The 70,080-nt window shown below is 34.6% G+C and overlaps 8 protein-coding genes, 3 non-coding genes and 1 pseudogene across 24 annotated transcripts; 5 read left to right on the top strand and 7 right to left on the bottom strand.

Moving 5' to 3' along the window:
• Positions 1–13,253: 13,253 nt before the first annotated feature.
• LOC125593536 lies at positions 13,254–13,360 on the top strand. The gene has a single exon (XR_007329440.1). It is a non-coding gene; the product is annotated as a small nucleolar RNA R71 (small nucleolar RNA).
• Positions 13,361–18,503: 5,143 nt separating this feature from the next.
• Positions 18,504–36,975, bottom strand: LOC106345213. Of its 7 annotated transcripts, XM_048768770.1 has the most exons (9): positions 36,449–36,975; positions 36,255–36,328; positions 35,813–35,909; positions 29,665–29,744; positions 29,481–29,534; positions 29,306–29,359; positions 21,275–29,206; positions 21,080–21,187; positions 18,504–20,858 (listed from the first exon to the last, which is right to left on the bottom strand). In XM_048768770.1, the coding sequence occupies exon 9, from the start codon at positions 20,114–20,116 to the stop codon at positions 18,923–18,925; it is 1,194 nt and encodes a 397-aa protein (XP_048624727.1). In that variant the 5' UTR covers positions 20,117–20,858; positions 21,080–21,187; positions 21,275–29,206; positions 29,306–29,359; positions 29,481–29,534; positions 29,665–29,744; positions 35,813–35,909; positions 36,255–36,328; positions 36,449–36,975; the 3' UTR covers positions 18,504–18,922. The 7 variants fall into 7 exon arrangements, with proteins under 7 accessions (XP_048624727.1, XP_048624725.1, XP_048624722.1 ...); XM_048768768.1 differs by having other exon boundaries at positions 29,481–29,744; XM_048768765.1 differs by having other exon boundaries at positions 29,306–29,534.
• A 6,198-nt stretch (positions 36,976–43,173) lies between these two features.
• Positions 43,174–44,655, top strand: LOC106345214 (FBD-associated F-box protein At4g10400-like). Its single transcript, XM_013784444.3, has 3 exons — positions 43,174–44,010; positions 44,083–44,223; positions 44,311–44,655. Exons 1-3 carry the CDS (start codon positions 43,174–43,176, stop codon positions 44,575–44,577), a joined length of 1,245 nt encoding a protein of 414 aa, XP_013639898.2. The 3' UTR covers positions 44,578–44,655.
• Positions 44,656–45,266: 611 nt separating this feature from the next.
• LOC106453907 (probable FBD-associated F-box protein At1g32375) lies at positions 45,267–46,741 on the top strand. Its single transcript, XM_048768048.1, is given in 5 exon segments — positions 45,267–45,824; positions 45,826–46,051; positions 46,054–46,079; positions 46,182–46,319; positions 46,649–46,741. Coding segments are annotated over 5 exon segments (1,041 nt in total).
• Positions 46,742–47,284: 543 nt separating this feature from the next.
• On the bottom strand, positions 47,285–47,367 carry LOC125593794. Its single transcript, XR_007329685.1, has one exon. It is a non-coding gene; the product is annotated as a small nucleolar RNA SNORD24 (small nucleolar RNA).
• On the bottom strand, positions 47,305–50,153 carry LOC106345215 (zinc finger BED domain-containing protein DAYSLEEPER-like). 3 transcript variants are annotated; one of them, XR_007328846.1, is made up of 5 exons: positions 50,016–50,153; positions 49,345–49,666; positions 49,164–49,267; positions 49,014–49,075; positions 47,305–48,453 (listed from the first exon to the last, which is right to left on the bottom strand). XR_007328846.1 is itself a non-coding variant. In XM_048768762.1 (4 exons), the coding sequence occupies exons 1-4, from the start codon at positions 50,004–50,006 to the stop codon at positions 49,070–49,072; spliced, it is 690 nt and encodes a 229-aa protein (XP_048624719.1). In that variant the 5' UTR covers positions 50,007–50,008; the 3' UTR covers positions 48,408–49,069. The 3 variants fall into 3 exon arrangements, 1 of the variants encoding a protein (XP_048624719.1); XR_007328845.1 differs by lacking the exon at positions 50,016–50,153 and adding an exon at positions 49,749–50,008; XM_048768762.1 differs by lacking the exon at positions 50,016–50,153 and adding an exon at positions 49,749–50,008 and having other exon boundaries at positions 48,408–49,075.
• Positions 47,459–47,535, bottom strand: LOC125593727 (annotated as a pseudogene).
• Positions 50,154–51,192: 1,039 nt separating the features above from the next.
• Positions 51,193–51,269, bottom strand: TRNAI-AAU. The gene has a single exon. It is a non-coding gene; the product is annotated as a tRNA-Ile (tRNA).
• Positions 51,270–52,939: 1,670 nt separating this feature from the next.
• LOC106451886 (glucosidase 2 subunit beta) lies at positions 52,940–57,198 on the top strand. Of its 6 annotated transcripts, none has more exons than XM_013893870.3 (16): positions 52,941–53,195; positions 53,287–53,403; positions 53,535–53,630; positions 53,747–53,986; positions 54,312–54,568; positions 54,768–54,836; positions 54,908–55,009; positions 55,170–55,503; positions 55,585–55,686; positions 55,776–55,877; positions 55,962–56,019; positions 56,124–56,192; positions 56,347–56,434; positions 56,586–56,647; positions 56,754–56,805; positions 56,910–57,198. In XM_013893870.3, exons 1-16 carry the CDS (start codon positions 53,084–53,086, stop codon positions 56,973–56,975), a joined length of 1,926 nt encoding a protein of 641 aa, XP_013749324.1. In that variant the 5' UTR covers positions 52,941–53,083; the 3' UTR covers positions 56,976–57,198. The 6 variants fall into 6 exon arrangements, with proteins under 6 accessions (XP_048624717.1, XP_048624715.1, XP_013749324.1 ...); XM_013893869.3 differs by having other exon boundaries at positions 54,908–55,018; XM_013893868.3 differs by having other exon boundaries at positions 54,908–55,021.
• A 626-nt stretch (positions 57,199–57,824) lies between these two features.
• On the top strand, positions 57,825–60,938 carry LOC106451887 (probable pyruvate kinase, cytosolic isozyme). Its single transcript, XM_013893872.3, has 3 exons — positions 57,825–58,173; positions 59,330–59,791; positions 59,872–60,938. The coding sequence occupies exons 1-3, from the start codon at positions 57,952–57,954 to the stop codon at positions 60,682–60,684; spliced, it is 1,497 nt and encodes a 498-aa protein (XP_013749326.1). The 5' UTR covers positions 57,825–57,951; the 3' UTR covers positions 60,685–60,938.
• Positions 60,939–61,220: 282 nt separating this feature from the next.
• LOC106451888 (E3 ubiquitin-protein ligase SIRP1-like) lies at positions 61,221–63,105 on the bottom strand. Its single transcript, XM_013893873.3, has 2 exons — positions 62,899–63,105; positions 61,221–62,497 (listed from the first exon to the last, which is right to left on the bottom strand). Exon 2 carries the CDS (start codon positions 62,468–62,470, stop codon positions 61,430–61,432), a length of 1,041 nt encoding a protein of 346 aa, XP_013749327.1. The 5' UTR covers positions 62,471–62,497; positions 62,899–63,105; the 3' UTR covers positions 61,221–61,429.
• Positions 63,106–64,503: 1,398 nt separating this feature from the next.
• Positions 64,504–65,430, bottom strand: LOC106453910 (probable FBD-associated F-box protein At1g32375). The gene is made up of 2 exons (XM_022712524.1): positions 64,690–65,430; positions 64,504–64,521 (listed from the first exon to the last, which is right to left on the bottom strand). The coding sequence occupies exons 1-2, from the start codon at positions 65,428–65,430 to the stop codon at positions 64,504–64,506; spliced, it is 759 nt and encodes a 252-aa protein (XP_022568245.1).
• Between the last annotated feature and the right edge of the window lie 4,650 nt (positions 65,431–70,080).

Below are 70,080 nucleotides of genomic sequence, written 5' to 3'. Positions count from 1 at the left end.
AATTAGTTAAATTATCTAAACTAGCTAAAAGGTATTCAAAATAACAAAAAAAAATTAAAAAAATCTTTAAAATGCTAAAAAATATCTAAATTACCTTAACAAACATAAAAAATATTAACATATTTAACTATTTTCGGATATCTTCGGATCCTAGTCGTATTTTGGTTCGGGTCGGGTTATACCTAACCCAAAAGTACTAAGCTCATAAGTTTCGTTCGGATATTTTGTATAGCGGTTCAGAGGATTTTTCGGTTCGGGTTTAGGTAAGTACTTTGGCTTGAGGTAAAAATGCACATGCCTTAAATAAGCTGGAATCTGAGAAAAATTATACAAATGACTAATCTAATAAGCTTAGATTTCACATAGAATTCATAAATTATATATACAATAAGAGGGAATTTGGAAAAAAAATGAAGTCATTTCAAATCATTGATCTAATAAGACCCCCTTAATTTTATATTTGTTATAGACATAGATCCAAATTTCTCTACTTTGTAACTGTAATATTTATTTTATCTATTAGTATAACCAAAATTTCTATAAAGTTTTACAGTACGACTGTTTATAATATTAGGGTATAGACATGAGAAATGACTTTTCATATTTCCTTTATAAAACTTATTGACATATCTCTAAATTTTAATTTTTCAATTATAGACTATGTATAAATTTTAGGATGTTGATGTGGCAAAAAGAGAAAAAATCTAATTTTATATATTGAATTTTAAATAAGCCCAAGGCCCCCAATCCAAATAGAGGGATTTTTATTGCATTTTCTGTTTGTGTTTTTGAGAAAAAGTTTGTATGAAAAAAAACAGCTTTCAAAAAAAAAAAAAACAAGTAACTAAATTCTCAATTTATAAATAAAGAAAAGATCATCTCAGGTTTCTGGATTAGGGTTTCCAACTTTCACCGTGTTCAAACACAAAAATTCATAGATTAGAGCAACAAAATCTTACATTTTTATGAGTTATGGGTCGTAATCAAGTATAAGTATTTTTCACTGATCCTTGCGGCAACACGGTGAAAGTTGGAAATCCTAATCCAGAGACCAGAGATGATCTTTTCTTTATTTATAAATTGAGACTTTGGTTACTTGTTTTATTGTTCTTAATGTTTTGCTTAAGATCTCAATAAGTTTTTTTTTTTAATTAACATAAATTTATTCGATGATTGTTATGAACCAGATTGTGGATGGCTCATAACCAAGAGATTATGATTTGTAATCTTTCCATTTATCTATGACGGTGTAATCTTTCCCTAAACCCCGATCGCGTCTCTTGTTCCCGCATCTGTTCCAGCTCGCGTCCCCGATCAGCTTCAGCCCAAGGCGTTCCTGATCCTAGCTCAGACGTTCGCGACCCGAGAGCAGCTCCAGCACGCGACCTCTTCCTCGTTCGCGACAGCATCAGACAGCTCGCGTCCGACGATCAAGGCGTTCCCGATCAAGCAACAAAGGACGTTCGCGACCCGATAGAAGCGACTCGATCCATTCCAGCTCGCGTCCCGTTCGTGTCCAGCTCGCGGCTCAACTCCTTTGGTGGTCCGATTCAACAATCATCTAAGGTTAAAAGGAAATTCAAAACCTAAGAACCCATAATCGAACATGGATTGATTGATAAAGAATGAAACCCTAAAACCCTAATTTTTATGAATTAAAACCATATGGTAATAGATCAAAAATCCTAATTGAGTAACTCGAAGCTCTAAAAGTTCGATACCCAAAACCCTAAATCATGTTCCTACATGACTAAAACCCCAAATCGGTTTTTACAAGTTAAAATCCGATAAACCCTAACCATATATCTATAAACCCTAAATAATATAAGTATCAGAATTAATTATACTATAATTATCAAATCACATATTAAAACCCTAATCGAATATTTTGAAATCAAAACTGTTTTCGGTTTTGATCATTGAGGTTTTAAATCTGATTGAATGTGATGCTATGTTGCTAGAATTGTTTGACCGTTAAATTGATAGATTTATTTTCTCATCCTGCTTGATTAATTGTTTATCTGATTTAAAATTATTTAAACCGACCAGCCTGTTAAAACATTGATTGAATCCGATAGGCTGCTAACTTGCTTTGCTTATATAATCTGATAGGTTGATAGATTGATTGAGGTTTACTTGTTTAAAATCCGAATGATCTGATTGCATGATTCTTGAGGTTTAATATCATCTGCTAGGATTGATAGTTTTGTAATCTGATCTGTTTTAAATAAAAACCCTAAATAATCCGTATGATAGGTTATATTGATTTGATTTGGATATCTTTGAGAATTGAGAATCCGTATGCTAGGTTGATAGATTCATGATAAAATATAATGTCTTGAGGTTTAAGATTGTATGCTAAGTTCGATTAAATTGATTGATCTGATTATATGTTTTTGAGGTTTGATAAATTCAGATACTAGATAAATTATTTACACATGGTTTATGCTAAATATCAATCAGCCTTGAAACTGATTCATTGAAATTCATGCTTGAAATCTATATTCTAGTATTGCTAAAATCAGCCTTGAAACTGATTGAGAGATTAATAAATCTTTTTACTAGTCTTGCTAAAATCCATTGATTGTTAAATCCTAATTGCATGATTAATTGAATCAGTTTTTGGTAGTCTTGATAAACTATAATATTATGAGCACATAGAAATAGTATTGCTGAGACTTGCTAGAAATTGACTGATTGATTAAATGCCTTTAAGATTGATAGTCTCATTGTTCGCACAAGATTGAAATCCGAATTGATTGTTTTTAAGAGTAAGGCCGCATGAAAATTATACCTAAATATTGAGTGATATATGATTTGAGATGTCGAAAATCAACCTGGATTTTGCTGCCCTAAATCTCTCTGGAGATAATTATTTACGGTGAGCATTGGATACAAAGATTATCCTAAAGTCAAAAAGACTTGGTGAATGTATCATAGAAGGCAATAATGCCAATGAGAAAGATTGATAGAAGACAATATTAATTATTAGCCATCATCTTATTAAGAGTCTCAAAGATCAGTATCTGACTATAGAGAATCCTCTAGACCTTTGGACAGAGTTAAAAATCGAGATATGATCACCAAAGAACGGTGTTATTACCAAAGGCCCTATTTGATTGGAGGAATCCCAAAATCCAGGACTATAAGTCCGTGGATGAGTCTATTGCTAGTTGGGCAAAATAATGGATTACTGATGAGAAACAGTGAATTGAGACCTCCTGGATTAACCCATTACCTGATACCAATAAGGCCGCAGAAAAAAAAAAGGTAACCACGTCCAGAATGATAAACCACACGGTCATGGCCATGGAGGGTGGAAAGGACGTGGCCATGGCCACTATAACACATTTTGCCGTGGGAATCACTATGGCAGAGGCCGTGGGTATCAACCCAATTTGAGCCATGGTCAAGGCAGTGGTCGTGGTATATCCTTTAAACCACAAAGCTCGACCAAATCAGTGTGCTATAGATGTGGAATGCGGAACCATTGGGCTAAGATATGAAGGACTCCCAAACATTTTTGTGTCCTCTATCAAAGAGAGTCTGGAAGGGAAGAATCCTGAAACCCACTTGGTATATAAAGATGGTGAAAATAATTTCGAACATGATCAAGATGATCTTATGGAATATGAGACTTATGATTGCCTAGAAGAATCAAGTTGATAATCTGATTTCGACATCAAACTTGTGTGATTGCTTTGCTTGTATGCTTTCTCTGATTTTTATCTCCTTGAATTTATTTCTATTACATTGTCTGCTTAGATTAAATGAATGAATGATTTTTTTATATGAGTACACTGAAAAACGCCAATATAAGTACTAAAGCAGGTATCGCTAGTCTGAAAGAAGACTATGGCTAGGCTAATATATTATTGCCTAAGGGTATGCATCTAGAAATCAGTGATGCCTTATATTCACCCAGCTCTAAGAGCAAGAGCAGCCTATTGAGTTTTAAAGATATAAGAATGAATGGTTTCCATATTGAAACAATGGACGAAAGAAACAAAGAGTTCCTTCAGATATATGTATAAAATCATCCAAAGAATATAATAAGTCCTAAAGACTATACCTGCATTCTCTACTGACCTAGACTATGCATAGATCAGTATGATAGAGGCTAAAAGCCTGCGAAAATATACACTTTATGGCACGACCGGATTGGCCATCCTGGTCCAAACATGATGCGAAAATTGATTTTCAAAATGCACACATTAAAAGATAAGAAGAGTTGTCCCAAAGAATCTCACGTGTGTAGCATGTACACAAGGGAAACTCATTAGGCCATTACCAGTAAAACGGCTACGAGCCCTTTTTCATAAATAAAGACTATATGTCTAGATAATACTGGTGAATACATGTTCCAAGTGTTTTAATGATTATGGTATGTCCATGGGGGTAAGTGTGGACAATTCTGTGATACATGTCCATACCAAGAACGGCTTGGCCGAAATCTTTTAAAACGCAAATAGCTGATTGATAGACCATAACTTATGAGGTCAAAACTCTCATTCACAGCTTGGGCCACACGAAATTTAAATGCACCTAGGTTAATACGCATCAGGACATTTAGTGAGCATAGATATCTCCTATCACAATTATTAACGGGTCTAGAGCCAGACATACCCCATCATAAGACATTTGGATGTGTTGTCTATGTACTAATTGATCCACCACAGAGAACTAAGATGGGACCTCAAAAGGAGGAAGGGGATATATGTTGGATATGATTCTCCCACAATAATAAAGTACTTTGAGCCAACTATGAGTGATTATATTTGAGGCTAGGTACACAGATTATTTAAAGACCAAGAGCAGAAAAAAATAATAAAGTTGGTAAAAGAATGGTAAAAGAAATAGAATGGAATCAACCATCAATGTCTTGGCAAGATCCTCGGACTAAATAATGTAAAATAGACGTCCAAAGATTATACATTTACAAAGCTAGCTAATCAAATGCCAGACACATTTTTTGACCCGAAAAAGAATGACAAAGTCATATATAAACCAGCTTGTAAAGCACCAACGAATTTGATGTCCAAGAAGAGACACAGTCAAGTTGCTACAGAGTCTAGACAACTTATGAAACGTGGTAGACCAAATAGGTTCCAAGAGATAAGAATCCTCGGAAACAAAAGAAAGGTGCAGAGAATGATAATCAAAATCCAAATCCGAAGTTACTAAGGAAACCATCCCATACATGGAGATAAGGCCGGCCGGATCTAAGGTACATGTACCAAACAATGTAGCTTGGGACGCCAAGGTGCAAAGTATTAAAGGTCCTGCTAATAATGAATTTCAATCGATTATATCATGTCTGGAACATAATGGAACCAATAAGGAATGTCGACATAAGATGATTTATTTGCATACAAGGTAGCACTTGAATTTATGAATATAAGCGAGGATCATGAACCCACGTCAATATAAGAGTGCACACTCGTAGAACAGATTGGATTGAATGGAAACGTGGGGTTAAATAGTTTAAAGAAGAAAGGCGTATTTGGCCATATGATTAAGACGCCATATGATGTTAAAACCAGTGGATATAAATGGGTCTTGTGAGGAATAAAAATTGTGAGATATAAAGCTGAAGTTGCACAAGGATTCTCACAAAGACCAGTAATAGATTATGAGGAGACATACTCCCATGTGGTGGATGCAAATACTTTTAGATTTCTCATAAGTCTGGCTATATAAGAGAGAAAATTAGACTTGCAGCAAATTGATATAGTGACTGCATATTTATATGGTCCACTGGATAATGAAAGTACTAGAGGGTATTGAGCTAAAAGTACAGCAAGTTCTCGAGAACAATATTGATAATCATCAAAGTATATGATCTGAATATCCTAAGAACCTCTGGATACAATTTCACAAACAGTTGAATATCTCAAGAAAGAGTTTGAGATGAAAGATCTTGGAAAACAAAGTTTTGTTTGGGATTACAGCTTGAGTACATTAACAATGAAATCCTTGTGCATCAAATAGTATATACAGAAAAGGGTAATCAAGAGATTTAATATGGACCAATCTCACCCATTATCTAGTACATGGGTGTGAGATCACTTGTTTTGGACACTGATCCATTCAGTCCAAAGGTGGACGATAAAGAAATACATTTAGTCCTGAGATGGACGATGCAGAAGTTTTATTTTAGACACTGATCTGATTGGTCCATAAGAAGGACGATGAAGAAGCCTTTGATTTTGGTTTATTTTATACTAACCAGTCCAAAGAGGGGTTATTTGGTTTTGTTGATTTATTTTCAGACAGTTTATGTTTTACACATGGTGGTACACGCATATCACAGCAACATCATCCAAGATTTTGTGTGTGTGTATTTGAGGTCGATGACTCAATATGTTCGATCAGATTATGGCATGGCCGATGGTAAAGAAAAACCAATTATCATGTTCGAGGACGAAGCATGTTCTGCCCAAGATCTTCATCACCCACGGATTGCAGAAAATTGGAGAGGTCCAAGGGACCTTTTGTATTTCTTTCTATTTACAGATTCTGCCACTGCATTTAAAATTAATTTAAATTAATTAATTACAATGGTTGCACTACAAGAAAGAGCATCGCATACCAACGGGCATATATGTCGGGAAATTATCGCAACAAGCTCTTACCGACGAGTTTCCAAGAAGACGCATTTAGTCGGAGTTTGGGTCTCGGAAATGGACCGTTGTCGGAACTGCGTCGGAAGTTACCAACGATATATATCCTCGGAAAACTTGTCGGAATGGTTTCTCGGAAAGTACCGAGGCAGTTTCGACGAAATCTGAAGTCACAAATTCATGGGAGTAAACTCGGAACTTATTTGTCGGAAGTTGATCAGTATTTACAGAGGCCTTTCCGATAAAACGTTATGTTGATTATACTGATAAAAAATAGGTGCTACAGTCTTTCCGGTGAAACCACTTAACATTTCTGAGAATTTGTTCGAAGACCACCAAAAATTAAATATGCTTTCTGGGAACTTTAATAGATAACAGAGGAACGTGGTTTTGTTCAAAAAAAAAAACAGAGGGACGTGGTTTTAAAAAAAAAAAACAGAGGAACAAATATATACCATTTCATTATAAAGATTATAAATGATACATAAAGTTTTCAATTTTTTTTTTGTCATCAGTTTACAAGATAAATACTTAGATAAATATACCATTAAATAACACACCGAATTAAAAAAAAAAATACTAAAAAGGATAAATGTATAAAAACACTAAAAGAAGAAATAATCTAATAAATATCTTCCCAATGTCTTCTGCAAATCATCGTCTGTATCGTCATCTTCTCAGTGCTCAAATGGCTTCTTAGTGTCTTTAGCTAATCTCATTTGTAAAATCGATCTGCTGCAAGCACTCATATATCTGTTCCAATTTTCTCTTGTTCAGATCTACAGATGAACCCACGCACGAAAGCTTATATAAAGAAATTTTGACAGACCATGGTCGGTTTTGGTTCAGAAGCGTCACATGTACACTACAAACTATTATGACAAATTTTCGTCAAATCTTCCGACAACAATTTACCGTCGGTAATTCCCAATAGGAGCTCCGACAATTTACCGTCCACTTTTCTGAAGCCAGACCGAGAAGATAATTGATCGTCGGAAAACAGATTGTCCCGTTAAATTGCCGACACTAATTTCTGAGAAATTTCCCACAAAACCCGTTCCTCAGAATTTTTTTTCCTTTCCGACAAAGTGCCGACTACACATCTCGATAAGATACCGAGAAAATGGATTAATCGGAAAGTTCCGACATGATTTAGACAAAATTTATATGTCATCGGAATGTTATCGCCAAGATGTCGTGACATTTCCCACAAAACAAGTTCTCGGTAAATTTCATCGGAGTGGACATTGTTTTCTTGCAGTGTTGTTGTTTCTCTGCGGTGAAAATAAAAATAAAACTGAAATATATAGTACATATTATATAATTTTTTTTAAATAAAGTATTATCCTATTTAGTTTAGTCAAATATAAAAATTTTGATTTCAATTTTTTAAGAAACAAATATCATAAAATTAGTAATAATTGATAGAAAACTAATGAAAAAATTAAATTTTTAGTATGTTGTTTCATTTTAGAATAAATTAACAAAAAAATCAAGAGGTTAATATATGAATAGTACAATTAAAAATAAAAAAATTATTATCAAACATCTATATTATAATATAATATATTCTACTCTATTTGTAAATTACAAAACATAAAAAAACATAATAGGGTTTTTTTTTATAAAACTAGCGGTTTATGAATATACGTTGAACACAAGTTAAATCAAACATCCGTGCGGGGACGCGGATTAAGTTCTAGTATTCGTTTTTATAATTATAGTAAATTTGAAAATTATATACAATCTATTGCTTAAAATTAATTTTTACTTATAACCGCTCTGTAAAATCTCATCATGAATTATTAATAAAATTTATATATTATATTTGTTTGAAAGTGTAATATTTTAAATAATATTAGTGGTATATGAATTATTTTTATTAATGTGTATAATTTTACTTTAATAACTACGTGATATCTGTCCTTTATAGCTTAATTTAAGATAGTTTATTGATTTTAGGAAAAGGATTCTATAAAGTACTTTAGTTCAAATGAGATTTTATTTTAAATATATACAATCTCACATTTAGAAAAACGCAAATAGATGAACCCGCTCAATTAATTTACTTTATATTAAATAAAAATATTTTGAGATGTTTAATCTGTAAAACCTATTTACACTACAAGAAAACACGGAATATTCTGACGGACATTCCGACGGACAATATTTTCGTCGGTTTTCTTTGACGACATTCCGACGAGACACCGACGAAACATATAATTTCATGTTCGTGGGTATTTCGTCGGAAATATCCGACAAAATTACGACAGAATATTATAATTTTGGGGTTTCGATAGAGATTTGAAGTTCGTCGGAATTCCATCGAAATATTCCGACGGAAATCCAACAGGTTTTTGACTTTCGTCGGAATGTCGTCGGAATTTTCCAACGGATTTCCGACGAAACAGATTTTAGATTTGCAAAGTTATTATAAATGTATAATTTGATACTTAAAATATCCAAATAACACATATATAAATTTATAATATGAAATTAGTTCACACCGTTAAACTTTTTCGTATAAAAAAATTATTTAGGTATACATATCAATGTATTCGTAATATCCTCCAATAACACTTATATACTTATACAAACATATTACGGTAATATAAGACTAGATTTTGATTTTGTATAATATCGAGTGAAACAAGTAATTATTTTAGTTAAACCTCTTATAAATCATTTACATACTATCAAAGATTTCTATGTGATCATTAGACTGTTGTTTTGAAACCCCAAATTCTTATTTCTCTAAATTCCGTCGGAAATCCGTGAGAAATTCCAACCAAATTCTGACCGAAAATACCGACGAAATTCCGACGGACTCTAACCCCGACCAATCAAAAGACATGCAGAAACTCATAGTATCTCGAGGCTTCCTTTGGCGATATTCTCAAAACATTCCGACGGAATTCTGACGAAATATATGTGACGAACAGGTTTCATCGGAATTTCGTCAGCATTTTTCACTTTACCCGGAAAGAAAATTCGCGATTTTTTTTGATTAACCGCTTAAAATAGAACCGACCGAATTCCGACGGAAACTGTCTGTCGGTTTATTTTTAATACATAAGCCGACCCTTCTTCTTCTTCTTCCTCATTTTTTCTCTTCTCTGCAATCTTTGCGGTCTTTCTCCTCTCTCTCTCTCTCACAAATCTGCGACTCCGACCCCAAATCCTCCAAATCCTCCAAATCTCTTTCCCAATCATGTAAGTCATCTAAACCCCTCTTTAGATTACATTTTTTAGGTTGGAATGTTAGATTTGTGGATTTTAGGTTTTGAATCTGAAGATTTAGGATAGAATTGATAGTTTTAGGGGTTATATGTTGTTAGATTTTGTTTTAGGTTGTTGTTTTCTATGTAGATTGAAACTTTTAGATGTTAAGATTTTAGAAATCATATGTTAAATATTTTTATAAGAACATTTTTTGTGTATTTATAATTATTGAAAAGTTTTATTTAATATATATATATATATATATATATAATGTTTTCAAGTTTTTATTATCTTTTATTGTTTCAAAACGTTTTTATAATTTTATATAACGTTTTAAGCTTTTGATAAAACATTTTAAGTTTCTATAAAAATTTTTTTAAGTTTATTATAATTTATAAAACGTTTTCTGGTTTCTAAAATTTATCAAAACCTTTTTCACCTTCTTAAAAACCTTTTCAATCTATAAAATGTTTTTGTGTTTTTTTTAGATTTTATTAAAACATTTTTCAGTTATTAGAAAAAGGTTTCAATTACAAAAAGTTTTTAAAAAATTTTAAAAATGTTTTCTCTTTGTTTTAAAATATTTTCAATTTATAAACCGTTTTATGTTTTTAAAATTTTATAAAAACATTTAATATAAAGGATTTTAAAAACAATTATACTACAAAAACGTTTTTCTCTGTGGACCATTCCGAACCCGGTCCCATCCCATAACCATGCATCTTCGTCCGAAGTTTCCGTAACTCAGTCTTCGGATCCGTGGATACGACACCAATGTTCCGTCTAAAAAACATCGTCGAAAGTATTCGGGAAGTTGGGAAGGTTATGTCTCTCGAACGGTTTCCTATTCTTCGTAGTAGAGCAGGTTACGGTTACCTTAACACCAACTGCCTCGGCTATGCGAAGAAACAGGGTTCCGTTGGAAGAACCATGCCTATACCAACGGCTACTTCGCGAGTAAAATCGTAAAAACGCTTAAGTCTCGATACGGCCCAAAGAGGGTCAGAATTGCGGACAACGGCCCATCTAAGGTCCCAAAAGACTTGAGCCCAAAGACTGGTATGACGGTTTATCTCATCCGCGGGAAGAGATAAATGTCAAATTTCCGAAGATAATCACAAAGAAGAAGGAAATATGGAAAAGCCCGCTTCGCGACAAATCCGGCCCAAGAAGAGGAAAACCAACCTAAGGAGGAGTATATAAGGAAGACCTAGGACGAAGACATAAAAAAAAAACTGAGCACTTAGAGCAATTTAGGCATCTTTTTCCGTTTTTACTAATCGAGCTGCGACTCAACTAGTTTAGATTTAGGTCGCTAGAATAGCGAACGTACCGACAGCTCTTGTAGCCTAGGTCTTTACTTGTTGTTCACGCTCAAACGCGAATTCAGAAATAAGATCCTCTTATTCTTTTATTCTGTTTATTTTAATTTTATTCTTTCATATTGATCGTGTCGTGTGTGGCCCAGCAGATAACCGGGACCTTCAGGGAAGGCTAGGTTAACTTGGCTTTCCTCCAATTAACAAAACTCGACGGTGTGAATTTCGGTTCCCACACTCTCCAGGTTCTCAATCACTTCAGCTTCTCTCTCTATCGTCAAAGCATGTTGTAGATGGTCTTCTAGTGACAACTCTTCAAGGAGCTCATCAGCAAGGGCGTCCATCTCTTCAATGTAGAAAACTTGCCCCTGAACTGTTGGTTTCTTCATTACCTCCTTGATGTCAAAGTGAAGAACATGCCCTTTACCCAAGTGGAGATCAATCTTGCCCTCTTTCACATAACAATTGCTCCTGCTGTAGCTAAGAAAGACCTTCCAAGGATTAAAGGATCTGCAGCTTCCTCACCCATCTCAAGCACCACAAAGTCTGTAGGGATCTCATAGTTTCCAACCATAACGGGGAGGTCCTCCAAGATACCCACAGGGTACTTCAATGAACGATCAGCCAATACCAGAGACAGCCTACACTTCTTGTACTGAGTGAAACCAAGCTTATTAGCAACAGATAAAGGCATCAAGCTGACACTAGCTCCCAAATCGCAGAGACATCTATCAAATACCATAGGTCCAAGAGCACAAGGTAATGTGAAGCATCCTGGATTTTCTAGCTTCTTTGGAATAACAAGCCTCTGGATGATGGCACTGCACTCATGAGTGAGAATCATCATGCCCTCCATCTCTTTCTTCTTTGCAGCTACAACATCTTTCAGGAACTTGCTATATTGAGGAATCAACATGAAATCATCAATGATGGGCATTGTGACTTGAACTTCACTCATTTGCTTCTCAAATAGAGCTTTGTACTTCTCTAGCAGCTGCCTCTTGAATCTACCAGAGAATGGAAGTTTGGGTTCATAGGGAGGAGGAACAAAAGAATTCTCACTTGCTAGAGCAACAACTTCACCATCTTTCATTGTTTTCTTCTCTTCCCCAACCTTTCCTTTACCTTTGGATTCCACAATCTTCTCCAAGATTTCATCATTGATTTTCTCATCAACAATCACCACTTCATCATCTATGTTGATGGCAACCCCCTCACCTTGTTTCTCAGCATCCTTGGTGAGAGCTCTCTGAGGTAACTCCTTACCACTCCTGAGGGTGATAGCTTTCATGGTTTCCTTGGGGTGTTGCTCAGATTTTCCAGGTAAAGAATCTTGTTGGCGATTTTGTTGAGTGTTCATGGCAGCAAACTGGTTTTCCAAGGTTCTGAACTTGTTGTTGAGCTCATTGTAGCTCTCATCAATCTTTGAGTGAAGGTTCTTCAACTCATAACCAACATGCTTCTCACTTCTTGTCTGAGACTCCAAGATTTTTTTCAGTAGGGCATCAGTGCTGCTGACTTGAGGAGTAGAGGTAGAAGGATTAGCTTGTTGTTGGGAAGAATGGTGTCCTTTGTTGTTGAAACCAGGAGGAGGGTTTTGTTGAGGCTGATAGCTGCCTTGCTGGTTGTTCCGAGGCTGATAACCACTCTGTTGGTTGTTGGAATAGGATTTATGTTGGTAGTTGTTGTACTGAAAGTTAGGCTCTTTTTTGTACCAGCTACCATTGTTGTTGATGAAACACAGCTCTTCTTGACCTTCCAAACCCTCAACCTCATGGACAACAGGTGGTGTCTCTTGGCTTGGGTTACCAACAAAGTGCAGCTGCTCTTGGGTGGCTTTATCTGCAATGAGGATGTCTATCTTATCCTGTAGAGCTTTCAACTCCTTCCTCGTCTGCTTGTCATCTGTTCTACTACCTTTGTCGTGGTCTCCACTGTAGGCTGCATCACTCTTACCATGTTGTCAACCAGCTCTTCTGCATCTTCCTCAGTTCTCCCCAAGAAGAACCCATTGCTAGCTGTATCCAGTCTGACCATGTACTTAGGAAGAGCACCCCGGTAGAATGTGCTCAGCAAGCTTTCCTTAGAGAAGCCATGGTGTGGGCATTGAGCTTGGTAGCCCTTGAATCTCTCTCAGGCTTCACTGAATCCTTCCAAGTTCTTCTGTTGAAATCTGGAAATCTCATTTCTCAGCTTATCAGTTCTTGAAGTAGAGAAGAACTTCTCCAAAAATGCTTTCTTGCAGTCATCCCAGGTGGTTATAGAGTCGCTGGGTAGAGACTTCTCCCACTGACGTGCCTTATCCCCCAAAGAGAAAAGGAATAGCTTGAGCTTTAAGGCATCTTCGGACACACCACTGGTCTTTGACAACCCACAGTAGCTGTCGAACCTGTCCAAATGATCAAATGGGTCCTCTAGAGCCAAGCCATGATACTTGTTGTTCTCGATCACGTTGAGGAGTCCTGATTTGATCTCAAAGTTGTTGGCTGCTACAGCTGGTGCTCAGATTCCCAATCTATGACCATGAATGTTGGGGCGGTCATAAGTGCCAATGGGTCGAGCTGCTCGCTGTTGGTTTTGTGGAACGTTGTTAGCTCCATTGGCGTCCACATCATTTTGAGGTATATCTCCCATATCAGTATCCAATCTCTCAAGTGAACCTATTGCTCTTCTTCTCTTCTCTTTCTAGCACACTCTCTCTCTAAAGCTCTGATGTCTGCAGCTCTTGGAACTAGGTTTGATGGACCCCTGCTCCTCAAGTTCATACACCTGTAAATTAAAGGGAGGTGAAGAAGGAAAATCAGTAATAAAAAAAAAATGACTTAGTCTCAAGCAACTGACTAAATCTCAATGTTCAAATCTACTCAGAATTTGGCAACGGCGCCAATTTGATGTTAGGAGTTTTCAAGGCTCCTAAGACAAATGATGTAGTATAAAAGATTGTCGAACCAATTCTAAGGGATTTCAAGCACTGAGAGTGCAAGTACTTACTTAATCTAAGTGCAACCGATGATTTAAAAGGTTTTCTAAACTAATGATTAATGCTAATGCAGTTGCAGAATAATAAAAGCGATAAATGAAACGACTTTCTTAACTAAGGGAAAAGAGAACTCATGGGCATATGAATTAGACCTTGGGTGATCAAGTTTCGAACAATCAAACTATCAACCTTAAGCTTAGACACAATTCTAAACAAACTCTATGTCTAGATGAATGTTCATTTACTAACACATTTCAAACAACAAATGTCTTTGGTTGAACAATATGAAAGCAATCATTACTAACAAGTCTAAAGGCTATCTTAGCACTTCTAACAACAAATGTCTTTGGCAAAATATGCTCAAAGCTTAGAAGAGTTGTCTCAGGCATTTCATCAAACACCTAAAAGCTTAGAAGAGTTGTCTCAGACATTTCATCAAACACCTTTTGGGTGGCCTAAAGGTCAACTTTTGAGAAGCTAACTCAGAAGATGTATTATGAATACTCTATTAGCAAGGATTAAGAATGAACTACACTAAAACATCCTAGCTCTAACCTAATCACCCTTAATCTCCCTAACCCATAATTTGATGTTATGAGTTTTCAAGGCTCCTAAGACAAATGATGTAGTATAAAAGATTGCCGAACCAATTCTAAGGGATTTCAAGCACTGAGAGTGCAAGTACTTACTTAATCTAAGTGCAACCGATGATTTAAAAGGTTTTCTAAACTAATGATTAATGCTAATGCAGTTCCAGAATAATAAAAGCGATAAATGAAATGACTTTCTTAACTAAGGGAAAAGAGAACTCATGGGCATATGAATTAGACCTTGGGTGATCAAGTTTCGAACTAAGGATGGCAAACGAACAATCAAACTATCAACCTTAAGCTTAGACACAATTCTAAACAAACTCTATGTCTAGATGAATGTTCATTTACTAACACATTTCAAACAACAAATGTCTTTGGTTGAACAATATATGAAAGCAATCATTACTAACAAGTCTAAAGGCTATCTTAGCACTTCTAACAACAAATGTCTTTGGCAAAATATGCTAAAAGCTTAGAAGAGTTGTCTCAAGCATTTCATCAAACACCTTTTGGGTGGGAAATGCCTAAATGTCAACTTTTGAGAAGCTCACTCAGAAGATGCATTATGAATACTCTACTAGCAAGGATTAAGAATGATCTACACTAAAACATCCTAGCTCTAACCTAATCACCCTTAATCTCTCTAACCCATGAATTCAAAAGGTGATTACTCACTACTCTTCATGATTCCTCTTAAACCCATATTGGATTTCAGATTAATCATACAGAGAAATACAAATAATGATTAGAAAACACATAATTGCAATAACTAAGATGATCAATTGAATCAAGAGATGAACTTTCCAAAGGTTTTTTGTGGTTTTTTCTTAAGATCCAAGATGATCTACCTCGTGGCTTCCAAAAAGTACTTAAAACATAGGTTTAGAAAGTAAAAACGTGCATAATGAAATGACCAAAAGGCCCTTGAGTAAACATGAATTCTAGCAAACAATAGGCACGCAACGACCTCCAGTAGTCGCTCCGAGGGGTCGCTCCAGGCTTCGGGAGCGGCCTGGAGGGGTCGCTGCGAGACGTTGCTCCGGGCGCGTTTTCTTGTCTCCGAGCGATGAAAACGCGAGCGACTTCTCCGCGTCGCTCTGGTAAGGTCGCTCTGATAAGGCAGGTCAGAGCGACTTGACGGTGTCGCTTCGGGAAGGTCGCTCCCAACGCTCTGCTCGTCCAATGATCACCTTGACACCTCTTTTGGGCTCCAAATACACCCAAATGTCTCCGAGAACTCCATGCGGTAATCCAATACCTAATGAAGACTTATGTATGCAAAATGCAACCTAAACATGGCTAAATCCTAGTCTATATGATCAAAATGCACATGGGTGATTGAATAACACAATGAAAATATGCAAGATATCAAAGTTGTCTTCCATATACCATTCTCACTAACCATAACAGTAATCTGAAACTCAGTGAATTCAGCTTATGTCACTTTCAGCCTGAAGTTTCCTTGTATTTTGGTCATGGTGGGGTAATTAATACCTAGCGTATGACTGTATTTCCTTAGCCCTTTCTTGTGGAGTTTCAGAGACCTTCCAACAAAAGAAAAACCATAATAAACACAACATTAACTGCTGCACCATCAAAAAAACGTTTACTTTGAAGGTCAGCGATTCATCTCTAAAACGTAAATTTTCTGTGGGAACAAACCCAACCAAGAAAATGTTGATTCCTTCTGACAGACAAAGAGAGAGTCATGACATCATAGCCTCATGGTTTCCCATACAGACAACTGTTTCAAAACCCGTTCCTCCGCCCCAACCATAAAATTCACGCACCATCTCACAAGAAGACGGGAGAGTACCTTCTCGCGCACCATCCACCAATCGTCGTTCTCGCTGCCTCGAGAAAAAGCAACATCACATGATCGAAAAACACCATACAAAATGGTTAGATTTACAGTAGCCAGAAGAAGGAATCATGAGAAAGAGCCTGGGAAGATTTATAAGAATGTTCATCAGATACCTAAATACATTTGTTAAAACCAACCAAATATTGAAGTCAAACCTAAAAGTGTACCCCACTTTCAGGCAAATGCAAAACCAACTTAAAGTGGTAGAGAAAGTAATATTTAATCCTTGTGACCAAACAAAAAAACAGAAATGTATTTTACGTTTCTATGCTTCGAAAGTCTACACGTAATAAAAGAAGTCTACATATATAGATTTCCTACGAAGTCTACCTTATAGACTTATTTTGTAGTCTACGCTCTAATTTGATCTAATAATTTAATTTTGAAAACGTACAAAAATAATTATGGTGATATTTTTAACTAATCATCAATATAATGAATAATATGAAGTAAATAAATTAAAATTTCATATAATTGAACAATTTTGAAGAATATATACAAATTTGGTTATCATGTGTTAGACAATGTTCATAATTTAGAAACAAAAGGTTCTAACATGTTATGTCTTTTAGTGGTTGATTTCATAGGGTTAGATTTTAGATTTTGTTTTTTTTTGTTTTATTAACTTAAATCTGCATATTAATGTTTAGTAGTTTATATTTTGTATAATTAAGACTTTTTGACTATCAAGCAAAATATTTAGGGTTTGAGATTTATGGTTTAGGGTTTCGTAGACCTACAATAAAGTCTATTTATCTGAAGACGTCTTTTTCAGTCTATATTTTCAATTTTGCTTACAAAAAAAATCATTATATTTAAACTAAGTTAAGATCCTTAAGAATAAAAAAGTGAAATCATATACTATAACTATTAAAAAATAAAGAAATAAATATAATAAATCATATTTAAAATTATTAAAATAATAAAGAATAAACAAAAATAATGAAATTATTGTAGTAGACTTCCAAAAAAGTCTAATATGTTACAGTAAAATCTACTCCAAAATTTTAATTTTAAAATTTTAACCTAGTTACATTTTTGTCTCCCTATATAAACAAAATTTACACAGTCTCTCTCTAAAGTGGGCTGCACAAGTTTTTAAAATTCTCTCCCTTCTCTCTAAAACTCTCTCCCTTCTCTCTAAAATTCTCTCAATTGTTTCTAAGACTCTGTCATTTCTCTTCTTTCTCTCTAAAATTTTTTCAAGTCTTTCTCACAATATTATCTTGTCATTTTAGATATTATGATTCATGGTTTTCATCTTCTCCTTTAAAAAATGTAAGTTTTAGATCTATAGATTTTAAAGGTGTATTTTTATGTTATTTATTTCTCACAATATTTTTTTTTTGTAGGTATTATCACTCATGGATTTCATCTTCTCCTCTAAAAATGTAAGTTTTAGATTAATAGATTTTAAATATGTATTTATATGTTTATATTCAAATAAATTTATAGATCAAGCTCTGTGCATTAATTTGCAACTAGTTTTTCTTATAAATTCTATTTTGTAAAGTATTTTCAGATTTAAAATTATTTTCACATTTCAAAATGTATAGATTTTTTCAGATCTGAAAATATCAGACAGTGTAGACTTGTAAAGAAGTTTACTAAAGCTAGTAGACTTCATATGAAGTTTACTAAACCACAAAGTTTAAGCAGACTTCATTGGAAGTCTACAAAAATATTACTTTAATTTTTTTTTCTATTTTTTTTAAATAATTTTATCTTATTTTGCAGGTATTTTCTTCCATAGTTGTTATCTTCTCCTCCCAAAAATGTAAAGTTTACATCTATAGATTTTAAATATATGTTATAGTATTTATATTTAAATAAAGTTACATATTAAAATTATATGTCTTTAAAATTCTATGTCTTTAATTTATTACTATTTTGTCCAATTCTCTCTTATAACATCATATAAAATAATCAATTGCACACAAGTTTTTATACTACTCTGTTATCAAATAGGCACCACACAACTACCTTTGTTGTGTCCTTTCTGTCCACATCTGCTACATTTGTAAGACTTGGGTGATGGTTTGGATATGGGCCGATATTTTCCATACTCCCACGAAATTGGTATCCTCTTTTTTTTTCCTCCTGCCACTAGGAAAGTGTGCAGATGGAGGACGACAAACAAACGAAGCTGCATGGGGAGGAATATCCCAATATGCTTTATCACCAACAGGATATACACTCTCTGAATATGCTAGTGTAAACCTAATAAGAAAATTAAGAGAATTAGATAAAGGCACAACCAAGAAAGAAAAATGAAAAAAGAAGTGTTGTAGAACAATGTTTATAAAACCGTATAAATTCGATCAATTATATAAACATATATAAACGTGGTAATGTATTACCACAATGACTGAGAGAAAGCACCTTTCATTGGAGAAAAACTCATCGACATAATTATTTTCATGCTTATTTCCAGCTTTTGCAGCGGCAATTGCATGAGCACAAGGAAACTTCTCAACATCAAACACAAAGCATGAACAATCCCTTGTTTGAAAATTCACAACTTGATCTCTTGTATCTCCCTTAACCTCAAACTCTGAATCATTGATTTTGGAAACATCGAGAAAGCGAGACGTAAAATCATATAGCTTATTCATCTTGTTCCCCACATCGAGAGTGACATGGTGGATGTGACGAACTCCTTGCTCACGTCGTTCAGTGAACCACCTAGTCATTATCATCCTAATTGTGTCAAAAAGACAGACTATTGGATACTCAAGACTCACTTTCAGCAAAGAATTTATAGATTCGGCCAAGTTTGACGTCATGATGTTGAAGCGATTAGCAGGAGAATAAGCTCGGGACCACTTCCTGAAGTTTGTTTTACGAAGATAATCTGCTAATACAATGTCGGACGGATCAATCTCATGAAAATAGCAATCAAAATCATCCTTGGTGTAGGCATAAGCAGCTTCAACAACCAAAGGGATAAGTGTTGAACTCTTGAAATTGTCTAGGACATTCTTTTCAAAGTGAAAGACGCAAATTCCACGGTGAGCAAGCGGATAATGTTGTAAAAGAGCGTTTTCAGTAGAGGTTGCACGATCAGAGACAAAAACAAAATCTTCTTTATCAGGAATGATGGTTTTCAGACATGTCATAAACCAACTCCATGAGGCCTCATTCTCAGAATCAACTATAGCAGAAGCTATAGGATACAAGTGAAAATTACCATCTTGTGTTGTGGCAGCAAGTAGAGTCCCTTTATTCTTTGCTTTCAGATGGGCACCATCAACAGAAAGTACCTTCCTCATCAACTTAAACCCTCTGATAGATGGACCAAGCGACAAAAATGCGTATTTGAATTTTCCAACAGAATCAACTTCGATAAAAGTCACAGAACCTGGATTCTTTTCTTTTATCATGTGAAACCAGATAGGCAAAGCTGCATAACTGTCATCAGGAGTACCCCTAGCTATATCTTGGCCGTGCTCTTGAGACCTCCAAGCCTTTGAATATGAAATCACAACACCATGATCTTTTCTAGCTTTTTCCATGATCTATTTAGGTTTCAGCCCAATCTTTCCTCCTTCATAATGATTGCTGACCATAGTTCCCAACAGTTTTGCAGTAGCTTGCCAATGACTAACACTTCTCAGAGAAGTGTCACAAGTATGTTTAGATACATAATGGCGAACAAAAAAACTCTGAGATCCTTTAAGTAATTTTTCACGAAAACTCCAACTGCATTTTTCATCCACGCAACTAAGAATATAACGTGTTTTGTCTGAATATTCTGTGTGGAACTCAAAGCTTTTACTAACTGCATGCAACCTCAACTTTGTGCTCATTTCCTTTTTATCCTTGAAAAACTTCCCGCAGAACAAATCATCATCATCATCACATTGATTTGTTAAACAAATTGGAGACAAGATATCTGAATGGGAATGGGAATGTGAATCTTATCCCATGCTTTCTCTACCACGTCTACTAGAAAAAGATGTCAATTTTGACTTTCCAGACCCATATAGAACAAGTCCCATCGAGTCCAATCCTCTCTAAGATAAAAACATGAAATATGTACATTAAAAATAGAATTTATAACCCATTATATGACATTGATTAAATTCTTATATATTTATATTTAAGAAAGGAAAAAGTTACATGTACCTTATTGCTAACAAGACCACTTGAAGGAGAAATACGACTGTCTCTAATACGAGTATGTTGTATACCAGAGACTTCGTCAACTCTCTGAATGCTGTTCCATTCAGTCTTCGGGTGTGTTTTTGTTCCTCTCTAGAAAATTAAACATGTATATATTACCTTTATAAGACATTATAAAATAAAATCCTTATTTGCAAAGTTTTAATAAGTATGTCACAACCAAAAATAGCTCAATAAGAGCCAATACTGCCAAAAGTAACGATATTATTGTAAAACTTCATAAAGTCTAATTTCTAAAAAAAATTATAGAACCTTATAATTATGAATGTTAAGGTAAGAGTTTTGAAAAGTACCTCAAATACATTACTACTTCCAGCAATAGGCGAATCATGAGTACTGGAAATTTCATCTTGTGTCTGAATCATGTTTGACATAATCAATGGTGATTTTTGTGTTCCTCTCTGCAACATAAAAACATAAAACTAGTAATGAATCTTGTACCTTGTATTTTATAAGGTTGTTATAAACATTAAATGTGTCATAAATACCTGACAGAGATTTCTACTACCAGCAATAGGCAAATCATTAGTAATTAACACTTCATCTTGTATCTAAACCATATTTGACACAATCATTGGTGATATTTGTGTTTCCCTCTGAAACATAAAAAGATAAAGCTAAATATAGAATCATTTATAATGTTTTTACAAGGCCTTATAAATATAAGAGTTGTAATAAATACCTCAAACGGATTACTATTTCCAGCAATAGGCAAATCATGATTAATTAAAACTTCACCCCGTGACTGGATCATATTTGACACAATTATTGGTGATAATTGAGTTCTTCTCTTAAACATTAAAAAAAACATAAAAGCTAATAGTTAAAATATATGTGGTAATGATCCTCCAAAATGCACAATTATTATTAAAAGGTCTTATAAATGTAAAAGTTGTAATAGATACTGCTATGGCATACTTCCTCCAGCAATGAGCAAATCATTAGTACTACATACTACCTTATAAAATAACTGATAACTCTAATAAACAAACAAGTTAGCAAAAGAGTTTCATGCAGTTACCTTAATGGTTACACATAGATGAAGGTTTCCATTCTCTTTAAATTTGTTCAGATAAGATGTTACTTGACGATCATTCCTAATAAATGCTGGAGGAAGCTCTTTTATACCAAAGTTTAATTTTGAAGGTGAGGCATAGCTAAGATTTGCACTGTTTTTGTTACCATCAATTCCAAAATCTTCTAAAACAGCCACAATCAAATCATTGTAGCTGATATCTTCATGAATCATACTAAGAGAGGATCCTCGTTGATCATCCACTATGAAATCCCAGTGAATTCCATTTATCAGTTTTCATTCTCCACATGTAGAACATATTTCGATCATCATAACCTGATTATAAGAACATGGGGATTAGAGAAGGAATGATCAAAAGATATATCAAAAAGAAAAATACATAACACTATGTTTCTCATCGATAAAAATTTATAAGGTTTTATAAATCTGAAATTTGAAAACTTCATGAGAAAAACTTCGTCTCCTTCCCAGAAACCGATCGATTTTGAGAAACCAAGCAAAAATTACAGAAAAGAGACGAAAATCACAATCTATTATCCTCTGACCTTTGTTACGCGTTCGTGAAGAGAGATTGTTCTGTTCGTTTGAGCTTGTAGTCTTCGCCAAATCTCGTTGGACGTCAACGTCGTCGGAATCATCAAATTTTGCCGGGGAAATCGCCGGAGTCGTCGAATCTCGCCGGAATCGTCGAATCTCTCGCTGGAGTCGTCGATCAATTTGGAGATTTTGAAAATTCTTGTTGGAGAAGACATATGTTTATGTTTGATTAGATAAGGGTATAATGGTACTTTACTCATTAAAATTTTAATGGTAAAGTTGGTTAATGTAAAGTTGAAAAGTGGTATTAGTTGCAATTCCCAAAAAAATAACTACATTGAACAAAAAACATTTAAAACAATATTATTCATTTACAAAATACTACACAATATTAAGTTAAAACTAGGAAATTAAGAAACCAATAGAAAATTAAAAAAATAAAACCAAACTATTTACATAATCCTAAAAATATATATCTAAGCTTCAAAAGCGTTGATTACTTGTGCATCAACAATATCGTCGTTGACAGCAATGGCAACAACCTTAAAAAAATTGAAATAATTGAAATAGAATTTGTTAAACCATACATTTAAGTGTTAATTTATAATCCCTCCGCTTCATATTAAGTGTCGTTTTAAGTTTTGAATTTTTTTCATTATAAATATTGTTTTACTTTTCAAATGCATATATTAATAAAATTTAGTTTCCAGGTTCTACCATTATTTTAACTCATTAATTAGCAAAACTATGTAGAAAATTTAATATATTTTTTTTAATGTGTGTGCAAAAATTTTAAATGACACTTATTATAAAACATATGAAATAATATAATAACGAATATTTATGACAAAATTAATAAATATCTTGCGTGAAGCGCGGACAAAACATTAATATTATCTTATATAAACAAAGATTTCTATAGGATAATGAATAACACAAAATGGATGAGTTTCAGAAGGACATGGAAGGATCCATCCAATTTGGTTTGCAAGTGTATGGGGAAGTGTTGAGATCCAAAACGTTAAGAGTTGTGAACGAGTGTGATGGTCCATTTTCTCATATCTACAACTTGAATAGACTATATAATTTATAGCTACAAAATACATACATTTACACCAAATGATGTGTAAATTATAAACTTAGAAATATTAATGGAGTGAAATCAGTAACAAGTACAAAATATAGATGTTAGAAGCATATTAACTATTTTGGTACAATTTAAAGGTGGCTTCATGGATGCTTATTTAAAAAGTACAACGAATTCCAAGTGAAACTATGTACCGACTAATAGTATAAGCAAGGTAAGCATTATTATTTTTTTCTCTGTTCTAAGGTCTATGTTTCATTGATATTGAAGTATATTGGATCACTTATTTATGTTTTGTAGAACTATTTTCTGTCAAATGGAATAAGTAAAATATACTTGATATTTCATGGTCTCCATTATAAGGTGTTTATCTTGAGAATATGTTAGATCTACGTAATTATATTTTTATTGATCTCTACTAGAAATTTAGTGTAACAAAACAAATCCACATTTAAATTTTCAAAATATAATATATGTAAAAAACTAATATATTCAAATTTTACTTATTTTTTATAATCTCGAAATCAGTGATGCGGGAGTGAACAAATAAAACTAATATATTTATTAATCCATTCTTCAAAAATATCATTGAAAATATCCTAAATTTACAAAACTCGCTTAAGAAACATATTAGCAGTAAACCATGGATTTAAATTACGATTTCAAAGAATATTCGAAAAACCGGTGTGTAGCAGCCGGAAAACCTTTAGCCAATAATATTCTGCCACGTAATAAGTATTTAAATATTAAAAAAAAAAAGATAATACTGAGAAAGCAATATAGTTCTTGAAACTTACAAAATTGCCAATGATCCTTCTTTTTTATCCACAAATGTTTGCTTTCTCGTGCTCTTATATCTAATTGTTAAAAAAACAATATAAAAACTCCAATTGATGAAAAACATAATATAAAAGGCTTGATCTCCTTCTTCAACTGCAGAGGAAGAAGAAGAGAGCAAAACTCAACCTCTCGCTCCATAAGACTCATAAATATCTTTCACGGTCCATGGTTTAACAAAATTTTCCTATTGTGTTCTCTTTTAATCAATTTCGTTTGATTTAATTTATAATACTCAAGGTTTAAGTTTAGGTAAGTATTATGAATATTATAACACTATGAAATTTTGTAACTTTCAATCAAATCAGCTAGAAGATTGATTATGTTCACATGTTATTTTTAGTTATATAATTGAAATTTGGTATAGACAACACTTATCGATTAACATAATCACACTCACAACCAAATGAACATAAAAGAAAAATTTACAAAAAATAAAAAAATTTAGCAAAAACCAATACATCACATTTCGCGCGTAGCGCGGACCTATCCTAGTTAAAAATTATAAAACAAAAGTAAGTTGTAAATTGTATGTTTGACATGTGTCATTTTTTTTATACAATAAAGCAAAAGTAAGTTGTCAATTGTGTGTTTGACATGTGTCTTTTTTTTTATACTATAAAGCAAAAGCAAATCGTTAAATTGTGTGTTTGACATGTGTCATTGAATATTCAAATTTTTTTTATTTGATTTTTCCAAAAGTTTTTCCTAATTTTTCTCGAGTAACTTCATTTTTCAAAAAAATTATATGGAAACAAATCACCCATCTCCACTATCCCCAATTTAACTCCTCCACTTTCTAGCAGTCATCTTCTACGTCCATTTAACGTTGATTAACTTTTCTATAAAATCTTCAAAGGAAAAAATCCTTCAATTTCTTTATCAAAAGAGGTAATTTCTATTTCTCTCTGTTTTTATGGATTTGTCGGAACTACTATTCATTTATGGCTTTCTTAATTTTTATTTCAGGTCTATTATTAAAACATAGTTTCATTACTATTTTGGTGGATTTTTTCAAATTGCAGAATGAGAAAAGTCCAGGAAAATGATATCCTTTACAGAGTGTCAAGTCTGAAAATATTTATATTCACTCCCACCAACCCCATTTATCTCTCATAACGAGGGTTAATTTAAAACTTTTATTATTAAAATTTTGTATCTAATTTGCCAATGTTTATTATATGAAATTTTCATTTTATTGCTTATTACTTGTTAACAAAATATTTTTGTATTTTAAAAAAGAATATTAATGTTTTACATTTGAGTTGCATATTTTTAATTGGATCCACAAATTTCTGATAAAATAAAATAAATAATTTTTTTTGAAAATTATTATATTTTGGTTTGCCTAAAGCAAATTATATGTTTATGTTGACTCTATTGCATAGCATTTGGCATAATACTAGTTTTGGATAATTTGAACAGTTTATAGTATGTTTTGAGTGTTTCATGTTATTAGATACATTTAAATACTTTAAGAAAATTTGGATAGTTTTTTTACCAAATTTTCGAATAATTTAGGTACTTTCGGTTAGTTTCAATGGCAGTTCTCCTAAATAGCTTTTTCAAGTTTTTATTACAAAAAAAGTTTTAAAAATGATCAAAATATGTTTTATTAAAGAGACAAAAAACTTTCTTACCCCTTGTTTTATACATATATAAATATTACCCCTTGATCAAAATATGTTTCATTAAAGAGACAAAAAACTCATTTACCCCTTGTTTTATACATATATAAATAATAAAAATTGAAAAATATAATTTTTATAGTTTTGAATTATATGTTTTCAAATTAGAAATTTTTTATAGTTTGTTATTTTGTTTTTCAAAAATTCTTTTAGAAATTCGAAAATGCATTTTGACAAAAAAAATAAAATTTTTATTTTAAATATTTTACTATTTATTTTTCTATTTTTTTTAATTTTAAACTCTACCTCCAAAACTTCACCTCTTAACTCTAAACCCAATGTCTTATGTTTGTTAACCATAAGAATATAATTGTATATTTACTATTCAATAAAACTTTTTGTCATTTTTTATTGGGGGTTCTTTTTGTTAAAATAAACTAAAAATAGCTATCTTAGGGAATTCCTCTAGTTTCAGTAATATTAGTATATTTTACGATATTGAAAATTGAGAAATTTGCCTAAATGACTCAAAACTTGATTTTAATACAAAAATAGACCCAAAATTCAATCAAATGCAAAAGTAATCTTAAAGTCTATTGAAATTACAACAACCTCTTTATGACCATACAAAAAACATGTGTTTAGTTTTACCATTACAACCCCCTTCTCGTACAGTAAATCTTTAAAATAATTTAAGATTTTTATAAAAATATTTTGATGGAAAAAAAAATTTAAATCATGTAATTATAAACATTTCTAAATTATGTAAATTTATATTTACTAAAATTGAATTGTTTTTAACATAGATGAGTGTATATAGGTTGAGTAATCATAGTCTTTGGTTTAGGATTTGGTAACATATGTTATAGTATTGTTTGTATTAAATGGTTAGATTTTGGAATCTTAACTTTAAAAAACATTGACCTACATGTTTTTAGTTTTTTGCATATTAAATACTTTATAAGTTGGTTGTAATTTCAATGAATTTTTTTTGCGTTTTAGTTAATTATTTGATTAGGTTAGGGTTTGGAAACTTTTTGGGAAGTCTTCTGATATGTTAGGTTTTTCGCTTAAAGTGAAATCTTCAAGTCTTCTAAAATCTTCTCATATATTAGATCTTAAAAATTATTTATAAAATTTATTTTGATAGAGAAAAAAATTCAAATCATGTAAATATAAACATTTCTAAATGATGTAAATTTATTTTTACTACGATTGAATTATTTTCAATATAGATAAGTGAATGTAGATTGAGTTATGATAATTTTTGGTTTAGGATTTGGTAATCAGTAATATAATATTGTTGATATTTTTAGGGTTTGATTTTGAAATCTTAACGTAAAAGACCAATTAAATTTGAAATATATGTGTTTAGTTGTGTATATTAAACATTTTTAAATTTGATTTTAAGTTTAATAAAAATGTATTAGCTATTCAGTTAGTTATTTGATTTATTTTTGAAAAAGTTTATCACAAGATGAACCGATAATGTGATCGTATAAAACGACGTCGTTTCTTTCTTACAATCATGATCGTATTTCGTTTTATCTATTTTCAACGGTAGGGTAATTGCCAATTGGTAAACAATGGTCCAAAACGAGTCAGGTCGTTTGTATATGTGACCTACTTCCAGGTAAAATGCTTTCTAGCGACAGCTTGATATGCATAATTTGAAAGTCATTAACAATAAGTAGTATATTATTATGAGAAAATTTTATTATATAATTTTTATGCGTGTAATCCTATTTTTATTATATAATTTTGACTTTTAGTTTCTTAACTAGGTATAGATTAGGATACACGTACATAAATACTATTCTCAATAAATTTTATATTTTCTTATCACACCAACCATTACAAGAGTTTAAGATGAAAAATGGTTATCATCCGACCACACCGAGGATATCATGATAAAAAATAATCTTAACAGAGAATGACCAAAATGGTCGTATAAGCAAACAAATGTGTTCACATGAAAAAACTTGTAATCTTAACACAAAGCCAAAAAATATATAAATCATTGTTTATCAACAAAACTCATGCTGAGATTAAATTGTCCATTTTGGCAAACAGCAGTAAACATTACTTAAAAAAGATTCAAGTAGAAAAAAACATAGAGACAATGAACTCTGTTTTGAGAAAGAAACCAAGTTCCAATCAACTATATATGTTAAGACAAAGTGAGAGATACTAGTCTAATACCATAACTGAAAATATTTCCAAGCATTATATTATAAAAGTCAAGTCAACTGATACACATTTTAAAGAGAAAAAATTACACAATAATCACAAATGTAAGAATCATGATGCATAATTCTAACATTACTCAAATAACAACCAGTTAGATTGTGAGGATCATGTCATTGTAATATTTTGGAATAATCACCAAGGATTTCAAGCATGACGCAAAGCAAGTACATACCAGATTCAAGGAAAATTCTACCAAAATATACATGAGTCATACTTGCATCCAAAGTAGATATCTGTAAGAGACTCCAAAGATACATCCATTTCATAAATGAACACAAGCACCAAAACATAGATAATAGGTATTGTTAGTCAAAAGAGATAAATATTTATATAAACTCCAAGATATATCTATTCATAAAATGAGAGATGTTATGATGTACAAACATAGAATATATATATAATAATTACTTTCCAAACGATATTTATTGCTGTCAACATAAGCACAAAATATAAATGTACCAGTATAAAAAATAAAATCAGCTGTTTATCAATGGATATCAGCAATAAGTTTCCACAGAACGACAGACACAAAGATCAAAGATGGAAAAAAAGAAGAAGCTTGTAAGGAATCGCAAAAGAATATATATAAACGACCAGGTACGCAAAAACACATCCAAGTAGGAACAAAAACAAAACATAAGGAAGCAAGGAAGAGAAAACACACAAGGAAGGAAAGAAGCACACAAGGAAGGAAAGAAGCACAAATCAATAAAGCAAGTAAAGAAGTGAAACAATGAATCAAGGAAGTCAATAAAGAAGCAGGACATCAAGAAAGCAAGCAAGGGAAGAAGTACGAATGAAAGGCTAAATAAAGAAGCAAGTAAGTTAGCAGAAGAATCAAACAAAAAATCAAGAAAGCAAATAAACAATGATGTATGTAAGCAATTATGCATGTATACAGTATGAAAGTACGTATATATGAATGCATGTTTGTACCTATGTATGTATGTTTTGTATTTTTAAGTGATTGTGCAGAACCCAAGTATGGAGGTTTGAGATACACCACATTAGGATTTGAAATCGGTTGATGCAGAAGAAAATAGACCTACAAGATAAAAATAAATGAGTAAGCGAACACCAAAATCAGACTTGGAACTTGGAGAATCAAAACAGACTAACAGAGACATGAAAGGAAACCACCAACCTGCAGAATTTCAAGTGACCAGTGTTTTCTTCACGAAACAGAGATGTGGTTACTCTGAAACATTGATTCAAATCCAAAGTTATACAATATAAAGAGGGTGATAAATCCATACTTCACCAAAGAACTGTAAACGTTAGAAAAATCTTTTTTGGGCATCCATAAGAGAAGCACATACCTGAGAAAATCAATATTGGCATATATACTTCAAGCTCTCACATAAGTATAAAGGCTAACACATAAATATGTTAAAATTTTGGATGCTTATTCAAGCACGTGTCTAGTGGAAATGAAATTAATCTTGATTTCACATATGTTTGAATTTCAGAAACTAATTACAAGCAAGTTTGAAAAGCACATACCTGTCACAAAAGTCCGCTACACTTGAAATCTCCTCAAAATCTTGAACAATTTGGTTTTGAACACCTTCTGAAGCACATACCTGAAAAACAAAAAATCAGAATCATAGTTCTCAGTTCAAAGTTCAGAGTATTTATCTTAAGACATCTTTAAGAGTATTTATCTTAAGACATCTTTTTGGTTATCGCGAAAATAATTCTCAGTTCAGATCCTTTTCGTGTCACGACATCTTTTAAGCTGTTGGTCGTTTTCTGTCCGATCCAACAAGTCTAATTTAAGTCGTTAGTAATTTTTATCCATCTAAGGACTTTTCGAAGAGTGTCTTAAGACATCGTTAAGCCGTTGGCTGCTTTTTTTCCCCATCCAACAAGCCTTATTTAAGAATCTCTTGATCCTTGTTAAGTATCTTTTGTCTTAAGACATCTTTAAGCCATTGGTAGTCTTTGTCGCTGTGTGACTTTCCAAATCCGTGAGTTGTTTTCGTATCGTATTAGCCTATTCTTAAGACTGATTTCAGACATGGTCTTTGTCTTAAGAGCTTTTTCATTCTCTGTCTTAAGTGGTTGGTCGTTTCTTTTTCCCATCCAACAAAACGTAAACCAAACCATTGTCTTTGTGTAAAAGACTTTTATTTCAGACTTTGTCTTGAGCTTATTTCAGCTGTTGGTCGTTTTTCTTTCCATCCAACAAATCGTAAACCAACTCAGTCTTTTTGTAATTTTAAGCCATTAGTCGTTTTTCATCTAATGTCTTTTACTAAGCCGTGGGTCTCTTTCGTCCTCATCCCCATAGAGTCTTTGTCTTAAGACTTTTCAGTCATGCACTACAAACCCATCCAACTCATAGAGTCATAGTCTTTATACTTTCGAGCCTCGTGGGTTTAGAGGCAAAGACATAGTTCTTTAAGCCTTGTGGTTCATCTAATGTCTTTTTATAAGCTGTGGGTCTCTTTTTTCCTCATCCCCATATAGTCTTTGTCTGTCTTAAGACTTTTAAGTCATGCACTACAAACCCATCCAACTCATAGTCTTTTTGTACTTTTAAGCCTTTGTGGTTTGGAGGCAAAGACATAGTTCTTTAAGCCTTGTGGTTCAGACTCTTTGTTTTAAGACATGTTGGTCGTTTTATCCAATCCAACGAGTCTTATTTAAGCCATTAGTCATTGTTTCATCATGATATCTTGCATATTTGCATTGTTTTATCCATTCATTCATAAACATTTTCATCATAGAGATTAGGATTTAGACATGTTTAGGTTGCATTTTGCATACATGAGTCTCTATTAGGTACTGGAGTGCCACATGAAGTTCTTGGGGACATTTGGATGCATCTGGAGCTCAAAGGAGGTGAAATAGGTGATCATTAAACGATCAGAGCATGGGAACGACCTCCCGGAGCGACATCACGAAGTTGCTGTGTCCCACCTCTCAGAGCGACCTTCCTAAAGCGACGCCATGAAGTCGCTCGCGTTCTCGTTACTCCGAACAGTCTTAGATGACCCTGGAGCGACCTCTCAGAGCGACCTACCAAGGTTGCTCCCGATCCAGAGTGACCCGTTGGAGCGACACACCAAAGTCGCTCGCGACCATCGGCCCTGGAGCGACTTCCCGGAGCGACACCTGCAAGTCGCTCCGCGTTGTTCTGCTGCCGAAAATCATGATTTCTCAAGGACCTTTTTGCAATTTATTTTGGACGTTTTGTACTTGGAAAAACCTAAGTTTTAAAGATCTTTTATAGCCACCAGAGGCTGATTATCTTGGATCTATTGAGAAATACACAAAAACTCTCTTGAGAAGTTCATCTCTTGGATTTTGATTGTTATGTTCTTGTGTTATTGTTGATTTCTTATATTTTTCTCTACATGATTAATCTGAAATCCAATATGAGTTTAAGAGGAATCATGGAGATTAGTGAGTAATCACTTTTTGAATTCATGGGTTAGGGAGATTAAGGGTGATTAGGTTAGTTCTAGGATGTTTTAGTGTAGATCATTCTTGTTCCTTGCTAGTAGAGTATTCATAATGCATCTTCTGAGTTGGCCACTCAAAAGTTGATCAATAGACATTTCCCACCCAAAAGGTGTTTGATGAAATGCCTGAGACAACTCTCCTAGGCTTTTAGTATACTTTGCCAAAAGACATTTGTTGTTAAAGGTGCTAAGATAGCTAATAGACTTGTTAGTAATGATTGTTTTCATATTATTCAACCAAAGACATTTGATGTTTGAGATATGTTAGCAAATGAGCATTCATCTAGACATAAAGCTTGCTTAGAATTGTGTCTAGGCTTAAGGTTGATAGTTTGATTGATCATTTGTCATCCTTAGTTCGATACTTGATCACCCAAGGTCTAATCCCTATGCCCATGAGTTCTCTTTTCCCTTAGTAAAGAAAGTCATTTCATTTATCATTAATCATTAGTTTAGAAACCTTTTAAATCATTGGTTGCACTTAGATTAAGTGAGTACTTGCATTCTCAGTGCTTTGATATCCCTCAGAACTGGTTCGACAAACACTATACTACAACATTTGCCTTAGGAGCCTTGAAAACTCTTAATATCACATCATCTAATGACTTTTTCTAAGCCGTGGGTCTCTTTTTTCCTCATCCTCATAGAGTCTTTGTCTTAAGATTTTTAAGTCATGCACTACAAACCCATCCAACTCATAGTCTTTATACTTTCGAGCCTTGTGGGTTTAGAGGGAAAGGCATAGTTCTTTAAGCCTTGTGGTTCAGAGTCTTTGTCTTAAGACATGTTGGTCGTTTCTTTCCCATCCAACGAGTCTTATTTAAGCCATTAGTCGTTGTTTCATCATCTAATGACTTTTTCTCTCATCCCCATAGAGTCTTTGTCTTAAGACTTTTTAAGTCATGCACTACCAACCCATCCAACTCATAGTCTTTATACTTTCGAGCCTTATGGGTTTAGAGGCAAAGACATAGTTCTTTAAGCCTTGTGGTTCAGAGTCTTTGTCTTAAGACATGTTGGTCGTTTCTTTCCCATCCAACGAGTCTTATTTAAGCTAGGGGCTGTTTGTTTCACCATTTGTCATCTCCATCCAGATGATTCATTTGTATGATCTATTCAAATGATCCATTCAGATTTTTGTGATTGTTTGTTTGTTCATCCACATAGCTCATCTAGATGAATCATCTAAATGGATCTTATGTTTGTTTCTTTATTTTCATTTCCATTCAAATGAGTTTAGTAAAGAAATTACCAAAATATCATTGTGTTGATTTAATCATATGTTTAATATTAATTTTAACTATATTACATTTAATTATTTAGTGTAATATATTTACATTAGAATTATTTCAAAATTAACGAGTTTTCTTTTTGTGGTTTGGGCGGGAAAACAAGTTTTTTCGGTTTTAGCGAGAAAACTCATTTTTTATGTTTTGGCGGAAAACAAGATTTTTCGGTTCTGGCGGGAAAACGATATTTTTCGGTTTTGGCGGGAAAATACAAATTTTTGGTTTTGGCGAGAAAACAAGTTTTCGCGGTTTTGGCGGGAAAACACGTTTTTGGCGAGAAAACACGTTTTTACGATTTTGGCGGAAAAATTTATTTTTGCGATTTTGGCGGGAAAACACGTTTTTTGGCGGGAAAACGCATTTTTTGCGTTTTTGGAGGAAAACACATTTTTGCGATTTTGGCGGGAAAACATGCTTTTGTTGTTTTGGCGGGAACCCGCGTTTTTACGGTTTTGGCAGAAAAACGCGTTTTCGCGGTTTTGGCAGAAAAACGCGTTTTCGCGGTTTTGGCGGAAAAACGCGTTTTCGCGGTTTTGGCGGGAAAACGCGTTTTTTGCGGTTTTGGCGGGAAAACGCGTTTTTGCGGTTTTGGCGGGAAAACGCGTTTTTTGCGGTTTTGGCGGGAAAACGCGTTTTTGTTTTGGCGGGAAAACGCGTTTTTGGCGGGAACACATTTTTACAGTTTTCGCGGGAAAACGAGATTTTCGGTTTTGGCGGAAAAATACAAATTTTCGGTTTTGGCAAGAAAACATGTTTTTTGGTTTTGGCGGGAAAACACAGTTTTTGGTTTTGGCGGGAAAACACGTTTTTGCAATTTTGGCGGGAAAAAACGGTTTGCGACTTTGGCGGGAAAACGTGTTTTTTGTGTTTTGACGGAAAAATGTATTTTGGGGTGTTGGCGTGAAAATATTTTTTTTGTGATTTTGGCATGAAAACATGTTTTCGGTTTTTGCGGAAAAACACGTTTTTGCAATTTTGACGGGAAAACATTTTTTTGCAATTTTAGCGGAAAAATGCGTTTTGGGGTTTTGGCGTGAAAAAGTAGTTTTTCGCACGGGAAAAAAGTGTTTTTATAGTTTTGTCAGTTTTCGTTTGTGACAAAAATGATATTATGTTTAGGTTTGTAATTTGTGAATTACATTAGGGGTATAATAGACATTATACCATTTTGAATGAACCATCTCCATTCAAATGATCCAAATTGGTTTAGCTGAATGGACTTTAAATTAAGCCTAAATTTCCAAAAGTCATCCGGATGATCCATCTGAATGAGTTACACTTTTAGTGCCTAAACAAACAAAACTCTCATCTTCATCGAGATGGTCCATCCAGATGGAGAAACAAACAGGCCTCTATTAGTCATTGTTTCATCATCTAATGACTTTTTCTAAGCCGTGGGTCTCTTTTTTCCTCATCCCCATAGAGTCTTTGTCTTAAGACTTTTAAGTCATGCACTACCAACCCATCCAATTAAGTCTTTGTACTTTCGAGCCTTGTGGGTTTAGAGGCAAAGACATAGTTCTTTAAGCCTTGTGGTTTATCTAATGTCTTTGACTAAGCCGTGGGTCTCTTTTTCTCTCATCCCCATAGAGTCTTTGCCTTAAGACTTTTTAAGTCATGCACTACAATAAACCCATCCAACTCAGTCTTTATACTTTCGAGCCTTGTGGGTTTAGAGGCAAAGACATAGTTCTTTAAGCCTTGTGGTTCAGACTCTTTGTTTTATGACATGTTGGTCATTTTATCCAATCCAACGAGTCCTATTTAAGCCATTAGTCGTTGTTTCATCATCTAATGTCTTTTTCTAAGCCGTGGGTCTCTTTTTTCCTCATCCCCATATAGTCTTTGTCTTAAGACTTTTAAGTCATGCACTACAACAAACCCATCCAACTCAGTCTTTATACTTTCAAGCCTTGTGGTTCAAGGTCTTTGTCTTAACTTTTAAGACATGTTGGTCGTTTTATCCAATCCAACGAGTCTTATTTAAGCCATTAGTCGTTGTTTCATCATCTAATGTCTTTTACTAAGCCGTGGGTCTCTTTTTCTCTCATCCCCATAGTCTTTGTCTTAAGACTTTTTAAGTCATGCACTACAACAAACCCATCCAACTCATAGTCTTTATACTTTCGAGCCTTGTGGGTTCGGCAAAGACATAGTTCTTTAAGCCTTGTGGTTCAGGGTCTTTGTCTTAACTTTTAAGACATGTTGGTCGTGTTATCCAATCCAACGAGTCTTATTTAAGCCATTAGTCGTTGTTTCATCATCTAATGTCTTTTTCTAAGCTGTGGGTCTCTTTTTTCCTCATCCCCATATAGTCTTTGTCTTAAGACTTTTTAAGTCATGCACTACAACAAACCCATCCAACTCATAGGCTTTATACTTTCGAGCCTTGTGGGTTTAGAGGCAAAGACATAGTTCTTTAAGCCTTGTGGTTCAGGGTCTTTGTCTTAAGACATGTTGGTCGTTTATTTTCCCATCCAACGAGTCTTATGTAAAAGCCATTAATCGTTGTTTCATCATCTAATGACTTTTTCTAAGCCGTGGGTCTCTTTTTTCCTCATCCCCTCCACATATAGTCTTTGTCTTAAGACACTATTAAGCATGCACTACCAACCAATAGATTCCGAGTCTTATTTTCCATCCCCATAACATACCTCTTTAGACATGCATGCACTACCAACCAAAAGATTTCTTATGGGACCAATGTTACCCAAATAAAAACCTGACAGAACACTATTAAGATTAGTGCTTGCCAATGATCTTTTTGGGATTTCAGAATGCTACAACATCGATTAGAACTGGTCAAATGGGGTTTGACTTCCATCCTCAAAAGACAGAATTTTTTTGTTAAAAAGAAAACTTTAATTTTTAGTTCATAGACAGAGAAATTACCTTGGTGACGATGGTTTCATGCGGAGTAAGCTTCGAGGTATGTAAAGCAGCAACTAAAAGGCCGGTGGGTTTCCTCCTCCAAGCGATAATATATCATCTGTTCAAACAAAAACCGTGTTCAGAGACTAAACCACGCTGACTTGTGTGAGAGAGAATGAATTTGACAGATTGTACACTCATATTTAAGCCAAACCAACCATTTGGGATTCCTGAAATCTATGATTTAAGACACAAAAGTATATGCATGTAGTGAAGATACACGGATCATTTTAGAGACAAGAGAATTAAAAGAGTGTATGCATAAGATCGTTTCTAAACTAATCGCAAATCTCAGAGTGCAAAGATGACTAAACAAAAAGATCATTGTAAAAGTAACAAATTGGTAAATTGAAATCGCGAAATTAACACAAACCTTACAAAACCCTAATTAATTAACATATACCTCAACGATGACGAGTGAGAGGAGCCCAAACAATCACATCGGGTTTTAGGCGGAATCAACCTTCAAAACAAAATCTAATCAACAAGAAAAGATTGAACAATTCAGAAAATTTGAAACAAAATCGCGATCAAAGAATATTCCAAACTTCGAAATCCTCTAACCAATTCACGATTTACAGAGAGCGAAACACTTACTAATCTAAGATTGCAATCGGATTTTTTTTCCAGTTTTGCAAATTTTGGAAGAATCGATCGAGAGAATCCTTCCCAGAAAGAGGAACTGTGGAAATAAATTGACACGCACACGATTATTCTTAACGCGTCTATACTTGATTAACGGAGGCGTTTACTGAAGACACGTTTTCTAACGGTTATATTTTAAAACTTGGTTCGATTGTTTCGAATTTGAACCGCTCAGCCTGCATTTTCTAACGGTTATATTTTTCCACTTTAAACCAAACCGGCCTTTAATATTTAACGATGTCTACTACTTATACGGTGTCGTTTGTGTGTCTCTTAAACCGAACCGGTCTTGTATTTCTTTGTCGTTCAAGTAATGATTTTTTCTTGCTTTTCTTTTAGTTTCCACTAGTATTCTCTCCCGTGCTTTGCTGTTATGAACCGATTTGTGGATATCATAACCAAATATATAATTGCATTTAATGTTAATTTATATTTTTGGTAAACTTTTTAAAATATGGTAATAACTCATATATTACATTTAATGTCAATTTATATTTTTAGAAAATTTTTTATAATATGGGAATAACTCATAAATCATCATTAAAATAAATATATTCAAATATAGCATTATAAATTTCAAAATATTATATAATTATATATTTTTAAATTATACAATTTTATTACTAAAATTTTCAAAAATGTATACAATTTTTTTAAAAAATTATAAAAATTTAATTGTAAAATCATTATTTTCTTATATATCTACAAATTTTATAAATATTGTTTAATTTTAATTTTTGGTAATTATTTCAACTTTTACAAATTTATTTAATATATTTAATTAAAATAAATAGATAGAAAAATCTATCTAAGATTATAATTTCAAATATATACATGCATATTCTTAAATATAATTTTTATGTTTAATTAAATCAAATTTATATTAAAATATTGATACGAAAAAGAAAATTTACAATATTAATAAAATTTTATTTTAAAATATAATTTATATTTATCTGTTAAAAAATATTTTAATTTTTTTTACTGCACATGCTCTATATATAAATGGCTCCATAATTATGAGATATAGACAAATCTCTTTCTCCCATTAATTTATAACACGTTATCAGCACGAAGCTCCCTAATTCCTTGAGTTCTAAAATCGACCAGAAACCTTATTTTTCTTTTCTTTCTAGTTTTGAAACCTTGATCATCATAAACCCTAATTTTTCTTTCTCTCTCGGCGGTTACCCTCTCATCCGATAAAGCCATCTGATACGACCAGTCAATCCGACGACCCGATAGAAGCTCAGTCGATCCGACGATCCGATAAATACCCGACTGGACGATATGTTCGCATCCTGACGTACCGACGACCAGGCGATCCCGATAGCGCATCCGATAGACGATCCGACGATCCCGACTGCTCTTCGCGACCCGACGATCCGATCCGGCACGTACCAGCTCGTGAAGTTCTTCTCGATTCTCGAAGGTCCATTCAACCCGTTTGGAGGTTAAGGTAAACATCTAAACCCTAAAACCTTAAAATTCCAAATCGAGAATCCGATAAACCCTAAATCATGTTCCTACATCATTAAAACCCCAAATCGGATTTTACAAGTTAAAATCCGATAAATCCTAACTCTATATCTATAAACCCTAACTAATATAAGTATCAGAATTAATTATACTATAATTATCAAATCACATATTAAAACCCTAATCGAATATTTTTGAAATCAAAACTGTTTTCGGTTTTGATCATTGAGGTTTTAAATCTGATTGAATCTGATACTATGTTGCTAGAATTGTTTGACCGTTAAGTTGCTAGATTTATTATTCTCATCATGCTAGTTTAATAATTCTGATCTGTTTAAGTATTGATTAAATCCGACCTGCTTGTTTTTATTAATGCTTTAATCACAGTTAGGATTGATAGATTTATTTTTTCATCCTACTTGGTTAATTGTTCATCTGATTTAAAATTGTTTAAACCGACCAGCCTATTAAAACATTGATTGAATCCGATAGGTTGATAGATTGATTGAGGTTTACTTGTTTAAAATCCGAATGATCTGATTGCATGATTTTTGAGGTTTAATATCATCTGGTAGGATTGATAGTTTTGTAATATGATCTGTTTTAAATAGAAACCCTAAATAATCCGTATGATAGGTTATATTGATCTGATTTGGATGTCTTTGAGAATAGAGAATCCAAATCCAACGCAACACAATTTGCTAACTTATTGTAAATAATTCACAGTAAGTTCATTGTAACATCACTTTTGCAAACAGAGCATACAACACCTTAAAATCCTGAGAAATTGCATCATAGAAGCTTGTTAATGGCACAATGTTATCGAATTGAAGAATTGTAGCAGAGGATGCTAATGCTCTGATTGCTATGTGGGGATACTTGAGCCTGAACCACGCTGCAAGCGTCAAGAACTGTCTTAAGACATAACATACAACAGAACATAGTTTATGAGTAGTGATTTGTTATTCCATTGAGAGAGGTGAGTGTGAGCTTACTTTCACCTTAAGAGCCACCAAATACAACCACATGTGATGCCTCGGATGATAGATTCTGCTTCAAGCTTCTAATCAGGATTGCACAATCAGCCAACGCCTGCTGAGAGTTCAGGTAACCCAATATTTCAGCCGTCTTATACGACTTCTTACCAAATGGTGTTGATTCTCCATAGAACCGGCGCTGCAATGATAAGCAACCAGCGCACAAAACACTATTATAAATGTTTTGAGTCTCATTCTTGAAACTAGACTTGAGATTATGTGGTCTGCAAAAGTTCTTACTTCAATGAAGAACAGTAGACAGAAACAAGCAAACATGTTTTCTCTCTCTCTCAAAACAAGAGTAACTCAAATACAAAGCATGGAGACACAAGAAAAAGTGGCTTTGGTCTTATGCTCATTCGTTCAAGTTTTGGTTTCCCAAGTAAACTGTTTTGGATCTTGTGGAGGAGAAGCGTGAGTTGAACCAGAAAAATTTTTGTCCTTTTCAGAACTTGTGATGATGCTGCCTCAACCTCTCTCACTCAAGTCTCAAGCTTGATGATGATGACACAAAAAAAAGAGTAACAATCAACCGAACTTCCATACAAGTGGCCATATGATCCAAACAAAATCCAATATTTAGTCTTTTTTCGTAAATATTGGCTTATTTTTGAATTTGAAAAATCTTCAAAATTCCAGAGAAGACTTCTATGGTAGAAGACATGTTGGTTTAAAAAAAACATGTTGGTTTTAAAGTTCTGCAGATATTTGTTTTTTCTTAGAAAACTTTCATAACTTCTATAGAAGTTTTCTTATGTTCAAATGAAATCTTCTTACTGTCGCAAGAAGTTTGTGCAGGTTATTTTTGTAATTGATCATATTTGACTTTTTTGGAGAAATCACTTGTAATTGAAATTGACTTTGAGGTACTGTTCTTCGAGTGCCTCATAATCAGTTTCAATGTTTACTAATTTTTTGCCTAAGATCTCAATACGTTTATTATTCTTGTCTTTAGTAATCTAACTGGAAGACCTCTAAGCTTCTTTTTTTTTGTCACGTTTCTTTCTCCAGGTACTCTATTTAACCATTCAAAAACTGCTCATTATGACGAGGACGCTTACTTGGATTACAGGTATCAACTTTAATTGCCTTTTGTCCTCCTTCTTGCTAAATGGTAATGCACCAAAAGTTGAGATTTTTATTTGTTAAAATTGTTATTATATAAACAGAGTTTTTTCCCATGCAAACTAGAAATATTAAAATTTACTATAATCTATCATAGTTATTAAGTTTTTTTATAAAACTTGCACAAAAGAGTGCTAAAAGGTTTAAATTCTAATTTTAGGTAAATCTATTCATACTTAACTAACTAGCTATGTTTCAAAAAAAAAAAAAAAAAAAACTAACTAGCTAACAGCTTTGCTGACACTTGGCTAATTTACTGTGAAATATTTGAATTTATTAATGTTTATATTAGACTGTTAAAAATAAGTTGAGAACAAACTGCTAAAAGAACCGACCCTTTTGAGCTGAGAACTCGATATCTAGGACAGTAATTTTAGGAGTGTTTTATACCACATTAGGAAGTAATTTTAAAAGTGTTTTATACCACCTTAGGATGCATGAAGAAAGAAAATGCCATGAGGACATAAACCTGTCAATCAAAGCAAATAATTCTGATAATGTAGTGAGACAAAGAATATCAGGCATAGTGTGTGAATGGAGACATTGATAAACGTGTTTTTCATTTACGTTGAAAACTTATACTTCACCAATCAGAAAATTTCTTTTTATACTTTGCGTTTTCCAAAAAATAAGAAAAGTACTATTGCGTTTTTAGAGTAGTGTTTTTTAAGTCATGGACCGCACATTTTCACAAATGAATCAAATAGCTAGCGGTTTGGTAACAATACACACTAAACAGAAAAAAGTATTTTAAATTATTATTATTAGAAAATACACTAATAAAATCAATACACAATAGTAACCATCACACTTATCGTTATATTTCATCTCTTCATCAGTGATTTACTTTATCAATATGTTTTTACTTTATCAATATATTTCATCTCTTCATTAGTGATTTACTTTATTAATATGTTTTTAGCTCTTCCATCATAAATTTCTTCTTATACTTTGCGTTTTTCAAAAAATAAGAAAAGTACTATTGCGTTTTTAGAGTAGTGCTTTTTAAGTCATGGACCGCACATTTTCACAAATGAATCAAATAGCTAGCGGTTTTGTAACAATACACACTAAACAGTAAAAAAAGTATTTTAAATTATTATTATTAGAAAATACACTAATAAAATCAACACACAATAGTAACCATCACTTATCGTTATATTCCATCTCTTCATCAGTGATTTACTTTATTAATATGTTTTTGTTTTTAACTATTTTATTTTTGAGTATATATAATATATAGTTACTTAATTTAAAATAATATTAAAAGTTAAGATCAGTTGAACTGGTCCTACCATTGACTCAACTACAATGACAAATCAATGTCCTTGGCTTTCAAAACATTAATTTTAACAGTTTTTTAAAAAAATTGGATGGAACCGACCAGTCAAACCATGACTCATAGCTTTATTTGATTACAGGTTGTTAGGTTGTATTAAAAACCGCCTTTCGAATTAAATCAGGAAAAATGGTTAAAAATACTTGGTCAAACTTCCAAAAACCGATGATCTGGTTTAATACCAAAGATTTAATAGATACAAAATAACTGAAATAAAAATTATATTCTAAACTTTTATTCGTATTTTTTTTCAAAAAATAGTAGTTAAATTTACATTAACAAGAATATATAATATATATATATATATAATATATATATATATATATATATATATATATTTATATATATATATATTAGAACTTTATTGCAAACTAATTTCAATATTAAAAATTATATAAAATATTATGACACTTTAAGTCTATAACGAAGAAAATAAATTTAATTTCTAATTGTGTTAATATATTTATTTTATATTATTTTCCTATCAAAACCGAACTACTTTTTTTTAATTAAAACCGCATTATTTTTTTAATCAAATCTGCACTTATCCATAAACCGCATGAGGCGCAATTGAACAGTATCGCACTTTAATTTCACATCAATTATATTACAAAAACTGCGTTACCATTCAGACCCATAGATTAAGTATTTAGCAATCTTAAAGTTGAAACATATTACATTATTTGGTCAATGTTCCCGTTGGTTGGAACCTATTGCACAGATTCTCATTTTTATATTTCGTCTAAACAGATTTTTTTTTAATTAAAATTAGAAATTCGAGTTTTTGTTAAGATCACGAATATTAATATATTATACATATATACATTTAAATGTGATATTTATGTAATCTTAATATATATACATATATATATACTTAAATGTGATTGTTGTTTAAATACTTTAAAAATTAAGATCATGCGTTTCATTTTTCTCAATACGTTATATCTTGATTAAATCAAAACAGAAATTAGCATTTAGTTGTGATATCTGGATGTAAAAACTAAAAGTTAATAGAAAAACCAAATAATTTTCAGATGCAATATCTGTATATATATTTTTATTTTTTAATTAATCTAGGATATTTTAAGCTTATAGAAGGGCCACGCTAATCCTCCAGTAAAAAATGCAATCCACGGATGGAACATCTCTCCGATATTCAAATAAGGTTATCTTCTTGGCAAGACATGCAACATTTGAATACAACGGTTAACAGTAAGACCAAATAATGTTAAGATGCAATGTTTATAGATGCAACATCTGAATGCAACGGTTAGCTACAAAAACGACCAAGTTAATTTAATGTCTAGGAAATCATGAGTAGATGAACCTAGTTCTACATTCATTTGATGTCACAAAAGGTAAGGAAGACCATTAGAAGAATTCAATCAAACTGAATACAAACAATTTGACCAAAATATTATGTTGCTAACTATTGAACGACGTTAGTAATCTCTTGAAGAGTCGTCATTTATATTCTTTACATTTATATATATATATATATATATATATATATATATATATATATATATGATGAAAGCACAATTAAAAAGACTCATCTCACTTGCTAATTCAAGCATTTTCTAGCGTTTTGTTGAGTTTCTCCCTTTTTTCTGTTGCTCTGATTTTGTTTGTCATTTTTATTACTTTTGGAAAGAAATTTAAAAGACAAACATATTTGTTGTTTACCTCTGAGAGATATGGACAAGGTTAGTAGGTTGCCTGATGAACTGCTGGTGAAGGTGTTGACATTTCTTCCAACAAAAGAAGCTGTGTCTACTAGCATTTTATCGAAACGATGGGAGCATCTCTGGATGTGGTTGCCAAAACTCGAGTATGATGATCAACATTACTCAGAGTCTGAACGCAAGAGGCTACGGTGTTTCATTGTCAGAAGTTTGCCTCTACATAAAGCCCATGTTATTGAAAGCTTGCGTCTCAAGTTAAGCAATTCACATTATTTTAAACCTCAAGTTATCAAATGGATCGTTGCAACTGCGGTTTCTAGAAACGTACTTGAGCTGGATATCTCTTGTTCTTCGTATCCGGAGAAGTTAAACATATTGCCGAGTAACTTGTATACAAGCAAGTCACTTGTGATTCTGAAACTCGGTGATTGGATTCTCTTGGATGTTCCTCCTATGGTTTCTCTTCCCTCTCTGAAGACTTTGCAACTTCAAGAAGTGGCATACTCCAGTGAAGGATCTCTTCAGCGACTTCTATTTAACTGCCCTGTTCTTGAAGAACTAAAGGTGGATATATGGAAGTATGACAATACGAGAAAGTTCACTATTATTGTCCCATCGTTGCTGAGTTTATCACTCTTTATACCCTTCGATTATGGTATTGATGGGCTTGTGATAAAAACACCTTCTTTGAAGTATTTCAAACTTCGGGTTCATAGTAGTAGTAGTCACTACTGCTTGGTTGAGCATATGCCTAACTTGATCGAGGCATATATAGATGTTGAGTTCCCTAATATCAAGAGTCTTATTGAATCAATCACATCTGTCAAGCGTCTTGAAATATGCTTAGAGGTAATAATTAAGTTTTCAATTATGAACTCATTTAAAAATATCCTCTGTTTATAATTTTCATTTCGTGTCCAGGTTCTGTATGAAGAAGGAATTGTATTCAGCCAGCTTGAGCATTTGAAGCTATGTCGATGCAAAGACTGTACATCGAATCTACTTGTCAGGCTTCTCAAAGATTCTCCTAACTTGCGAGTACTAGACCTTTATGAAATGATCGTAAGTATCTTTGTTAATTAGTGTTTTTCTTTGGGTTCAAGATGCACATTATGGTTTTGATCTAGTTTCTTTGCTTGATCATCTCAGGATCATTACTATTGTGGCATTATTCCGTGGAATCCACCAAGTACTGTTCCTGCATGCATGTTGTCGAGTCTACAAATTTTTAACTGGTCGGCATATTCAGGAGTACCAGGAGAGAGAGATCTTGCGATTTACATGTTGAAAAATGCTAGTCACCTAAAGACTGCAACAATCTGGTCTGATGAATGTGATATTCCGGAACTTGAGATGTTAAAGGAGTTGGCATTTTCTTCCAGAGCTTCAACTACATGCGAATTCATGTTTGATTGAGCATACTTCTCGCACTCATATCTTCTTCTTTTTTATAAACTTGCATCTAAAAAGAACACTTATACTTGTTTCAATCTATGGTCCAATAAAAACACAAAGTCTATTGTCTGAGTTTAAGTTATTTGATAAGTTGTAATAGTATTTCAAAGTGTATCTGTACCCTTTAAATATTAATAAAAATATTTATAGTTTTCTCAGATTCAGTCTTGATTCCAGATCCTTAACTCTGAAGGATATACGTCATCACCTAATCTACGGCTTTATCTCGTACTTGCTCTGTTTTTACTTGTTCCCTCGTTTGCTTGGCTGCAGTGGGTTATCAGACTTGTTCAATGACTATGAGTTTCGTGCCTGCGAAAGAATCCAGTGAGCTTCGAAAGAGAAAACAAACAAAAAATAACTTTTTAGTCAAGACACGACATTAACAACTCATAACCAATCTTTGTATTCAAACGTCGTCACTGCTTCGTCTCGTCTTCTTTTGCATCGATTTCGCTAGTGTTTTGCTTTGTTATCGTGTCGCTTGTGTTATTCGTATGGTTCCTGGAAGAATCTATTGAGCTCTGGAAGCGATGAAACGGATCAATTTTAGATTTAGCTTTGTGACTTTCTTACTTTTTGGAGATTAACAGTAAAAATCTATGTTTTTTATGTTTCTGGATCTGTAGAAGCTGAGAAGTTTGATTATAATGGGGATGGATCGTATGGATAGGCTAAGTGATCTACCTGATGCACTGCTCGTGAAGATACTATCCTTACTGCCTACGAAACAAGTCGTGTCAACAATGCTTTTGTCAAAAAGATGGCTGTTTCTTTGGATGTTTGTGTCAAGACTCGAATACAAGGACGACGATATGTTCCAAGAGGGGAGGTTCTTGCGGTTTCTCTACAGTTCTTTGCTGCTGCACCAGGCTAAGGTTCTTGAGAGTTTTTCTTTGAAGCTTGGTGGAAACTCTACGGGTATAGATCTTGGAGTATGTGTTACACTTGCTGTTAATCGCTCTGTGCGTGAGATGGTTATCGAGATTGATGCTTCTTCTACTGAAACTCGATTCATACTTCCGAGGAGCTTGTATACAACAGGCTCTAGAACGCTTGTGACTTTAAAGCTACAAAACGCGCTTCTTGTGGATGTGTCAGAGACGGTTTCTTTCCCTTCGCTTAAAACTCTGAGCCTTATATCAATGAAGTACCCACGTGATGCGTTTTTCCGCACGCTTCTGTCCAGTTGTCCTGTTCTTGAAGACTTTGTTTGTAGTCAAATGCCGCGGTGACAATGTGGCATGTTTGGTGGTTAGAGTGCCTTCTTTAAAGTTTCTAACCGTGCGTGCCACAGCAGAAGTAGGCTACCATCAGGGTTTGGTGCTCGATGTTCCTTCTTCGGAGTTCTTGGACATTGTTGATTATACAGATGGGTTCTGTGTCGTTGAGAACACTATGCATAAGGTTATAGAGGCCCATCTTGATGTGACTTATAGTCATTATGTTTAACGACTTCAATGGTAATGCCTTCTTCTCTAAAACTTTTATACACAAGTTTGTAGGCTTTTTTTATATCGAATCTGTCATAGTTTACATCAATTCCTATGTATCTTTATGTGTAGGATGCACATTTCGATGGAACAATATTTAGACAGCTTGAACAGTTGAAAGTATGTACTTGCGAGACCACCGAATGGTTGGATCTACTTATGCGTCTACTCAAAGCTGCTCCTAAGCTAAGGTTTATTGTCCTTGAACTGGTACATATACCCAAAAGCCAAAACCCAAACTGCTGCAAAGATCCAATCTTATATCTTGTTTGATGTCGAACCGAAGAAGAGAAACAAGTGGCAAGATACATCTTACGAAACTCTGGTCGTTTAGGACTGGCAACTTTCTATCCCAAATCGACAAATCCAGTAAAGAATCTTCAGATGCTCAAGGAGTTGTCAATGTCACCAAGGAGGTCTTCAGTCTGTCGGGTTGAGTTCTGTGGGAATTACAGTTACGTCTCAAAGTGAAAAGATTTAATCCAACGGACGTGTCTTCGTTTCCTGTTTATTTAGATATCTTGAATGTTTAATTCTAGTCTGAGAATAATCATTACGTTTTGATTGTGTGGGCAACGGTCATCTTGACGTTGGACATTGCTGAAATCATTCATTATAGTCTCCAGAATTAGCTACATTAAACACTGTTCAAGTGATTCCTCATATTCATCCTGTTGTTGAACATTGCTGCAATAGTCAGTATTGTGTTTCAGTAACGGTCCAGAAGAGTGCATGCCCAGACGATGATTAGTAATGCGACAACCACATCAGCTAATGGGTGTGGTAAGTTGCCATTCTAACTCGAGGCTCTAAACTTCTAGTCATATCAAATGGTGAGAGGAAGATGTACAAGGATAAATAAAATTTGGTACATTTTAAATTCATTGAAAATTTAGTCACATAACATAATTTGTTAGCTCGTACCATATGATGATATCAGCCAATCCAAATCGTTGAAGACTAGTTTTAATTGCAAAGCCAACAAATTTTCACAGCAATTATCCATATTATTCATTTGTTAAAGTATCTTATCGAATATAATATGATACTTTGAAATGTTAGTCAAGCTCAGTTCCTGGAGAGTCTTTTCTCTTGAGAGAAAAAGGAAATTAATAACTACAAGCTCAGGTTAATAATCTGTAAAGATAAAATGTGATTTAGACAAAACTGAATAAGGCCTCAGAGATCTTGGTGGTTAAAGAATCATCAAGTGAATTTCTTCATCAAGAGTAGCAAATATTTTGATACATCACTGGCCATACCCAATATATTTTGATTATACAACAAATAATTAAAAAAATCATAAAATTTTAATAATCAAAAACAGAGAAATTGATTGATTGATGATGGTGAGTCAAAAGTAGCTGGTAAATAATCACATTTTTTATTCATTGGGAATCCGAATGATTTTTTTCATCACCCTCACCATCACCCATCAATTAACATATTTTCAAAAATTCGATTTAAGCGATTGATAGATCTATCTTCGAAGATGTATCGAAGAACGTGCAAAATTACAAAGGCACCTAAGCTTTACACAGACAAATAAATCATCACTATGGACTAACTCAAGATCCATTCAAAAGAATATGTAGATCAAATAATTGCAAACACACGTTTTCAAAAAAGATTAAAGCCATAAAACTGAAGAAAACGAAAAAAGAAGAAAATCTTCGAAAATTTTGAAAACAAGCGCCGTAGAGGAAGGTTTTGATTTGATACAAAAGAAGAGAGAAGATGAGGAATGTATATATATATGAGGTGATGAAGAGATTAACCTTCCTAAACCCTAATTCATAAGCCGACATATGGCCGTACAAATTAAGTATGGGCTTTTAGGTTGTACGTATTCTATTATAAGCCCATAATGATAAGTAATATAGTAGGCTTGTTCTAGCTTTTCTAACTCCATGTTAGCAGGGGTGCCCAATGGGTATTTGTTTTTCCTGGTCTCAAGACACCCATACCCACATCTAACCCACACCCTCTCTAGCTCACACCCAACTTAACCCAACACCCATATGGCCAACCCAAGCTTTCCCATGATTAGCAACTCTGTTTAAGCCCAATTTAATGTAAAAAAATTATCTCTCAAATCTGCTGATTGTTTAATTTGTACTTGTTCACCTCTAATACAAATTTGATGTAAAAAAATGTGGATACAATTTTAAGGTTTTGAACTCATTATCTCTCAAAATCTGAATACAAATTATCTCTCGAATGTGGATACAATTTTAAGGTTTTGATAGCTCTGTTTTATACTTTTATGTAAAATAAAAAATATAACTCTCTGATTTATTGATTCACTTCTTCTCAGCTTCCAGCTTCTCTACTTGTCCTCAGCCTGCAAAAAGGAAAAAAAGAAGGTTCAACATCTACGGTTCAAGCTACTAAAGCAACACATGTTTAACACAAAAGAAGACACATGAAAGCATACGATTGTTGTATGTAGATAAAAGTTAAAAAATGAGCTCATGAAACCTGAATATCTCTAACTCGTTTCTGAAATATGAAACATTTTTATTTTTTGATTCTCAATACGTTGAAATGCACATATTGATCCCCAAATCTTGTTGACTTTCTTGCTCTAATACCTGTTCGTAAAAGGATGTGATTTGATAAGTAAACACACAAGAATATACTCAACGTCAACGCTTGGTTTTCTCACTCTCTCCCAACTTCTAAATGGATTTAAGAAACTGTTTTTTTTTCCTGTCTTACACTCACTAAATTAGCTCAAGATCATACTCGTAAACTGCTCTTATCTTTTCAGGTATACTAGTCTACAACTAAACTTATCAACACAAGCAAAAGAATAAAAGCTCAGTGTGAACCTGAAGCAAGTCTTCAACTCAAGCCTCATAACTTGTATGTAAACAAAAGTTAAAAATGGAGCTCATGAACCTGAATATCTCTAACGGTTGTTGTAACTCCCATCCATCATCTCAGTTGTTATTCCGCTATGCCTGAAAATCGAGAAACAAGATTCATCAACATACAAACTCAAACTCAAGGCATTTCAATATCTTATCCATAACAAGCACAAGATAGTACCTTCTCTCCACTCTCTCTAGTCAAGTCTGTGGATTCTCCGCTCTCTTCCTCTTTTTCCTTCTCTTTCTCTTTTTCCTCTTTCTCCTCTTCTGTCTTCTCATCACCTGCCAAAAAAAATAGTCGCATGAAGCAATTGATTATATGAAGCAATTGTTTATATGAAACAATTGTTTATACTAACCCATTGCTGGAAACCCTTTTAACCAGTTTCTAGTACAGACCAAGGCTTGGACATTAGTGGGTAGAAGACAACTCCTATACTTGTTGAGCACTCTACTACCTATGCTAAATGAAGATTCTGAAGCCACAGTTGTTATGGGTATACTCAAAACCTCTCGTGCCATTGTTGCTAACTCTCTGAACCGAGCCGAATTGTCTCTCCAGTAATGTAACACATTTAGTTTCTTGTGAGCGGCGTAGTCAAGCAATGGCTCATCCAGATATATGTCGAGAGCAGACTTGCCACTGCCAACAGCTTTCTGAGAAAAGAAGGCGTAGAATCCCTGAAACAGGTTAAACATCAGTGATTTAATATCAGAAATTCACAACACTTGTCACAAATAACTACAGAAATTGATAACTTACCCCATAACCGGCTAGAACATCGTGTGTTTCTCCTTGTGAAGTTGTTGCAGCACTATTGTTTCTCTGGCTTTTCTTGTAAGCTCCAAACAACTTATAGATCTTTGAACGAACATTAGCCAACCTTCTCTTACAAGTAGACTGATCCAAAACCGAGAAACAATATTCTAAAATCTCAAATTTCAGTCTTGGATCCAAGACTGCAGCAATTGCAAGGATGTCGCTGTACTCATCCCAGTATTTGTCGAACTTAAGCTTCATAGAGTTCACCATTTCACAGATAACTTGATCAGAAGAATTTGCATGAGCTCTCAACCAACACTCAATCATCCAAATTTCATTGAACTTGATCAAATCATTCTGACCATCATCATTCAAGTCTATCGCTTCCATTTTCTGAAACAGCAAAATATTTAAATGAGAAAGGAGCAGTACAGTACCTACTAGCAAGTGAAGACAATCTATAAAAGATACACATAATAATACTAGCAAACTGTGAACACAGAAACATGAACATAGAAAACCCACAACAATAACGAGACTGACTCAAGTTAAGAGAATAAAAGTTGAGTAGAATCTCAGAAACATGAACACACAAAACCCACAAGGCCACAACACATAACGAGACTACTCAGTTATGCAAACGAGGCTCATATCATAAAAAGGAAACATCATACCTCCAGAGAGAGAGCTTAAGAGGGTCTGATTCAACAACTTCTCAAAACTCCAAAACTCCAACGTTGATACTCCAACGTTCTCAACGCCTTGAGAAGGAACAACGGTCGTGAACTAAAGCAAGCTGGAGAGGAATAAATCATAGCATACCATTATCATCAGAGAAATCATACCATTATCATCAGAACTAGAGAAAAAAAAAAACTAAATCAGAACGAAGTTTTTGAAGTGATTTTAAGGAAAAAACCAATAATGAAATCGAAGCTAAAACTCGAGATGGATGAAGAGATAAACCGAGATCGAAGGATCGAAACTAAAACCCACAACACAGAACGCGATGGATGACGAGTTAAACCGAGATCGAAGCTAAAACTTGGGAACAATACCTGAAATCGCAAGAAGAAGAAGTCAGATGCAGAGAATGGAGAAATCTGGTTCAGGCCAGAGAAATCATGGTTGGAGAAGACGAATCGAGATGCAGAGAAGCCTCAAGGATCTTTCATCGCGAGAAGAAGATTTTTCATCGGGGAATCGTAAAATGGAAAAAATCTGATTTTTCTCCAAAATTAAAAAACCTAATTTTTTAATGTATTGGGTTAACCCAGTGGCCAATTGGTTTGGCCCAAACTGTCCATGGGCAAATTCGGTTTTGTAGCCCAACTGGACCATTAAGTTATGGGTTCACCCAACACCCACCCAACACAGTCTGGACTGGGTCACACCCATGGGCACCCAACCAATTGACAGCCCTACATGTTAGCCCATAATGATAAGTAATATACAGGTTTCGAACCTGTGACCTTCGCGTTATTAGCACGACGCTCTAACCAACTGAGCTAATGGGGCAACTTGTTTTAATAACAAGGGCCTGTTTGTTTTTCCATCTGGATGGACCATCTGGATGAAGATGAGAGTTTTGTTTGTTTAGGCACTAAAAGTGCAACTCATTCAGATGGATCATCCGGATGACTTTTGAAAATTTAGGCTTAATTTTAAAGTTCATTCAGCTGAACCAATTTGGATCATTTGAATGGAGATGGTTCATTCAAAATTGTATAATGTCTATTATACCCCTAATGTAATTCACAAATTACAAACCTAAACATAATATCATTTTTGACACAAACGAAAACTGACAAAATTACAAAAACACTTTTTCGCGTGCTAAAAACTACATTTTCACGCCAAAACCCCAAAACGCATTTTCCTGCTAAAATTGCAAAAAAAATGTTTTCACGTCAAAATTGCAAAAACGTGTTTTTCCGCAAAAACCGAAAACATGTTTTCATGCCAAAATCACAAAAAAATGTTTTCACGCCAACACCCCAAAATACATTTTTCCGTCAAAACACAAAAAAACACGTTTTCCCACCAAAGTCGCAAACCGTGTTTTCCCGCCAAAATTGCAAAAACGTGTTTTGCTGCCAAAACAAAAAAATGTGTTTTCCCGCCAAAACCAAAAAACGTGTTTTCTCGCCAAAACCGAAAATTTGTATTTTCCCGCCAAAACCGAAAAATCTCGTTTTCCCGCGAAAACCGTAAAATGTGTTCCCACCAAAAACGTGTTTTCTCGCCAAAACCGCAAAAACGCGTTTTTCCGCCAAAACCGCAAAAATGCGTTTTCCCGTCAAAACCGTAAAAACGTGTTTTCCCGCCAAAACCGCAAAAACGCGTTTTCCCGCCAAAACCGCAAAAACGCGTTTTCCCGCCAAAACCGCAAAAACGCGTTTTCCCGCCAAAACCGCAAAAAACGCGTTTTCCCGCCAATACCGCAAGAAACGCGTTTCCGCCAAAACCGCAAAAACGCGTTTTTCTGCCAAAACCACAAAAATGTGTTTTCCTCCAAACACGCAAAAAATGTGTTTTCCCGCCAAAAACGTGTTTTCCCGACAAAACCGCAAAAACGCGCTTTCCCGCCAAAATCGCAAAAACGTGTTTTCCCGCCAAAATCGCAAAAACGTGGTTCCCTCCAAAACCGCAAAAACGTGTTTTCTCGCCAAAAACGTGTTTTTCCGCCAAAACCGCAAAAACTTGTTTTCTCGCCAAAACCAAAAAATTGTATTTTCCCGCCAAAACCGGAAAATATCGTTTTCCGGCCAGAGCCGAAAAATCTTGTTTTCCGCCAAAACATAAAAAATGTGTTTTCTCGCTAAAACCAAAAAAACTTGTTTTTCCGCCCAAACCGCAAAAAGAAAACTCGTTAATTTTGAAATAATTCTAATGTAAATATATTAAACTAAATAATTAAATGTAATATAGTTAAAATTAATATTAAACATATGATTAAATCAACACAAAGATATTTTGGTAATTTTTTTACTAAATACATTTGAATGGAAATGAAAATAAAGAAACAAACATAAGATCCATTTAGATGATTCATCTAGATGAGCTATGTAGATGGACAAACAAACAATCACAAAAATCTGAATGGATCATTTGAATAGATCATACAAATGAATCATTTGAATGCAGATGGCCAACGGTGAAACAAACAGCCCCCAAGATCATAAGTAAACAGATAGCTGCAGCCAATGCCATCGTTAGGCATGTATAGCTGAAACTGTGTCGTTTTGCGAAATCTGTCAAACTTCATCTCTCCCCAGTCACTAACTAGAGCTTGATTTGTTGTTGTTCTTTCTCCGGCTCCGATCTCGAAGAAGATGAGAGTACTACTATCCTTCCTTCTTCTTCTTTTTCTTGTCCTTGCTTCTTCTGCTATTAGATCGAGCTCGTCTCCCGTGACCGATCCGTTTCTCGGCATTTCTCCTCAAGGTTTGGCTTTCTTTCTCTCTCTGCTGATTGAAGATCCGATTTGATCTCCCGTTGGCTGTTTTGATCGGGTTTCGTTTCCGTGGATGTGTAGATGAGAAGTATTACAAATCATCTTCGGAGATTAAGTGTAAGGACGGATCAAAGAGATTCACCAGAGCTCAGCTCAACGACGATTTCTGCGATTGCGCTGACGGCACTGACGAGCCAGGTTCCTTTCTTCGTCTCTGTTGATATCATAAAGTTTGAAGAAGCTTTATCTTTTGTTACGATTTAGCAGATCAGTTTCATTGAGAATTCAGATCGTTTGATTAATATTTGCTCTATTTGTTAAACCTACAGGCACCTCAGCTTGTCCTAATGGAAAGTTCCATTGTCGGAACGCAGGCCATTCTCCCTTAGTTTTGTTTTCTTCAAGAGTTAATGATGGTATCTGCGGTAAGTATGTTGCTCAATTTATACCACCTGCTTATGTAAAGAGGAAGGAATTTTTGGAGGATTTGCATTCTGTCTATATGGTTCTTCTAAGTGTTTGTTTTCTGGCATGGGAGCAGATTGTTGTGATGGAAGTGATGAGTATGATGGTAAAGTGGCGTGCTCAAATACATGCTGGGAAGCTGGAAAAGCTGCTCGAGAGAATCTTAAGAAGAAAATCCAAACGTATAATCAAGGGGTTGTGATAAGGAGGAAGGAGATCGAGCAGGCGAAAGTGGGTCTGGACAAAGATGAAGCTGAACTAAAAAAGCTGAAAATCGAGCAGAAGATTCTGAAAGGGCTTGTCCAACAGCTCAAAGGTTTGGACATATAGTATTATCATGAGATAATCCGTGTGTAGGAAGGAATGTGAGAGCAGAACCTCGGATATAAGTGTAGTTAGGTGCTGGATATGCCTCTGGGTCAGTTCTTAAAAATCTTCACTAACCACCAAAAAGGCAGGAAGAAAGTGAGAGAATTATATGACTAGTACTTGATGTAGTGGAATCAGATAGTATTGTCAACTTATTTCTCTTTCATTATAACTGGCAATGATGACTTCCGATGATAAAGACAGAATTTTTCCCTTGACAATGTTGGTCTTATGAATAAAGATCTGAAATTTCCCTAATACTTCTTGTGTAGATCGCAAAGAACAAATTGAGAAGATAGAGGAGAAGGAGCGTCTCGAGAAAGAAAAGGAGGAGAAGGAAAGAAAAGAAGCTGAAGAAGCAGCCCAGCCGGGAAAGGGGGACGGTGAGGAGAAGACAGATGGCAATGAAAAGGTTGAAGGAAGCACAGACGGTGGAGAGATGCCTGGAGTTTCACAGGACGACGAAATTCTCGATGAAAACGAACATCATGATGAGACTGGTAGATACAAGGACTTGGATACAGATGAGGTTAGTTCTTCTCTTGTAAACTGAAATACATTTGCAAGCTTTCATCTTTTTGTTTTTGCTTATTCAACAAGTTAACATTCACATGGCTATTAATCCAATACCTTCAGGGCTTTTTATTTTTTGTTGAATTCTCTTGTTATGCTTTAAGCTCAGAGTTGTTGTGTCATCAAGCGGGCACTGAAGTATAATTTGATTTCAGGAGTCAGCAGCTGAAGCTGAACCAACAAGTGTATTGGAAGAGGGAACGCACAATAATCCTGCAGACCAGGTTTGAAAAATGATTTCATTCATATGCTCCTCCAGAAGTTAGATGATGATATAAGGTTGTGTACAATGCAGCATGTTGTGGAGACGAAGGAGGAATCTCCCTCATCTGAGGATCTCATCATCACAGCTGGATCTCAACATGATGGTAGTACCAAAAAGGAGGAATCAGACGAGGTGAAGAAGGTGGTAATTTAATTTCATTTTCTGGCCAAATGCTTACAATTTGTTGTCATAAACCTGAGTCTAGTTTTCTGAACTTCCATGATGAAAATAACTCTGACCTTTTGAGAGTTGTCGATTGCATTTTTCTAAGTACTCTATATTCTATATATAGGAGGAGGATATTGTATCGGAGAAGAAGGAAGCGTTGTCAAAGGAGGAATTGGGGCGTCTTGTTGCCTCTCGTTGGACAGGAGAGAATTCTGATAAGCCATCTGAGGCAGATGATAGCCCGAAAGCTGATGAGCATGAAAACCTTGAGCACACGCCCACCAGTCCACAGGAAGTAGAGGAAGATGATGGATTTGTGTCAGATGGTGACGAGGAAACAGGCGACGATGGAAAATACAGCGACCGTGAACCCGAAGATGATACATATGAAGAGGAGTATCGCCATGATTCTACTTCTTCCTACAAATCTGATGCGGAGGATGATCTCGATTTATCAGGTTTGCACTATTGACACAGATGTTTGTATTCTTTAAACTATCATAATAAGTATGGCATTATTAATATTTGATTACTTATAGAGACAACCTCAAGTCCTACCTGGTTGGAGAAGATACAAAAGACCGTCAAGAACATTTTACAGGCTGTGAATTTATTCCAAACCACCCCAGTGGACAAATCAGGTAAACTAATAGTATATCACTTCCATGGAAAGTAAAATCAAGACTCGTATGTCTTCAGTGATTCACCTGCTACGTTGTGGTATATGCAGAGGCTGATCGGGTACGCAAGGAATACGATGAGTCGAGCTCAAAGCTTAAGAAAATACAGTCAAGGGTTTCGAGCTTAGAAAAGAAGCTAAAACAAGACTTTGGTCTGTATGATAAAAACATCCTAAGCCATTACTTACGTTTTACCTTTTTCGAGTTAGTCCTTAGTATTTTTTTTCTTATTACAGGACCGGAGAAAGAGTTCTATTCATTCCATGGTCGTTGTTTTGAGAGCAAACAGGGCAAGTAAGAAAAATTATAGCAATTCATTGTCTACTTCCTTTCTTTATTAGCATTATCTCAGGTATTACAATTATGTTTATCTTATTCGGTACTTGCCTAATGTCTAGGTATACTTACAAAGTCTGTGCATATAAAGAAGCAACACAAGAGGAGGGCTATTCAAAGACTCAGCTAGGGTAAGTCTCGTTTCCGTACATACTGATCTGTATCATGGTACATTGTATTATACCTAATGTAACGAGGAATCAGTTCGAAGTTGCAATCAGATATCAGTAACTATCTATCTATGTATTTGGATTTAAACTTCTTTGGCTTAATGTGATTTTCTAGGGGATGGGAAAAGTTTGAGAACTCGTACCAGTTCATGACATATACAAACGGAGATAAGTGTTGGAACGGTCCCGATAGAAGCCTAAAGGTAAATATTCGGATATGGCTACTACATCCAATAAACTGCTCGAACAAAATTAGCTCCAACTATAACTAGACCACTATAAGAATTGATTTCGAGCTTGCAAAGGCCACAGAGACAAGAAATATAAAAAGCTTGACTAATTCTTGACATGCAGATCAAGCTAAGATGTGGGTTGAAAAATGAGCTTATGGATGTTGATGAACCAAGTCGTTGCGAGTAAGTTCTTTGTCTTGGTCTTTTTTACCTGTGTCACGGGTTATAGCGTTTTATCTATGGGTTTTCATTTATTTTGTCCCCCTCATCTCTTACTCTCTTGTTGCAGATATGCGGCAGTTTTATCTACTCCAGCTCGGTGTCTAGAAGATAAACTTAAAGTAAGCTGATGTGCATCTCAAATATCAAAGCCCGATGTTTAATCTAGTTACTTATTTTACTCGTTAACACTATCTAAACCGGGTGTTTGGCCTACTTTTTATAGGAACTACAAGAAAAGCTCGAGAAGTTGATGAACCAAGACCAACCTCAGAAGCACGACGAACTGTGACCATGTTTCTCGGATTTGTGTCAATTTAGACTACTAATCTTGCTCTATCTCAAAACGTCAAGAGGACAAAAAGTAAAAGTATAAACAGAGACGTTTTTTGGTCGGAAGAGAATTGATAAGTTCAAGTTTTACCTCATTGAACAATGGAGGTTCTATTTATCAACAGTACTTCAGACAATGTTAAACTTTTGGTTAAGAGAAAAGAACAGTTAGAAATCTGAAATTCGTTAGTAATGTGAAGGCATCTCGCCTACCATTCCAAAGTTCCACTTTTAAGATGAGAACGTAGTTTTGTTAGGTCATAAACAAGTGGTAAGTTTGGTTCGGTTTTGGCTCTCTGTCATACCATTTTTAAATATCTGAAACTTTATCTAAAAAGGAATTCCATTTCCAAAAGAGACAAACTCGAACATGGTATTTCGTTGAATCAAATTATTGCATTCAACACTATTCAAAACCAATATCAGATACAGATCTGTCAGCCAAAACATTAAATTAGTCATGTAAATACCATGTGTAAATAACAGTGAGTTAAAATTTTGAAACCATATTGTTGACTAGAAATATCAACTGAAGATATTTATTTATTTTTCTGAAAAACGCGGCCCGAGAATAGATCGAGAAGGTACAAAAAGGTCAAAGAAACGAATATTTGTTGTCAATGTGCGTCACCCCTTAATGGAATATTAAACCGGTGGTTAGCAAATAATATAAACGTATAATTTACGTGTCGGTCTTCTGTTGACCCAATCCTAAACCGGGTAACAAGCAGTAAATGTATTGTTGACCCAATCTAAACCAGTGACCTTCTTTTCTATAAGAGAAGAAAGGGCTCAAGACTTGCTTTTATTCGCCAGATCCTCTCTCTCTCTCTCTCTATATATTTTCCTTGTTCGTCAAGCCAGATCTCTCTCCATAAATCTCTCTCATCAGCGCTCCTCACTTGTGTCCCTTTGAAATCGCTTTTGTGTTAACGATGGCGATGATAGAGCAAAAGCCGAAGACGAAGATCGTGTGTACCCTGGGTCCAGCTTCGAGATCCGTTGAGATGGTGGAGAAGCTTCTGAAGGCGGGCATGAACGTGGCTAGGTTTAACTTTTCACACGGATCTCATGAGTACCACCAAGAGACTCTCGATAACCTCCGTCAAGCTATGCTCAACACTGGCATCCTTTGCGCCGTCATGCTCGATACCAAGGTTTGTCAGTAAATCGATCACTTATAGGTGTCTATGGTTAGCTCTCTCCCCTGAAGTGTGTTTCTGATTTCAATTTCACTGTGATCCGGTTTGCGAGTTTCTAATTGGTTTGTTACTTTTTTCGATCTGAAACGGTGACGCGTGTATGTTTATTGCTCGTGTTGAATGTCTCTTTATGTTTTTGTATTTTTACTGTTTTGTCTGTATATGCCATTTCTGTTGTGAATCTGATTATTTAGATGTGATGTAGTAAAGGTTTCCAATTATAACTTGAATCAGGACCAAATGTGCTGTTAAAAAGAGTTCAGGTTGTTGAAGAGACCATTGCTATTAACAGCACCTTAGATCTAGTGGGAATATGTTAATACTATTTTGATAGATTAGTAAGAAACCTGTAATTGTGGAAATCATTGCTCTCTCTGGTCTGTGATTATTGTTCTTTGTGGCTAGAGAAGTTAATCAATGTGTGGAGTATACAAGTTATATATAGAGTTGAAATCATTCTTTTTCCGCTTGATATGTTTGTTGTTTATACAAACATCACACCCTGCTTTATGTATGTTTAGACTGAGGCACAGTTCAAGAAACAAGAGACCTCTAGTTGTGGAGTCCGGAAGAGGATGTGTTGATAGACAATGTTCTCTTGTCTGTGATTATGATTTCTTGGGCAGATGATGTGTGTGAAGTAGAAGTTATGTCCAAGTTACAGTTGTTTGGTGTTTCTGTTGAAGATTCATACTCTTTAAGTTATAGCTGAAGTTGAAATCATTTTTTCAGCTTGGTATGTTTGTATGTTTATATAAATGTCACACCTGCTTTATGTATGTTTATTTTGAGTCAGACATGTTCACTTTTCAAGAAACAGAAGACTTGTAAATGTAATTGTCCAGTCTGAAGAAACTTGTGTTGATAGACAATGTTCTTGAATTGTTCTCTTGTCTGTGATTATGATTTCTTGGCTAGAGGATGTGTGTGAAGTAGAAGTTATGTCCAAGTTGCAACTGATACTCTAAACTTGTTTGGTGTTTCAATTGAAGATTTATACTCTTTAAGTTATTGACATTGTATATTTTAAATTTATAAATTGTGGCAGATCTATTTTGGTTTCTGGCTATTATTACTAACGGAATTGGTTTTGTATTTTTCTCTTATAAAGGGTCCTGAAATCCGAACCGGGTTCTTGAAAGATGGGAAACCAATACAGTTGAAACAAGGCCAAGAGATCACCATTTCGACTGATTATGACTTGCAGGGCGACGAGAACACTATTTGCATGAGTTACAAGAAGCTGGCTGTAGATGTGAACCCTGGGATGGTCATTCTCTGTGCCGATGGTACTATTTCCTTACTCGTCCTCTCTTGTGACACAGAGAATGGTACCGTCCGTTGCCGCTGCGAGAACTCCGCCATGCTCGGTGAGAGGAAGAATGTCAATCTCCCTGGTGTTGTCGTGGATCTCCCTACTCTCACCGAGAAAGACAAAGAAGACATCATGAAGTGGGGAGTCCCGAATCAGATCGACATGATCGCTCTGTCTTTTGTCAGAAAAGGTTCAGACTTGGTTCAGGTTAGGAAACTACTTGGAAAGCACGCCAAGAACATTCTTCTCATGTCAAAGGTATATGTTAAACCAAAGCTCTCTCTCTCTCTGTTTACAGTAAAAAAAAAATTGATTATGATTGTTTTGTGTTTGATTAGGTTGAGAACCAAGAAGGTGTGGCGAACTTCGATGACATTCTGGTCAACTCCGACGCCTTTATGATTGCAAGAGGAGATCTCGGCATGGAGATCCCGATAGAGAAGATCTTCTTAGCTCAGAAAGTGATGATCTACAAATGCAACATCCAGGGGAAACCTGTGGTCACAGCGACTCAGATGCTCGAGTCCATGATCAAATCTCCTCGACCCACAAGAGCCGAAGCCACTGATGTAGCAAACGCTGTCCTCGACGGCACGGACTGCGTCATGCTCAGTGGCGAAACCGCAGCTGGAGCGTACCCTGAGCTAGCTGTGCGTACCATGGCTAAGATCTGCGTTGAAGCCGAGAACACGCTTGACTACGGAGACGTCTTCAAGAGGATCATGAAGTACTCTCCGGTTCCAATGAGCCCACTTGAGTCACTCGCGTCCTCTGCTGTCAGAACAGCTAACTCGGCTAGAGCCACACTGATCATGGTCCTAACCAGGGGAGGAAGCACGGCGAGGCTTGTGGCTAAGTACAGACCAGGGATGCCGATTTTATCAGTCGTGGTTCCGGAGATCAAAACCGACTTGTTCGACTGGTCTTGCAGCGACGAGTCACCCGCGAGGCATAGTCTTATCTTCCGTGGTTTGATCCCTGTGCTGTACGCAGGGTCGGCAAGAGCCTCGCACGATGAATCGACAGAAGAAGCTATTGAGTTTGCGACTCAGCAGGGGAAAGAGAAAGAGCTGTGCAAGACTGGAGACTCCGTTGTTGCTCTACTCCGAGTTGGTAACGCTTCCCTAATCAAGATCTTGACCGTTAAGTGATGATTAAGAAAAATCCCGTTTTTGGCGTTTGAGGAAACGCCGTTTTTCTTAATATGAATTTTATTCAAGATTTGTGATTAAAATCTTGAGATAGAAAACTCAAATTCTCTTTCTTGCTGATTACAACTGTGGTGACCCGTGTGAATCCACTTACGGTTTTCTTTTCTTCTGGATTTCTATTGGTTGTAAGGAACTAATGAATGGTACACGTATCTCTCTACTATAGTACTATCATGATTTTCTTTTTGCTTTCATTTCCTTAGTAATTGTGAAAATCTATTTTTATATCATGTTATAATTCAAAATCCGGAGCATGAAGACAAAGAGAGAAGAGACAGCGCATGAGTCACCCGCCCATACAAAAAATCATTCCGACAAAGAATTAAAGCCTAAGAACATGAAGATTGAATTATCATCGCCCACACAGAGAAAATCATTCTGACAAGTTTTAATCATTCTCTCTATTTTGTTTACATTTTCATCATTATTTGGACATCATTTGACATATATAATTAAACGAGTATAAAACAAAAACATTGAAACAAACACGCAAAGCAAAACTAAAATTGATCATCTCTGTACAGCAACAATTATAAGAAGGTTGAAACAAATAATAACAGATAACACCTCCATGGATTTTTCTTTGTTCAACAATCTGAAGGAACGAACATCATTTTTATGTACATAGAACAAGAACAACAAAACCAAGATGTTTTAGTTTATGAGTGTTTTGTTCTTCTTTTCATCAGCGAGAAGAACCAGAAGATCCAGAGGATGAAGAAGAAGAAGACGAGAACAATCCACTAAATGGCCATGAAAACGAAAACCTTCTTCCATTACCACTCCTCGCATCATCCTCTCTTCCTCTTTCCACATTCTCAACAACGTTTCCGTTACTACTCTCCGGAATAGTAGTTCTTGTCCTCGTTGGTTCCTCCGTTTCAACCTTACTCTCCGCAGAAGGAAGCTCGAACCGACACACGGGACAAGAGCTATGAAGCTCAAGCCACGGAACAATACACTTAACGTGAAACTTATGCTTACACGGCATCTCCTTAGCCTCCACTCCTTTCTCAAACTCATCCAAACAAACCGAACACTGCAGCAACGGCTCCGTTATCTTAACCGTTGGCAGAGCATCGACCACTTCTTTGCGAGCAGGTGGAGTCCCTTGCCTGTTGGGATCATTCTCAGCTAAATGCTGAAGCAAAAGATCTAGACCAGGTCCGATGAAGTAATCTCCAAGCGAAGTCAAAGCAGGATGGCTACTCTGCGCTTGTTGTCCTTGAACGACGAGGGACTGGTTCAGCGGATTGATCATTATAACTCTATTGCTCTCTCGATCAGATGTGTCGTACTCAGAAGCAATCCCTGCGCGTATCCCTTGAAGCAGCTGTAATATATTCCCTGAGCTTCTTCGTCTTCTCCTTAAGAGAGATTCAAACTCTCTGTCCAGATCAATCTCTCCACCGTGTCGTCTAGCTAGATGATGACGGTACGCATCATTGGATTCATCATCATTATCATCATTGTCTTCTTCTTCATCAAACTCTGCTCTCCTAAACCTTCTCGGTCTCCGAGGAGTACTCATCATTCCAAGCAAGACTGGTGCCCATAGAGACATAGCACGGTCTGTTCCCGGGTCTTGAACGCCACTTCCATTACTGCTCATTTCTTCGATGAATCCGCTTTGGCAAAAGGGACATTTGATCTCAGATTCCGTTACTGGATTCACCATTTGTGAACACATGTGACACCAATACCTAGCTGCCATTGTTTCCTCCATGTCTTTCTCCTTTCAACCTCCCTAAATCTGCAGAGACAAGAGGAGTAACACAATGAAACCCTCGAAACTCTGTTTTGTTTGCCTATCATCTTGCAATTCGTTTTTCTAGTTCAGATCTAAAGACAAGAGAATTGTATCCCTTAAAGTTTCCAACTTTGACCAATCAATTACAGGTTTCAGACAAGAACATGTTTGAAAAGGAGAGGACAAGTCAAGCTTCTTACACAGATTTGAATAGAACCCAAAACCCCACAAAACAAAAATTAGAATCTTGTAAAAAGATCAAAGAGGAAAGAACCGTTTAAACAAGGAAACAATTTTTTGTCCTCCTTTTTTCATAACATTTTTATCAATTAACAAACGAAAAAGGATTGAAAATCATGAAAGAAAAAACCCAGAAAAAAATTGCACAACATAAAAACCATTACCTTTAAATATTCTTTGAATCTGGTCCTCCTTCTTTTGGTTATTTCTAAGAAATTAAACCCCCAAAAAGCTCAAGAGATTTTTTTTAAGATGCTTTTGCGAGAGGGTTGGAGAAAAAAAAAGAGAGAGAGAGAGAGAGGAAACGAAGAAGAGAAAGAGTGGAAGGAAACAAAAACAACCCAACCACGTCCTCTCTTCTAACCCAAACTCCTTTACCTTGTTTCCTCTTTTACTTTATGTCCTTTTCTTAATTAGCATTGATTGTTAGTATTAAATCATTAATGAAGTTTTAAGACTTTTTGTTAATTTTAGTCTTTCCCTCACACAATTTTAGGTTTATTACTAATTTATCTTATCATTAGCTCATTCAACGCTTTGTGGTCTCCGTCTAATTACGTTTCCATGTTATTTATTTGGTCATATTATAATGACTACTATATGTATGCTACTTGCAAGAGAGAATAAAGTACATGTCTACTATCTAAAATGTATGTAAATATTCGTTTGATGTAAGACTTAACAGGTTATTAATTTTTATATCTTTATAGATGGGTGAACTATATCGTTCGCTTGACATTTATTTTCTATGATTGAAGAATGAAGATAACTTCTTTTAAACGGAATTGGACCGAGTATTCTCTATTACATTCTTGATTCTTCAATAATGTGTTCACATACTGTTTCATTATGCGTTATCAACAAGTAACAACTTCATACTTGGAACCCACTACTCCAGCCAAAGGTGTCTAAATCACCAACAGAGGAAACCCTGTTTAAAAGAAAGATTTCACACTAGACCATTTACAATGGACTAGCAACAGTTGAGCCCTTTTAAAAGAAAGATAACACATTAGATTATGCGTTCGTTATGTTTTCCCAGTCGAACGAAATATATGTTTCCTTCCTCCACAACATGGAGACCAAGAGGAGGGACTTTTATGACTAAATGAGCTAAATATAGGAAAAAAAACTCACAAGTTCTAATTTCTTATATAAGATTCAGATGTAAAATGTTTTGTCTTGGGGGAGGAAAAACGAACAATGTGTTTTTTTTTTGGGTTTATATATTTGTCATAAAATATGAAATTAGAATGATAATGAAAATTCATAAGATAGTGGATATTTGGTGATGTCCCTCTGACTATTGAACATGACTTGTCTCCAGAGCTGAGCCTGTAACTTCAGTCATATATGTTCCGACATGCAGGCGAACTCCTGGGCAAGAAAGCTAACTCCGTGCTCATTTCAAGTTTCTTGCGGCTGGTGGGTATAGGTTTTATAATTACTTTCTTTAAACAGAATCCGTTTTTTAAGATGAATTCTACCCCATCCCATTCAAAAGTTTCAAGACGCGTTACCAGAAATTCAGGAACTGAGCTCGGTTCACTCCAGCTGGGGCGCAGTTCACTTTTAATGCACCGCTGAGATAAATTGAGTGGGACATAAATACACAACGCATTAGAGATAAATGTAAAAGGAAACTGAATGATTTGGGACGAAATATATGTACCATATAAAGTTTGAGGTATCGTAGATTAGGGGAGTTATTGAGCATACGCATAAGTAGACTCAACCATTCTGTTTCACATGTACATATCTGTAAATGTTTAAGACAGTGGAAAACACTGCCAACATGACACAAATTCTGCATAAGAGACCCCAATAAGTTCAATAAACAGTGTTAGTGCCAATTACATATTTTATCCACAAGGACACATTATGTATCAATAAATTAGTACCGACGAAACCCAAGAATGAATTAGCAAGCTAGTGAGCTAAAAACAACATATTACCTTTGAGGTTTGGAAGCAGAGAACAAGACGCTTGGCTGAAGATAGAGAACATAGAAGCTGCTCAGTATAGGGGCGCGTTGTGAAAACACTTGCCTTCACTATCTTATTCATATTATTCTCAATGACACAAAACCCATCCCAATCATCATCAATTTTCAAGTACTCTAAAGAAGGAGCATCTATCACAAACCCATGTGCCTCCCCTTCACTTATGTGTCCTGATGTTTCCAAGACTAGACTCTTTAGATGAAGCATACTAACGCTAAAAACGGACACATTGTCACTTGAACATAGCTCAACAACCAAGTCTTCAAGAAGAGGACAACTGGATAGTAGCTTGGCAACAAATACATCACCAGGGTACTTCATCAATTCAAGACTCAGTTTTCTAAGAGATGGGAAAGAAACTGAAGAAGCTTCATCATCTACAAGAACCGCGTTTCTTAATTCCAAGGTCACAAGCGTTTTGAAGCATCTAGACAAGCTTTTAGGAAGCTTCACTGGATATTTAGTTCTAGTAGAAGCATCAATCTTGATAACTAGCTCACGCAAACTGCGCTTTTCTGCAGCTTTAATCCACACTTGTATATCTCCACTAGCCCAAGATTTACCAAGTTTGAAACGCAAAGCATCTATAGTTGGAGCCTCGTGCAGAAGCAAATACCTCTCTACATAACGCGAAAATTCTCGGTAGGATAAGTCTTCGTAATGGCTATAATCGAATGTGAGTACTGGCACCATCAGCCAGAGAAATTACCACCGTTTTGACAAAAGCATTGTGTCCGCAACATCAATCAGTCGCAGAAACGACAACATCAGGCAACTGACTTATCCTGTCCACAGTTAAGAGGTAACACCCTTTTTTTCCAAAGGTTTCTACTCCAAAGCCTAAAAACATAACTAAGGTATTCTTAGGAAACAAAGCAAAACCCTAGCGAGGTACAGAAAACAAACTACTACTAGAAGGAGAAGAATAGTAAACCCAAACTCCTTTGCAACATAACGTATAGGACAAGTATCAGAAGAATAATCAAATACCTAAAATTCCGCTAAAATATAAATATGAAAATCGAGAAGAATAATAGTTTAAATAATTACTAGGTGGTTGCCCACGAATTCGCGGATTTAAATATTGTATAAAAATATATATAGTATCTATACAATGTCATATAGTATGAAACATTAAAAATATAATTTTTTTAAATTCAAACCGTTTGAAAATAAGTCATAAAGTTTCTATAAATTTGATGTAAAAATAACTGATTAATATTTAGTAATAACAAATGTTTATGAACTTATATATGTAATTATCACATTAATTTCACCAAGACATATTATGCATCTTCTTTGGTCTCTTCTTATTTTTCTTATTATCATTTCGTTCTTTTTATTAAATCTTTGCTAATGTTTTCCTAACTATTTACATATTTTTTGCCAAATATTTATTTTTTCTCTCTAATTAGTAATACAAAACATACAATCAATAAACCAAATCCATCTTACAATTCTTTTCAATCATAACATTACCTTATTCACTATATTATTTGACTTAAATACAAAACATTTTTTAAATCAAAGTTCTCGCATGTTCCGTTAAATATAATCCGTCCAATATTCATAGCCTAATTATTTAATAGCATATGTGGACATTATAAGAGATTCATTAGTATTATAGATACGACTATATTTTTTTTTTGAGTATGGAATCATTATATCAATTTCTATAAATTATTTTCTATTCAATATTTTATTAGTATTTAAATATAAAAATAATTGATCAAACATTATTACACTTTCTATAACTTTGAAAATTAGCTATCATTAATTATTATTTGTAATATCATTTAGGTTATTTGGAAAGTGGTAATAATTAGTTTTAGACTTAGCTTTTATTTTATATCTAATTAAAAATTATAAAAAGTTTTGTTCATTATATTATTTAGTTTATAAATATAAAAAATAATTAATCAAACATTATTATTCTTTATATAATTTCAACAATTAGTTCCATAAATCATTATTTGTAATATAATGTAGATTATTTGGCAAGTGATATTAACTGGTTCTAGAATAATTTTTTATTTTAAATCTAAATTAAAATTGATCTACCAAGAAAATCATAAAAATTTTCTTAAGACTTCAAAAATGATCGACATATAAGCATAAATCACTAAAGTGACTTCCCGTTTAATATATAGAAGAATTATTATTTTTTATAAATGTTTTATAAACTCATATAAATAATTTAAAATTAAGATGAAATAATTTTTAAGCCATGATAGATAATCTTATAATTTTTTTAGTTTTTTTATAAATGACTTATAAGGCGTATATGGACATTATAAGAAATTAATAATTATTATAATTCTTTATATACAAATATAATGTTTTATATAAGAATATGAAATCATTATATTGATTTCTATAAATTGTGTTCTACTAATTATTGTATATGAAGTATAAATATAAAATAATTAATCAAACATTCACTACAAGAAAAAGTTTCTATAACAACGACGATTTACGAGGAAATTATTTTCTCGTAAATTTACATGGCGTTTACAACGAAATTACGAGGAGTCCAAAATTCGTAGTAAACTCGATGTAAATTTACGACGAAACAATTGCGTCGTAAAGTCAATGTAAGTTTACGACGAAAGTACGTGGAAAGATAAATTCGTCGTAACCGTTATATCGACATTACAACGAAACATGTTACCGGTATATTTAGGTGAAAACGTGTATCCTATGTTCTTTAACTTAACTAATTTCGTTGTAAAGTGGTTGTAAGTTCATGTAAAATCGTTGTTATATCCATGTAAAACATTCTTTGTAAAATCCATGTAAAACATTCTTTGTAAAATCGTTGTTATATTTCACCTACCAAATTCGAAAATTTCTCTATATATATGTCATTTCCCACAACTATCTTCCTCACAACACACAAACGAAAAAAAAAAATCAGGAAAAAAATTTTCAAAACAAAATCTAAGAAAAAAATGGCCGGTGGCGGTACTATTTACGAGTTACGGAGTTGGATATATTTGCACAAAGATTCCGACAGGAGGGTGACGAACGCATTTTTGAGCGGGCTAGAGACATTCATGCACCAGGCGGGCTGTACACCGATCACGCAGGAAAACGGTAAGATGTTCTGTCCATGTCAGAAATGCAAGAATTCAAAATTTGCACGTAGTGAAACTGTATGGAAGCATTTAGTAAACAGAGGATTTACACCACAGTACTACATTTGGTATCAACATGGAGAGGGTTATGGGGGAAATGAAGCTAGTAGTAGTAATAATAATTTTGAGGATGCTCATCATAATGAAGAACCAAATCATTTGCATAATGAATATAATTATCATCAGGAGGAGCAGATGGTAGATCATGATAGGGTTCAAGATATGATTAGTGATGCATTTTTAGAAACAACTACAACAATAGCTGATGGAACTGGAAATGTAGAAGAACCTAATTTGGATGCAAAAAGGTTTTATGAAATGCTAGATGCTGTAAATCAACCAATCTACACTGGTTGTAGAGAAGGTCTCTCTAAATTGTCTCTAGCAGCTAGGATGATGAGTATTAAAACGGATCATAATTTACCTGAGAATTGCATGGATGCATGGGCGGAGTTGTTTAAAGAGTATTTGCCAGAAGAAAACGTGTCTGCTGAATCTTATTATGAGATTCAGAAATTGGTTTATAGTCTTGGGTTGCCTTCGGAGATGATTGATGTTTGCATCGACAACTGCATGATCTACTGGAAGGAAGATGATAAGTTAGAAGAGTGTCGATTCTGCAAAAAACCACGATTCAAACCGCAAGGCCGTGGGAGGAATAGGGTACCGTACCAAAGGATGTGGTACCTACCAATTACAGACATATTGAAAAGATTATATCAATCTGAGAGGACTACTGCGTCGATGAGGTGGCATGCTGAACATGTCCAGAGAGATGGCGAGGTTGCATATCCATCAGACGCAAGAACGTGGAAACATTTCAACAAGGTACACCCAGATTTTGCTACAAACATTCGGAATGTCTATCTTGGGTTATGCACCGATGGATTTAGTCCATTTGGAATGTCTGGTAGACAATATTCTTTATGGCCAGTCATTCTTACGCCGTACAATTTACCGCCGGATATGTGCATGGAACAAGAATTTCTATTTTTGACCATATTAATCCCTGGGCCGAAGCATCCAAAACGGTCTCTTGATGTTTTTCTTCAACCGTTGATAGAAGAGCTAAAGCAATTGTGGTCGGAAGGGATGAGGATGTACGATTGTTCCTTGAAAAACAATTTTTCGATGCGAGCAGTTCTGCTGTGGACGATAAGTGATTTCCCTGCTTATGGGATGTTGTCTGGCTGGACAACACATGGAAGATTATCTTGTCCATATTGTCTTGGATCGACGGATGCTTTTCAACTGAAGAATGGTAGGAAGAGTTGTTGGTTTGATTGTCATCGTCGCTTTCTTCCACTTTCCCATCCGGACATAAGAAATAAGATATTGTTTCGGCACAAAAACATTGTCAGAGACAGTCCTCCTCCATATCTCACCGGCCAGCAGATCGAAACGGATATTGATTATTACGGAGCTCAGGAAACAGTTAAGGTTGGAGGAAACTAGCATGTTCCTGGAAATATGCCTGATGGATATTTTGGGAGCTACCCTATTGGAAGGATCTTCTCTTACGCCACAATCTGGATGTCATGCATATTGAGAATAACGTTTTTGAGAACATCACGAATACAATACTTAACGTCCCTGGGAAGACAAAAGATAACAAAAAATCACGGATGGACTTACCTGATATTTTTTCAAGAAGTGAGTTACATATCAAGAGCAATGGAAACGTTCATGTTCCCATCTTCCGGTTGTCATCAGTCGCCAAAACAACTTTGTTTGATTGGGTTGCATCAGAAGTTAAGTTTTCTGATGGTTATGTTTCAAATCTGTCAAGATGTGTTGAACGAGGTCAAAAGTTCTCCGGAATGAAGAGTCATGATTGTCATGTGTTTATGCAACGACTACTTTCATTTGCTTTTGCCGAGCTCCTTCCAGCAAATGTCCATGAAGCAGTTGCAGGTAATTATAAATTTATAATATATATACATATGTTATGAAATGTTCTTAATTTGATTACTTTTGCAATATACAGGTATCGGAGCATTTTTCAGAGATCTTAGCACACGTACGTTCAAGGAAGAAGTCATCGAACAACTTAATCAGAACATTCCGATCATATTGTGCAACCTGGAGAAGATATTTTCTACTTCATTTTTTGACGTCATGGAGCATCTAGTTGTCCACCTACCGTATGAAGCATTACTTCGTGGACCTGTTCACAACGGATGGATGTATCCGTATGAGCGACAGA

This window comes from Brassica napus, chromosome C9 (genome assembly GCF_020379485.1).
Source record: "Brassica napus cultivar Da-Ae chromosome C9, Da-Ae, whole genome shotgun sequence".
NCBI lineage: Eukaryota > Viridiplantae > Streptophyta > Magnoliopsida > Brassicales > Brassicaceae > Brassica > Brassica napus.
The sequence above is the reverse complement of the archived record's forward strand: the minus strand, read 5'-3'. Positions and strand labels throughout refer to the sequence as shown.

Excerpts from the sequence above, each read along its gene's own strand:
- LOC106345213 (XM_048768768.1), bottom strand. The coding sequence starts at position 20,116 with ATGGAAAAAGCTAGAAAAGATCATGGTGTTGTGATTTCATATTCAAAG.
- LOC106345214 (XM_013784444.3), top strand. The coding sequence starts at position 43,174 with ATGGACAAGGTTAGTAGGTTGCCTGATGAACTGCTGGTGAAGGTGTTG. Across the intron at positions 44,011-44,082 it reads GTCTTGAAATATGCTTAGAG|GTTCTGTATGAAGAAGGAAT; the intron begins GTAATAATTAAG and ends TTTCGTGTCCAG. Across the intron at positions 44,224-44,310 it reads TAGACCTTTATGAAATGATC|GATCATTACTATTGTGGCAT; the intron begins GTAAGTATCTTT and ends TGATCATCTCAG.
- LOC106345215 (XM_048768762.1), bottom strand. The coding sequence starts at position 50,006 with ATGAAGCTTAAGTTCGACAAATACTGGGATGAGTACAGCGACATCCTT. Across the intron at positions 49,667-49,748 it reads ATGTTCTAGCCGGTTATGGG|GGATTCTACGCCTTCTTTTC; the intron begins GTAAGTTATCAA and ends AACCTGTTTCAG. Across the intron at positions 49,268-49,344 it reads AAAAGGGTTTCCAGCAATGG|GTGATGAGAAGACAGAAGAG; the intron begins GTTAGTATAAAC and ends TTTTTTTGGCAG.
- LOC106451886 (XM_048768758.1), top strand. The coding sequence starts at position 53,084 with ATGAGAGTACTACTATCCTTCCTTCTTCTTCTTTTTCTTGTCCTTGCT. Across the intron at positions 55,504-55,584 it reads GGATGATCTCGATTTATCAG|AGACAACCTCAAGTCCTACC; the intron begins GTTTGCACTATT and ends GATTACTTATAG. Across the intron at positions 55,687-55,775 it reads CACCCCAGTGGACAAATCAG|AGGCTGATCGGGTACGCAAG; the intron begins GTAAACTAATAG and ends TGGTATATGCAG.
- LOC106451887 (XM_013893872.3), top strand. The coding sequence starts at position 57,952 with ATGGCGATGATAGAGCAAAAGCCGAAGACGAAGATCGTGTGTACCCTG. Across the intron at positions 58,174-59,329 it reads CCGTCATGCTCGATACCAAG|GGTCCTGAAATCCGAACCGG; the intron begins GTTTGTCAGTAA and ends TCTCTTATAAAG. Across the intron at positions 59,792-59,871 it reads ACATTCTTCTCATGTCAAAG|GTTGAGAACCAAGAAGGTGT; the intron begins GTATATGTTAAA and ends GTGTTTGATTAG.
- LOC106451888 (XM_013893873.3), bottom strand. The coding sequence starts at position 62,470 with ATGGAGGAAACAATGGCAGCTAGGTATTGGTGTCACATGTGTTCACAA.
- LOC106453910 (XM_022712524.1), bottom strand. The coding sequence starts at position 65,430 with ATGGTGCCAGTACTCACATTCGATTATAGCCATTACGAAGACTTATCC.